This window comes from Enhydra lutris, unplaced genomic scaffold, assembly GCF_002288905.1.
Source record: "Enhydra lutris kenyoni isolate GAN:26980312 unplaced genomic scaffold, ASM228890v2 scaffoldscaffold43, whole genome shotgun sequence".
NCBI classification, from domain to species: domain Eukaryota; kingdom Metazoa; phylum Chordata; class Mammalia; order Carnivora; family Mustelidae; genus Enhydra; species Enhydra lutris.
Genome location: NW_019154127.1, coordinates 5,260,390 through 5,319,638, shown reverse-complemented (window position 1 = coordinate 5,319,638; position 59,249 = coordinate 5,260,390). Strand labels below are relative to the sequence as shown.

The 59,249-nt window shown below is 47.3% G+C and overlaps 2 protein-coding genes across 3 annotated transcripts; both read left to right on the top strand.

Annotated features, from left to right (window-relative positions):
* The first annotated feature begins 12,128 nt into the window (after window positions 1-12,128).
* On the top strand, window positions 12,129-23,981 carry LOC111155807 (potassium voltage-gated channel subfamily E regulatory subunit 1). 2 transcript variants are annotated; one of them, XM_022516214.1, is made up of 2 exons: window positions 12,129-12,208; window positions 21,034-22,265. In XM_022516214.1, the coding sequence occupies exon 2, from the start codon at window positions 21,085-21,087 to the stop codon at window positions 21,475-21,477; it is 393 nt and encodes a 130-aa protein (XP_022371922.1). In that variant the 5' UTR covers window positions 12,129-12,208; window positions 21,034-21,084; the 3' UTR covers window positions 21,478-22,265. The 2 variants fall into 2 exon arrangements, with proteins under 2 accessions (XP_022371922.1, XP_022371923.1); XM_022516215.1 differs by lacking the exon at window positions 12,129-12,208 and adding an exon at window positions 22,403-23,981 and having other exon boundaries at window positions 20,899-21,484.
* A 13,986-nt stretch (window positions 23,982-37,967) lies between these two features.
* On the top strand, window positions 37,968-42,058 carry LOC111155667 (small integral membrane protein 34A). Its single transcript, XM_022515958.1, has 2 exons — window positions 37,968-37,974; window positions 41,646-42,058. Exons 1-2 carry the CDS (start codon window positions 37,968-37,970, stop codon window positions 42,056-42,058), a joined length of 420 nt encoding a protein of 139 aa, XP_022371666.1.
* Window positions 42,059-59,249: the final 17,191 nt, after the last annotated feature.

Here is a 59,249-nt window from a genome sequence, read left to right as displayed (position 1 = left end):
TTATAAGTTACTGGGAGGAAAGTCACAGAGGTCAAGTGCTATTTTTGGCACATCGTGGCAAGGGTATACCGTCAACATGATTGATGACTATTGGTGGCCTTGGTCAGCGGCCAGAGGTAGTGTTGGTCAGGCCTCTTCCAGAAGTCAGTCTTTCCCCCTCCCTTTCTATACTGTGCAGTTTAGGAGGAAGTCAACTCAGAGTGGGGAGTTCGACTCTCCTTCAAGGCAGAGTAGCTGTTTCCACCCTTCGGAATATTTCTGCATGGGAGATTTTGTCTCTTCCTCCTCATATATAGATTTATCCAATCATTTATTTATATCCAAATGGACTTGTGGGTATTTACTTGATACGTTGGGTTATAATCTAATACTACCTTATTTCGTAACTCAGAAGTTCTCGTGTTGACCCCTGGGAACCCTCTGTAGGCTCCTGTGGTCCTTTTGATGTGGGAAACAAAGACAAAAGATTTAAATTAAAATCTCCTTAAAGCTTGCAGCCCAGAGTGTGACCTTCCTTGAGGAATTCATGCCTTGATGTTTAAAAGTAACCTTATCCTGGCAGCAGCTGGTCCCCTCAAGGTCCTGAAAGCCTCCCTTCCAGATTCCTTGGACGCTTGCGCTATCCCTAACCTCCACTAATTAGAAAGTACACAGTCAGTCACTCTTCACAATCCCAGTGTAGCTCTCTCTGCCCACAGGTCCCGTCCCATGAGTAGGGAAGGGGTGAAGGTGTAGGGAGGAGAGATAGGACGTCCCACAACCATGACATGCTGCATAGGTCGTGTCCTGTCCCTTTGGTCCTCAAAGCTACAGAGAGATTCATAACGTAATTGCATTTGGGCCATTGTACCCAGTCCACATAAAACTGACATTTTAAAAATGTGTTGGGGGGGCCTGGGTGGCTCAGTGGGTTAAAGCCTCTGCCTTCAGCTCAGGTCATGATCTGAGGGTCCTGGGATCGAGCCCTACATTGGGCTCTCTGCTCAGCAGGGAGCCTGTTTCCCCTCTCTCTCTGCCTGCGTCTCTACCTGCTTATGATCTCTCTCTCTTTCTCTGTCAAATAAATAAAATAAAGTCTTTAACAAATAAAAAAATAAAAATGTGTTGGGACTTTTTTTGTGACCAAGTAAGTGGCCTATGTTTGAAACTGTTCCACGGATACTTGGTGAAGAATGAATATTCTCAGAATGCCTGGGTGGCTCAGTCAGTTAAGCGCCTGCCTTCAGCTTAGGTCATGATCCAGGGTCCTGGGATCGAGTCCTGCATAGGGCTCCCTACTACAATATTCATATATATATATATATATATATACCACATCTTCTTTATCCATTTATCTATTGATGGACACTTGGGCCGGTTCCATAGTTTGGCTATTGTAGATAATGCTGCTATAAACATAGGGGTGCATGTATCCCTTTGAATTAATGCTTTCATATTCTTTGGGTAAATACCCAGTAATGTGATTATTAGACCATAGGGTAGTTCTATTTTTAACTTTTCCAGGAACCTCCCTACAGTTTTCCACATTGGTTGCTCCAGATTGCATTCCCACCAATAGTGGGCGAGGGTTCCTTTTACTCCACATCCTCACCTACACCTGCTGTTTTTTGTATTATTGATTTTAGCCACTTGGATAAGTGTGAGGTGGCATCTCATTGTAGTTGTGATCTGCATGTCCCTGATGATCAATGATGTTGAGCATCTTTTCATGTGTCTGTTGGCCGTCTGTACGTCTCCTTTGGAGAAATGTCTGTTCATGTCTTCTGCCCAATTTTAAATCAGATTTTTGTTTTTTGGTGTTGAGTTGTATCAGTTCTTTATATATTTTGGATACTAACATTTTATCAGATATGTCATTTGCAAATATCTTCTCCCATTCAGTAGGTTGCCTTTGAGTTTTATTGATTATTTCCTTCGTTGTGGAAAAACTTTTTATTTTGATATAGTTCCAATAGGTTATGTTTGCTTTTGCTTCCCTTGCCTCAGAAGTGATGTCTAGAAAAATATTGTTACAGCTGATGTCAGAGAAATTACTGCCTATGCTTTCTTCTAGGACTTTTTATGGTTTCAGGTCTCACATTTAGTTACATCTTTAATCCATTTTGAGTTTATTTTTGTGTATGCTGTAAGAAAGTAGTCCAGTTCTTTAATAAATTTTGAGTTTATTTTTGTGTATGGTGTAAGAAAGTAGTCCAGTTTCATTATTTTGCATGCAGCTGTCCAGTTTTCCCAACACTACTGGTTAAAGAGATTGTTTTTTTTCCCATTGTATATTCTTGCCTTCTTTTCAAAGATTAGTTGACCATATAATTGTGTATTTACTTCTGTTTTTTTAATTGTATTCCATTGATCTATGTGTCTATTTTTATGTCAGTACCATGCTGTTTTAATTATTACTGTTTTGTAATATAACTTCAAATCTGGAATTGTGATACCTCCAGCTTTGTTTTTCTTTTAACAGCTTTTTTTCTTTTAAAGATTTTATTTATTTATTTGAAAGACAGAGATCACAAGTAGGCAGAGAGGCAGGCAGAGAGAGAGGAGGAAACAGGCTCCCTGCCAAGCAGAGAGCCCGACTCGGGGCTCGATCCCAGGACCCTGGGATCATGACCCGAGCTGAAGGCAGAGGCTTCAACCCACTGAGCCACCCAGGTGCCCCAACAGCTTTTTTTTCTTAAAGAATTTTCCCCTTCTGTTTCCTACCAGTATGATAAAATATTCTATATTTACTTTTATTTTTATTTTTTTAAGATTTTATTTATTTGTGACAGAGAGAGAGTAAGTGAGAGAGGAATGGCATAAGCAGGGGGTAGGGAAATGGAGAAGCAGGCTCGCGGCTGAGCAGGGAGCCTGATCCAGCTCTCCATCCCAGGATCCCAGGAGCATGACCTGAGCTGAAGGCAGACACTTAACTGAGCCACCTAAGCACCCCTCTTAGAAATTTAAACATACAACTACAACTAGTCCTAAGTATTCACCTGATAAAAATGAAAACATAGGTCAATCCAAAGGTGTGTAATTAGATGTTTTTAATCAATTTTACTTACAAGAACCCTAAGTTAAACCTTAAAGTAACCTAAAGTGAAGTAAAGACCCAAAGTAAATGTGAATGTTTATCAACCAGGGAAGATAAATATCATGGCACATCCATTATGAAATACTAGCCAGCAATATTAGTAACAAGCTACTGATACCTTAAACAGCACATATGAATATCCAAATCCTTATGCCGAGTGCAGGAAACTAAATGTAAAAGGTTATATACTATATGATTCCATTTGTACCGCATTCTGGAAAAGGTGAAACTGTATGGACAGAAATCAGATTAGTGGTTGCTGGGAGCTGATGTTAGGAGAACAGATAGTTACAAAGGAACATATTGGAAATTTTGAAGTGAAGGAAAGATTCCATATCTTTATTATGATTATGACTACATGACTGTACACTTGTCAAAATTTCTCAAGTTATATTTCAAAGAGATAAGTTTCATCAAATGTAAATTATACCTTAATAAACGTGACTTTAAATACACATGAATATAATCCAGACTCTGACCATTTCACACCATTTCCTATAATACCCTCTTGGTCTGAGCCAACACTATCTCTATTTGGCCTCCTGACCAGTCTCCCTTCTTCAGTATCTTCAACTGATTCTCAACATGATAACCACTTACCATGAAATTAAATCATTTCTGCTTAACACCTTCCCATTTTTCCCATCTTACAAAGGCTTATGAAAGTACCTACAAGATCTTCTCCCCATCTCTTCAATACTTCCCTTGTCTTCCCTCTACTTCTTGTCCCTTCTTCCCAGCCACAGTAACTAAATTCTTTCTCCTACCACCACACCTTTGCCATCCTAGGGTCCAGGCATTTATAGCCCCCTCTGCCTCCCCCGAGGTGCCTGAATTGCTTGCTCCTCGCTTCCTTAAGACCCTCACTGAAATCTCACTTTTTCAGTGAGAGTTCCCCCTGCCACCCTAATTAAAATTACAATCTTCCCCAGCCCCTGGCCAGTACTTCCTGTACCCCTCTCTGTTTGATTTTTTTCCATAGCACTTCTACATTTTCAATATATTAGGAATGTTATTTATTTTATTGATCCCTGGGGTCCTTCTCCCCCTCCCCCCACCAAATTGAACACATGTTCCATCAGAAAAGAGATTTTTGTCTGCTTTGCGGATCCCTCTCTCACTGTGTATAAAACTGTGTCTACACAGAATAGGGTTCAATACGTAAGTGTTGATTAAAGAAATGAATGCTCATATGTTTTTTCTCCTTTAAAATGAATCACTTAAGTAAATTTGATAATAATACCATCTGTGTTTCTCTCCAGAGAAGCAGGACCAATAGGAGATTATCAAAAGATTTATTTTAAGAAATTGGATCACTTGATTATGGAGACTGACAAATAGAAAATCTACAGAGCTGATGTCCTGATACTGGTCTAAGGGCCGGCAGGCTGCTATAGAACCAGAAAGAGCCTATGACCCATTTCAAAGGGTCTCAGGCAGGAAAATTCTCTCTTACTTGAGAGAGAGTCAAACTTATGTTCTATTCTGGTCTTCAACTGATTGGGTAAGGCCCATCTACTTTAAGGCACGCAATCTGCTTTATTCAGTCTGTAGATGTCAATGTGAATCTCATCCAAAAACACCTTCACAGAAACACCCAGAATAATGTGTGACCAAATATCTGGGCACCTTGTAGCCTCGTCAAGTTGTAATATAAAATTAATCATTACATCATAATATTAATATTACTACTACTACTATGTTACTTATAGACATTGAATTTCTTATATTACACCATGTGAAACCTGGCATTCCTGGAATAAACTTCTTATTTTACTTGTTCTGATACAGTGTTGATTTAAGAGCTGTTGAATTTGGTTTGTTAATATTTTTACCTAGTGTCTCTGCAATAGTTTTCAGGGTTGATGCTGATGGGTTATTTTCCTTTTTTGTCCTATTATCATGCAGTATGGTATCAGAGTGTTCTAGCTTCATAAAATGAGGACTTTTGACTGTCCTTAATAGTAGGTTTCTTCACATGTTTTAGAATTTAATTTTAGGCTCATTTCAAGTGGGTTTTGTTTCTTGACTTCTTTTCATATTTCATTTTCATTTCCAATTGGATCCACCTCACCTAGCCCACACTTCCCTGACCAACATCTTGTGCCAGCTTCCATCTGGACCCTGGAATGTCATCCTGGACCAGATAACGGCAGTTTGGAGGCATCCTGACCTTGGTAACAATAGTTGGGGGCTCTCTGTCTTGTAGTGATCCTGAGGACATCCATGCAGTCTTAAGGCCAGTATGTGACTAGGCTCAGTTTTTGGTGGGGAGTTGGGTCTCCACTCCACATTCCTAGACCTTCATTGTTCTAGGACTGTGGTCTCCAGGCAATGGTTTCTTTCCGCGAAATCTTTCTTTCAGGACTCCCACTCAGCTTCTGACTTCAAGTAACTTGGCTCCTGTCTGTCACCTTGGCTGTTCACCTGCTGTGCTTGCCCAGAGGAGCTAAGCTGCCTGCTGACTTCAGACAAAGAGCCCAGTGGGTCAGAGGCTTCCAGGAAGCTTTCACTGCTTCTCTTGAGCCAGACATCTCTTTTTAGCTTTCTATTTTTATACCTTATCTGTCATGGCTGTGTTCAGAGCTGAAGGCTGGATCAAAGCATGAACTCATTGAGCCGTCCTGTCCAGAACACTCTTCCCTATCTTCCTTGTTTTCAGTTCACTGCCTTGTTGCACAGGGATTTAAAGAAGCTCTTTAACTCATCACAACGTCTTCTTATCACCTGAGTCATAAATGAGCAAAACAAGAAAGGGAGGGTTCAAGTGCCTCAGCTCAGGGTTAGTGACCAGATTGTTTACCTGCACAGCCAGGACCCCACACAGCGTTCTCGGTCTTTCCCATTTTAGTCCCAGGTCACACTCACTGCCAAGGGACATGGAACACTGAACAATCATGACATTTGTTATATACAATTCCCTTGTCCAATAGCTGATGCTTATGATACCTTGGGCATTTTGTGATTTCCAAATGAGCAACATCAGAAGAGATAAAGTTTGATCTACTGTCACAACATGGATTTTCATTTAGATACTGTCACTCACACTTATTCTTCCTACTTAATTTTCTAGTCCACACTCTGACAGTCCATTAAGTTCAACCTGACTCAGCAAATGTTCACTGAGCTTCTGTCATACACAGGTGTCACCAGGGGATCCAGTCTGGTCTATGACTGGCCCAGAAAGGGGTGCCCCCCAAATCATGGACAAGTAACCAGTTATCCACTCAAGAAATATCTGTGAATCCCTGTCTACTTGCTATATTCCTCACTGGTCCCAACAGAGGACTAAAGGCAAATGAGTTGGTAGAACTTGTCCTTCAGGAACTTACAGCTGACAGCGGACAAGGAAGGTCGATGTGACTCTCAATTACTAGCAAGTGAGGTAGAAAAGGAAGCACAGTATAATGGATCTCTCAAGGAGAGAGGAAGATGGCCAGACTGGGGTAAGAGATCAGCCTGGAAACTCTTGTTAGATTCCTGTCAAAAATTGATACGTGCTGGCCTTTGGTGGGGCCTTCAGAAATGAAAAAAGAAGACTAGTTTTCAGAGCTCTGGAGGACAGAGTGCCATGGTCAAAGGTGACACCTTGTGCTGTTGGAACTGGTTGGGTTTAAAAACAACAACAACAATAACAAACATAAGGATAATGTTTGCACAGCATCTCTCCAGCAGGGAGGGACCACTTCTGCCAGAGATACTTCATGTGTGTTGAGGGTGGGTGAAGGCTGGCAAGAGAAGGGGGTGGCATCTCAGCTCTACTGGGCAAGGTGGGTAAATTTGGACATACATCTGATTGGGTGCTCTCCACCCCTTCCATCTAGGAACTTCGTAAATACTGAATTAGACTAACCAGTCATCAAGAGATTTATTTATTGAGAAAAATTTTAATGGGAAGGGTTTGAGTTCAGACTCGATATTAATTAGAATAAGGATTCAAAGATCAAGGGTGTCATCAAAATCTTTTCACTATGTACACATTTCAAACTTAAAAAGCATTTTGGAAATTGCTCTTCTGAAGACTTCCTCTGAATATAGTTCCTCAATCCTCCTCTGAGTCATGCCAGACACCACCTCTGATTTCATGCTTCAGTCCCTGTGGAGGATTAATCCTCATTAATCCAGACTGCCTGGCAGAAGGGCCTGGTTGAAATAGCACAGAAATCATGACAATGGCTGTGGACAGTCCCATTTCTACTAAAAAGTGACCTTCACACACATTTCCAGAAAGGCTACCTGCACTGGTTTCCAATTCAGGCTTGCCAATGTCCTTCCATTTCAGGGACGTGGGCCACAACAGTGTTTCTGTGTTATAAGGAATTGGAGGAACACCAAAATAATATCAGAAATGCAACGAACTGAAGAGATCCTAATCTTATTCCTGCGTTACCTTGTTCTTTGGCTGACTATAACACCCAGCACATTGTTACTTTCGTGATTTTAAATCCGCAGGCTTTAAAAGGATTATACATATAATCCTGCGTAAACTGGTCCCATTGGGTTAAAAAAAAAAAGCAAGAACATAAGGGCAATATTTATATTCAAATGTCAAACACTGTATTTGTCAATTTAGTGTTCTTTCCCAGCAATAAGTAGCATTCCAGATTGTAATTAATTTATCATGTTTCTATCAGCATAGCATTATTCTGGGACAAAAAGGGGGCTGGGGGGGCACTACGATGTTATTTCTTTTGGAAAGGCTTTCTTAATTGGATTTGTGCTCTTTCCATAACAAGATGAAGGTTATGGCTATTTGTCAAATGCAAGGGCAGCTGTGATGCCTGACTTGGTGGGTCTGGAGCTGGTATCTCATCTTCCTTGGGTGACTCAAGGGTGCTGAGAACTTGTGCTGTGCTCCCGGGACCTAGGTAGAGGCAGCTTGGACAACTATGTTCATGGACAGTCTTGCTGCCCACCAGTCGGGCAACACTCAGCATTTGTTGAGCGTAGTACACAGTAAAGACCCAAGACTCAGTCCTACAGAGTTGAATTGGTTTCACGGAAAAGATAGTCCTTGCCCTGCAGTTCGTAATGTGGTGTCCACAAATCGCCCAGCACACCAGGGGTCCTCCCATCTCCTGAATTGTAGGCAAAATGTTGCACGTCTGTGCCTTTGGAGAGATGGGAGGAAAGACATAGCTTTTCTCAAATTCCCAGGAAGATTCCTGAAAAATTAAGAACACTTGTCCTAAAAGGATCAACAAAGCATTCACCCCTGACACAGCCAAAGAGCACATGCAACACAGCGAACCGGCCGGGACAAAACACATGCAGAAATTAGTTCCCAGGCACGCAAAGAGAAGGACCAGCCAGACAAGGGGCTTTGTCCTGGGAGGGAATGTCCTGGGACAGAAGTGACCCACTCGATACCTATAGACAGGCAGGATATTGAGTAAGTGGGTCCTGCTCATTTTCCTTGTCAGGGAGGATATGTTGCGGGAAGGCGTGTGGTAAACTCTCTAGCGTGTCTTTGCAGAAAATGCAGCCCCGGCCACTGGTCACTGTGCCAAAAGTGAGCATAAAGTTTCTAGATCTGTTGAGTTTTATAAGAGAAGCCAGACATCTTGATGTTTAGTATGAGAGATCTCAATTTTTTCATCTTGAAAAATGAATTCAGAGCTAAAGCAAACAGACAGACTCTATGCCAAGAGGCTCAGAGCTGGTCACTGACCCCACATTTTAACCTTTTGCTGAAGATCTGGGATTTGAAAATATCCTGGAGCCAATTAGGGGACAATCATCAACCTGTCTGGATGGGGGAAGGCCAGGTTGTGCACAAAAAAACAGAGGCGTGACTTTTGCTGGTCTGGAAGCTTGGAGGAGCAGAGCAGTGGGAAATAAGGTCATGGAACTGGAATGGCCTGTAACCAGGTTGTGGATGGTTTCTTTTTGGAACAAGAGCAATCCTCTAGGGGGTGTTAGGAGAATGCCAGGAGACTGTGGCGTTTAAAAGGGATGCCCCTGGTGTGCAGGGTCCCTACACAAAGAGGAGCCCTGGGAGGAAACTGCGGCTAAGCTTCCTACAACTGAATGAATCAGATGGGGAGATGCTGGCCAAGGGAAGGAGGACAGAATAAGATGAGAGCACCATGTGGCCATCAGAGAAGACGCGGACATGCCGAGCCACATGCATGGGGTGCTGATGGAGCCATGGACAGCCGTGAGGGGACAGCACCCCAGGTGACAGGCAGGGTACAGGGTAGGGCTCTCTGCCATCACTCTGCACCTCATCTGTCACCAGTGGGGCGAGAATGAGGACCTCAGTGCCCTTCCTCTCTTTGTCCTTCTGGGGGAAATATCGTAAGTGAGCACGTGACCGTACTCTGGATATGCTCCACTGCTACTAAAGAAAGGTTGTTTGCCTTATAGGTGTTTCTCACTGACAAATGGGGGTTTCCAGGGGACAGTACAAGCCATGGCATAGAGGGGTGAAAAAGCAGGAAGAAAGAGGGGCCAGGGGCCAGGGGCCAGGGGATGTCCTGAAGCTAATGCAGGGGCATCTGGACACCAACAGAATCGCAGCCAGGGGGAACAGCCAAGAAGTGTCTACATATCTTGGTCCACAGTCCATAAGAGCATCCTGGGTAGGTGGATTACACTGCAGACCAGTCCTATCTGATGGCAGAGCCGTTCTCCCTCCTAGAGCATGTAAGCAAGGTCAGGAACATAAGCAGGACAGCCAAGTTGCAAAATGAGATATGGGATTTTCCTAAGAAAGAAGGAAGAGTGGCTGGAGCTCTGGCTTCAGGTGCCCCCTACAGTGAGGTGGGAACTCACAGAAGAGGAACATAAACCCACTGAGAAGATCAGGGGTCTACGCTTGCCACCCTTTCCCCAAGACCCAGCTCCCGAGGAAGGGACCAAGAAGAATGGAAAAGGTGGAGGAACCAGAGAGAGCAGAGAAATGACCCACCCAAGGGCTATGCAGGCTGTAGCTCTATTGTTATGATTATTTTAAGCTTGGTCACACCTGTAAGGTGGGAGAAAGGTGAGTCTAGAAAGGTAGAAGCAGGAAGAGAAAGAGAGAAGGAGAAACCATTTTAAGAAACAAAACACAGTCATGGTACCTGGGTGGTTCAGTTGGTTAAGCAACTGCCTTTGGCCCAGGTCATGACCCCGGAGTTCCTAGGATCCAAGTACTGCATCGGGCTCCCTGCTCTATTTCTCCCTCTGACCCTGCTCCCTCTAGTGCGCTCACGCTCTCTCTCTCTCTCTCTCAAATAAGTAAAATCTTTTTTAAAAAAAGAGAGAAAATACAGTCTTTCTTGGCTATAATCATGTCTTATCATTACAAATAAGAAATGACAAAAATGGTATCATCATAATGAAATAACCCATCATCTGTGGGATGGAGAGAACCAGGAAGAGAATTAAGAGCGACACCACTCACATATGTCACACCTTTCGCAAACACTGCCATACACACTGGGTGACAGGTGACAGGTGGGCAGGCCCAGTTCCCCCACCAGGGGACACAGTAATCTCACAGCTGGTGTGGGGTGCGCCCCACACGGTCACCTGGCCTGCAGGCTTGCCCTGAAAGGGCTGCACACAAATTTGACAGGACAAACATCTTTGCTTCAATCCACTACCCATTTCCCCCCAGTGTGGAGTCTTTTGTGGAAAGATGGGCAAAAAGAGACCACCTCCATACAGCATGCCCAAGGGAATTTCCAGATAAAGTGTACGTATTTTTTCCCCTAAATATTAAAGAACATAGAGCTATTGCAACAAACAAACAAACAAACAAAACAAAAACAAGAACAAAAACAAACAGGAAAAGGAAAATACAGAATAGTGTAAATAAGAAAATAGATCCCACATAAGCCACCACATAAGCCCAGCAGACAATATCCACACCGTGGTGTGCTTTTTTAGTCTATCCGAGATACCCTCATGAACCACTTTTTGCTCTGAGACATTCAGATTCTAGCTATTGCAAGAAAATCTACAAAGAACGGTTTATGCATAAGCTTCTCTAAGTTTCAGACCCTCCCCGCAGAACAGACTTCGCAGAGTACAACTAAGGCATCCAGGCCAAGGGCACTTTAGGCTTTCCCAGGTGTCTGGGGTGGGTTTGTACCGGTACCCACGAAACAGGGAGGTGCCAACTCGGCCTTTGCCGGCTGAGCTGAGCCCTGGAATGTCACATGCGGTGGCGGACCCCTCTGAGGACTTGCTCCCCAGGACAGCACCCAGCCCAAGGCTCAAGAAGGAGAGTGAAGGAGGAAGACCAAGCCGAGGGAGCATCTTCAGGCTCTAGGTCAGGAACCTTCTTCCTCTGCTTCCCGCCTGCAGAAGCGTGAGCCTGGACCTCATCCCCCAGAGCTTCCACCGGCCTGTCATTTGGAAATGGCCGGGGCCCAGCCTCGCCCCCCCCCACCCCCCACGCTGTGGGCAGCGGCTGTGAAATTGGCTGGCAGGTCACTTGGGCCCTTGTGCAGTTTGCCCCTCGTGGCCGGTCCCTCCGACCCCAAGGACTCTGGAGTGCCCCGACCAAGGCGTGAGTAACCCCAGCGACTGACTCCCGCGGGCGGGGACCGCACCTATCCCATGCCCAGCTGCACTTCCTGCTCAGAGCTGGACACCCCCCACCCCCACACTGCATAATTCTGGCGCTTGGTTGCGTGGACACAGCTCAGGTCGGGGATGCGGCTAACAGGAGTCTGCTGGGGTTGTGAGCGTCTTTGAGTTACTCTTGGGAGCTGTTGGAAGGGACGTTTGTCCTGGCTTTTGGCCGCGGGTGGGGGTCTCCCGGAATGCCTTTCTCTTGCTTCTAGCCTGCCCACTGCAAACTCCCACAGGAAGGTCTGTCTGTCTGTCTGTCTGGCGATTGTAGTAATAGGGACTTTCTGCCGACCCTGAGCCTACCCGGCGCGATCCGAGGCGCTCGGTTGGGCGGCGGAGGGCCGGGTGGGCGGGGGCTGGTCTGGGGTGGGTCGGGGGGCCCGGGCTGTGCGGGGCCGTGCGGGGACAGGGCGGGGCGCCCGCGGGCTCCGGGAGGCCCCGCCCGCCCGCCTGCCTGAGCTGCCACCCGCCGGGGAGCGCGCCGCCTCGGGCTCGGCGGTCGGTGTCCTACGCGCGGCCCGGCGGACCCCCTGAGCACCCGGCCGCCTCGGCGCCCCGGACCCGGTAAGTGCACGCTCGCGCCTCCCGGCTCCGCGCCCCGCGCGCCGGCGCCCCAGTCGGGCCACTCTGATGGGGCTCCAGGGACCGGGTCTCAGCCCCCGGGGCCCGAGGCGCCGCGACCACCCCGCCCCGGGAGACCGGACGGGACGGAGGATTCAGCCCGCGCCTCCCTTCTCTCGGTGGGGCTTCACTTAGAGGCGCACGCGTCGGGAACGGTCTTACCACCAAAGAACAACCACATTTCCCCGTTTTAATGAAACCTCAGACATTCTTGTAGAAAATTTGGGAACTCCCTCCAAGCGCCCAAAGAAAACTAAAACCGCCCGCGATCCCAGTCCCCTCTCGGTTTCAAAGACCACCATCCAGCTCAGGCGGTACCTGCAGATACATCCGGCCTCAAAGGGAACTTTTGAATTTCTTGATCAGGAAGGTTCTTGGGCCTTGGCATCTCCCCGGGGAAAAGGCATGGGACGTGGAGTACATTGATGGTATCTGCTCTTGACTGTAGTAATTGGGGAACTTCTGGAAGAAACTTGACGGAGTAGCAGCCCTGTGTATGTTCAGGATCTGTATCACCTGTTACATTGTCTCCCCCCACCCCCAACCCCAACCACCCCGGATTTTTCAAACTGCTGTATGTGAACTGTTTGAGTCCCCATTTAGGTTTAAGAAGGAGCTTCTAGTTCCACTAACGAAAGTCCTGATCAGTAACCACTGCTGTCATTTACGATCCCGGGGTGGGGAGCTTTGGTGTGATCGCACAGCTGTTTAAATTCATATGTGGTGACTTGCCAGAAAGCATCTTGACTCTGATCTGTGGATGGCTAAGGAGGGGGCCAAAACCCGCTTTCTGTGATCTGTTTCATAAACCCATCAGAGGCCAGCGAGGGATGGTTGTGAGGAAGGCGTTCTCCCTTTTAAGAATATCCCTGGAGGTCTGGCTTTGGACTGGCTCTTAGAAATTGGATTGTTTTGAAAATCAAGTACACTGTAAAGACATCAGAGGACTCAGTCTTGTCATCTTAAGTCTCTGACGATAGAGCTGGTGGTTGGGGCTTTCTGGTAGTCGAAAGGGACATTTACTCATTCATGCATTCCTATATGCACGCCTGCACGCCATGAATATTTATCGCGCCCCTACCGTATGCCAGATGCTGATCGAGACCTTGAGATGCATGCAGAAGAACACAGGCACACAAAAGCTTGAGTTTCGGTGGAGAAGACAAACAATAAGCAATGGACATAATAAATAAGAAAAACGTATTAGCATAGTTTAAAGTTTAAGTAACATGGAAAAAAGAAAGAAAAAACAGGATAGGGGTTATCAGGAGTGGAGAAGGGATAAAAATTCAGCCATACTATCAACGAGTACTGACCGCCTTAAACCTTTTTAGGAAGAAAGTAGGTTGTGGATACGTATGTAACTATGTTAATAATACCAATCTTAGGAACCCTAGGTGGCTCAGTCATTAAGCGTCTGCCTTCGGCTCAGGTCATGATCCCAGGGTCCTGGAATTGAGCCCTGCACAGGGCTCCCTGCTCAGTGGGAAGCCTGCTTCTCCCTCTCCACTCCCCCTGCTTGTGTTCCCTCTTTCGCTGTGTCTGTCTCTGTCAAATAAATAAATAAAATCTTAATAATAACAATAATATCAATTTTAATATACAAAATAAATAATACTAATAAAATACATAAATATAAATAAAAATTGTTTACATTTTATTATATAAAACCAGACTATATTGAAAGAGGTTTTCTTTTGGCTACTCACCAATTTCTTTCACGAGTGTATTATACTTCATTGGTTATTTGCACTCAACAATCACATTGCGTTTGTGTTGAATCTAATACTTTGCCTCCCCCATTTAATTCAGCAATCTCTTATAGAATGGTTCTGCGTGCTGGAGTGGGGACAAGGTGAGCAAGACAGTTTCTGACCTTCCTGAGCTTCTGGAAGGAAATGCCCAGACAAGTCCATAAATCACTGTGATACAAATTAGAATATGGGCAATACAGTCAAGGCACCAGGTGATCAAAGGGGGAGAGGGGCATTTGCACCCAGGTTGGCATAGGACTAGGCGTTTGGAGGACCAGTAGAATTTTGACAAGCAAATACGGCGGTCATGCCCCTCTTGCAGAGAGAGCAACAAATTTAGAGGTAGCAAAGTTATGGGTTTGTTCCACGTCTCACAGAACCCTGTGGTATAATTGGGGGAGATTCCATTATGCTCAGTTTTTGGATAAGAAAACTGAGGCTCCTCAAATTTATTTAAGTTGCTGAAGGTGAGAGTCCACTTGCCCTCTTTCTGTGTGACTTCAGCTGCCCTCCGGAGTATGGGAATCCTCCCGTCCATTCTCCATGCCAAAATGCATGTCTTTTTTCCCATACTGAGTTTGGCTGGGTCCCCCTCACCAGCTCGCTGGGTCACATTGCCATCCTTCACACCCTGGAAGGGTCTGGGGGCCCCATTTGGCTTTTTATCTGCTTGGAGGTAAATATGTCTCCAGAATTTGTCGAGATAAAGATGAAAATAATTGACAGTGGCTTCCAGGGAAAATATGCTTGCAGAATTCTTGACGCAGTAAGATCATATTTACCCAAATTAGGCTAATCCATAATTGGCTTTGCCCTAATTCTGCTTCCTCAAGCAAGTAAAGCCTAATGATGACGTCAGGACTGGCTGCTCTTTGAGGAAATGCTTAAAGAATGCTGTTAAGATGATAGGAACGTGGGGCGTCTGGGTGGCCCAGTCAGTTAGGCATCTGCCTTCAGCTGACGTCATGATTCCAGGGTCCCGGGATCGAGCCCCACCTCGGGTTCCCTGCACAGCAGGAAGCCTGCTTCTTCCTTTCCTACTCTCCTTGCTTGTGTTTCCTCTCTCACTGTCTCTCTGTCAAATAAACAAACAAAATGTTAAAAAAAAAAAAAAAAAGATGATAGGAACGTTACACCTGTTTACTAAGATAAGTCAACTGAGGCCCAGTGGAGGCCTGAACTCAGATCTCCTGGCTCTGAATTGGACAACCCCCGACCCCCGCCCCAGCATCTAACACTCTCAGCAGAAGTATGGACGGAGTCAGCCCACAGAAACCTTCATTGTTCAGTAAATGCTTGAGAAACAAGGCAAGGTAGCAGGGCTGGGAAATCTGTTCTAAAAGCTTCCAGCCTGTTATCAGTGCTGACAACGCACGGAGCTGGAACATGTGAGAGAAATGCAAACGGGGGTGATGTGTGCCAGCACCATGTGACATCCCTCACTGCCCTCTTTTCCTCTGGGTGCAGCTGGGGACCTTCCAGAATCCCAGGGTGCTGGAGACCCAGTTGGTATGTGTGAGCTTTGGAGAAAAAAGAAAATTGTACTAACCTTGATTAGGGGCAGGATCCGTTCTGCACGTGGAATCTCAAACCCACGCCAAAGCAGATGCTTCTAGAAACCCTCTCTTTCTAGATCCACTAAGGCCAGTTTGAGAATGTTCAGCATGAGTGGGGCATAAAACAGGTTGTGTTTAGAGTTGGACCTCCCCGGTTCCTGCTGCTTGCCGTCCCCCTCAGTCCCCTCGTCACTGTGCAAGCTACAAAAAGTAGGGAAGGGGGTCTTCTGATGGCATCTTCGGGTCCCAAGCCAGTCCTCATTTGGGTAGACCTGGTTTTACCTGATATAAATGGCCAGGTCCTCAAGTTCTCTTGACCTTAATTCTAGAATCCATCTCCTTTCTGCAAAGTCCTGAGAACTCCTTATTCCGTACTAATAAAATGTGAGTTCATGGTTACAAGATTACATTTGAGATGTATTTCTGATAAGAGGCATGACCTTGGGCAGGTCAGCTGAACTCTGTGGAGCCCAGTTTCTTGTAAGTTAAAATTGCTGGCTTTGTTGCTCTTCAAATCCCTGTGAGTCCAGTGGTCTGAAACTGGCCACTGGGCAGTGCGTTGGCATTATAATGGAAGTGAACTTGGAGAATGGGACATAAACCCCCAGCTGACATGCAGATTGAGTTCGTTTACACCATGCTGATTATTAAGAGGGCATTGCCAAACACATTTTGAGACTCATTACCCAGAACACCACGTGACCCAGCATGCAGGCCTTGGGGGCACAGAGGACATTTTGCAAAAGCAATACAATGAATTAAATGTAAAGTAAGAAGGAGATTTTTTTCTTTAAAAATTCAAGTCATTACTTGAAAGGCAGTTAATGAACCTGACTTCTCGGGTCTGGCGGAAGCTGTATCATTTAAGGTGCCCGCATGAGTTAGGTGAGAAGCAGCTGGGCTTATGGTGAAGACTTGAGAATTTCTCCCTGTGTCTCCTCTTCAGATTATATCAGGGACGTAGAAGACCAAAAAAGAAAATCTAAAAAACAAATGAGGTTTCGAAAAGTACTTTATGAAATAATTTCTCTTATCAAATTCTTCCTGGCACCTTGCAGCATGAAAGATTGGTCAGTTTCCTAAGGTTCCATAGCCCGGTAGGTCTCAGCCTTAGCTACAAATCAGGATCACCTAGGAAGATTTATGCCAGAAAGGAACCCAGAGCAAGGACCTCACAGTCTTTGGAGGAGGGAATCTGACCATCAGTACTTCTCTTAAAGCTCTCCAGATGATTCCCATATGTCACCAGGTGGGGGTCCCCAGGCCAGCAGCTTCAGCAGCACCTGTGAATTTGTTGGAATGCAAGTTCTCAGACCCCACACCAGCCATTCTAGATCAGAAACTCTGGGAGTCGAGCCCAACACTCTGCATTTTTATTTTTTTTTTTAAAGATTTTATTTATTTATTTGACAGAGAGAGATCACAAGCAGGCAGAGAGGCAGGTAGAGAGAGAGGAGGAAGCAGGCTCCCTGCTGAGCAGAGAGCCCGATGCGGGGCTCGATCCCAGGACCCTGAGATCATGACCTGAGCCGAAGGCAGCGGCTTAACCCACTGAGCCACCCAGGCGCCCCAACACTCTGCATTTTTAGAAGGTGATTCTCAAGTGTGCCAGGGACGCCTGGGTGGCACAGTCCGGTAAGCAACGGACTCTTGGTTTCAGCTCAGGTCCTGATCTCAGAGTCATGAGATCGAGCTACACGTTGTTGGGCTCTGCACTCAGGGCAGAGTCTACTTAAGACACTCTCTCCCTCTGCTCCTTCCCCCACCTAAAATAAATAAATAATCTTGAAAGGAAGGAAGGAAGGCAGGCAGGCAGGCGTTTAAAGCGTGTCAAAATTTGAGCACCACTACCTTAAAGCAAGACTGAGGATGGTTGGCCTGCCAGGTTTTCAACGCAGATGTTTTTGGTTGCTTCCTCTGGCCATAGGAAAGTCCATCTCATTTTAAGTAACAGGTCTTCTCTGTGATGCCACGCATATGAATTCGGTGCAGAAGTTACTGTTAAATTCACTTGCTGTGTGGCGCTATTGGTTCTAAACCAATTGACCTCTGGAGGTTTTCGACCATCATTCTATATTTTTTTTTTGAGTTTTTATTTGTTTATTTAAGAGAGAGAGAGAGAGCACAAGCAGGCAGAGCAGCAGGCAGAGGCAGAGGGAGAGGGAGAAGCGACTCCCCGCTGAGCAAGGAGCCCGACGTGGGACTCGATCCCAGGACCCCGAGATCATATCCTGAGCTGAAGGCAGCTGCTTAATGACTGAGCCCCCCTCCTTTTTCCCCATAGATTTTATTTATTCACTGAGAGAGAGAGAAAGCATACACATAAGCAGAAGGAGGGATGGGGAGAGAACACAGGGCTCCATCCCACGACCCTGAGATCATGACCTGAGCCAAAGCCAAGAGTCAGGTAATTAATCGACTGAGCCACCCAGGTGTCCTGGCTGGTATTTCTTAAAAAGCTGGAAAAACCAATGCACTCACCCTCAGGACCCTAAGTGGGCACCGCCATGTGTCCTATGTTACGTCGCCGTCTCTGCACGCTGGGTCAGTGATCCAACAGCTCCAGATGTCAGTGATGTTTCTCCCCATTTCCAAAGGGAAAAAGACTGAACAGGTCTAAGGAACGTGACCAGAGTCATGTAGCCGGAAAGCAGGAAGGCCAGAATCCAAACCTTGAGTGGAGGTGTAATTCCAACAATGGGTCTCTTTCTCCTCCTCCACTTCTGCTCCCTGAGTCTGGGCTCTCAGAGGGAGACAGTGGAAGCATCTGTTCATTGGATACTCGGGTTATGAAGAATCCGGTGTTACACCATCAGGAGGTATTAAGGAGTTCACGGACAGCTCCTCAGCTGCTGCGTGCCCAGCTGCTGCGGGTGTATGTCCGGGCTAGGGAAGCACAGGGTGCGGGACAGGGATGATGACTGTCCTGAAGTCAGCAGGGAGCACGGCGGCCTTTGTGGGCATGCTTGCTGGTGCTAAGCCAGCCCCACACATCGGAGAAGGCTGAGCTGGACTCAAAAGCATGAGTAGGTTCCGTGGGCCAGGAAGGAGGGGCTGCCTCTGCTGGAGATGTGGAAAGTGGGGGTGATGTGTACAGGGCTGGGCAAGCAGCCAGCCAAGCTGGAGCATAGCGTCTGGGCAAGTGACAATAGTCAAGTAAGAGGGGGAGGCCAGGGTCCTTGCATTTGGCCCCATATCCATGCCGAAAATGGGGTGTTTCACCCTAAAGGTAGGGCAGAACCTGGAAAGGCCTTTGAGCCGAGGACCGACCTATTGGTATTTGCAGTGGGGTTGACAGGTTTTGGGGTGGGGGGTGGGTACACGGCCCCTCTGCTCACTAGGCGCATGGCAGGAGGGGTGTGGCTGAGGTGGAGGGGCCTGGGGTTTGGCTGAAAGTATATGAATCGTTGGCAGGTCATGGGGCACCCAGCTCTGGCACTCAGAAGGGCCCCTGGGGTCATGGCCATTGGGGGGGGATCCTGAACGGCAGGTGCAACCACCTAGGGAGAGGGCAGAGTGAGAAGAAAGGGCCAACAGGAATTCTGGGGTGCACCGACATCCCAGGGACGGGTAGAGGGAGAGGGGCTTAGGGCAGGTACCAAGCATCTCCCCCCAGGGCTGTGTTCAGAGGTTGCAAAATTTAAGCCAGTCCTAAGAAATAGCTCTAGATTGACATCTGTCCTAGCGAGACAATGTGTGATGTCACAGCCCCCACCCTAGCTGGGAGAGGCTGAGCCTGCACCACCCCTCCCACCCTGCCCAACCATGTACATCAGAATTTCTCTTTCCATGGGGTTTCTGACCAGCAACTATGGTCCCAAACCGTCACCCTTAGTTTCAATAGCCACTCCAAGGTGCCTCGAGTGAATGTTACTCACAACAGCTTTGAGAGCCCTGAGAAATGGGTGAGGCCTGGGAATCTGGTCAGCCTCTGTAGCCCCTTGTGGGTCCAGTTTCAAGGGAGGCCTCATCAAGTTGGCTCTGGGTATTTTGTCTCCCAGCAGGGCCTAGGGGGCGGGGGGGGGGGTGGTGGTGGCAGGATAGAGGCCAGCATGTTCTCAAAGATATGAATAAAACCTGTTGAGCTTATCAGTGACTCATGAACCCCCTGACAGAATTCCAGAGCTTCTTGGAAACATAAGCTCTCACAGTTCCCAGGCCTGTTCTCTGGGTTTTCAGTGATGCTGACATCCAGATTGAAGTGATGGGGATACTGTCTCTTTCCACATGGCCTGTGAGAGCCACTCAGCGCAGGACAGGGGGGCAGGGAGGGGACCAACACAGCACAAGCTAGAACACTCTGGCCCCTTTGAGGCCAAAGGCCAAAAAGCCACAATGGAAGGAGGAGAAGGAAGGAGAGGAGATATGTAACCCTGTACCACTTACCCGTCCTAGCTCAGGCCACTATGACCAAATCCCACAGCCTGGGGGCTTACACAACAGACATCTGTTTTCTCACAGTTTGGGAGCTGTTAAGTCTAAGATCAAGGTTCCGGAAGGGTTGGTTCCTGGTGAGAGCTCGCTTCCAGGCTTGCAAGTGGTTGCCTTCTCATAGGGTCCTCATGTAGGAGAGAGAGATTTCCCTCTCTTAGTAGAAGACCATGGTCCTAGCAGGTTAGGGCCCCACCTGTGCGGCCTCCTGTAACCTGACTCAGCTCCCGAAGACCTCATCTCCAGGTGCAGTCCACTGGGGCTTAGGGTTTCCAGATATGAACTGGGGGGCTAAATTCTGTCCATAGCACATAAACTAAAACACACACATAATCCAGGGTGTATATTAGAGGAGCTCATTCCGGGGCTCACCTGTGGAGGTAGGCGGTGGGAGCAGTGAGTGGAAATAAGAGGGAATCGTGGCACCTGGGTGGCTCAGTCGGTTAAGCGTCTGCCTTCAGGTCAGATCATGATCTCAGGGTCCTGGGATCCAGCCCCGCATTGGGCTTCCTGCTCCGTGGGAAGCCTTCTTCTTCTGTTTCTGCTGCTCCCCCTGCTTGTGCTGTCTGTCAAATAAAGAGATGAAACCTTAAAAAAAAAAAAAAAGAAAAGGAAAGGAAATAAATTGATTGGTCAGTCAAGAGAGGCTCTGTGCATGGGGCTCCTGAGTGGCTCAGTGGGTTAAGCCTCTGCCTTCGGCTCAGGTCATGATCCCAGTATCCTAGGACAGAGCCCCCACATCGGGCTCTCTGCTCAGCGGGGAGCCTGCTCCCCCCCCCCCCCACCTCCCTGCCGGCCTCTCTTCCTGCTTGTGCTCTCTCGGTCAAATAAATAAATAAAATCTTTTTAAAAAGGCGGGGGGGGGGGAAGAGAGAGAGAGGCTCTGTGCAGGTTCAACTGGGCACCCGCCAGGAACTCGGGTGTATGTCCGGGCCCCCCTCTGCCCGGAGAGGTCACAAAATGCGCATGTGTGCGCGGGTCTGGGCCAGGACACCGTTTCCGATTTCAGATTGCACTTCTCTTTCAGAACGTTTTCTCGGCAAGCTCGAGCCCCCGCAGCGGAAACTAGAGGCCCGGGATGGTTCCGTCCAACACCACCGCGCTGACGCCCTTCCTGACGGCGCTGTGGCGGCTGGGGACGGTGGCGCCGGGCGGCAACGTGTCGGGCGTGGCGCGCAGGTCGCCGCGCAGCGAGGACGGCCAGCTGGCCGCGCTCTACATCCTCATGGTGCTGGGCTTCTTCGGCTTCTTCACCCTGGGCATCATGCTGAGCTACATCCGCTCCAAGAAGCTGGAGCACTCCCACGACCCGTTCAACGTGTACATCGAGTCGGACTCCTGGCAGGAGAAGGACAAGGCGTACTTCCAGGCCCGCGTCCTGGAGAGCTGCAAGGCGTGTTACGTCATCGAAAACCAGCTGGCGGTGGAGAGGCCCCGCACGCACCTCCCCGAGATAAAACCTCTGTCGTGATCCCACGGTTGGTTAAAGCCGGACCGATTCTGCCTGGCGATCTGGTTTTTCTCATCCTGTGCCTGTTGTGCTCTTTCTGGTAGCGATGTCGTTAGGGTGTTTTGCAGATCGTAAGGGGTGAGGGGTTAGCTAGCTTCATAGCACTGTTCCTCTGCAATCCCATTCCTTCCCTGGGGACTGCCAGCTGCTCCCCAGTGTCTGTCCCGGCCTTGTTGATTTTAGCAGCAGTCCTGAGATCACGGCCTCTGAGAAGAGCTCTATTTCCCAGACTCCCTTGCAGGGTCCTAGCAAGGTCACGTAGTGACGTTTGGGCCCATAGAAGTGGGATTCTTGAGAAGGAAAGGGTGCGTCCTCCACTTCCCTTTGTCCCCCCTTCCCAGGGGCTGGGACAGGGATGTGGTAGTGAGCCAGCTGTGACTCTGGAAAAGGACAGCACCCTCAGGGATGGCAGAGCAGCGAGAGTCTGGGCAACGTCGTGGGGCAGTGCCACCCTGCCTTCCTGCTCACCCATCAGCTCAGGCATTATGGGAAACAAACTAACTCTGACCTTCCTTAGACCCCTGTTATTTTGGTTCCTGTCAAAATAACAGTCAGTATCCTAACTAGTATCCTATTTTATAGGACTGAGACCAGATGCATAATACTCCCATATTTATCACAAGCTTACCCCCTGCCCTAGTCACAGGACAATACCACTCTGCCCTTGTCACTAACGCCCTTTCTACAGTGACTCTGGCCTCCTCTTCCTCCCTCCCTCCTGCCCCTCCCCTACATCAACCCTTCACACATGCCCCCTCCAAACACACACACTTTCACACCCACACGCACATGCATACCCACAGAGGCACACACGCGCACACAGAAATACACAAAGAGACACTTCCTACTCACACGTGTTAATCTCAAAATAATTCACTTCCTACAGGACTGAGATGCCGGAGAAAAAATTTCCACTTCAAAATGGGTGCCAAGGGGAGAGAGGGGTGCACCTGCCTCCCCAGAACCCCAGAGAAAGAGGGGGTCTGGGTAAGTGGTAAGACATGGCATCAAGGGGACAGGGCCTTTTGAGACGATGTGCCCATCGTGGTTGAATTGTATCCCCCCGAGAAGACATGTTCAAGTCCTAACCTTGGTCCCTGTGAATGTGACCGTACTTGGAAAGAAGGCTTTTGCAGATGTCCTCAGGTGAAAATGAGGTCCCTGGGGTAGGCCCACATTCATTATGACTGATGCTCCTATAAGATGTGGGAAATCAGGTCATGGACACATGGGGAGAACCCTCATGAAGACAGGTGGAGACTGGAGTGACCCCTCTGTGAGCCAAGGATGGCCAAGGACTGCCGGCCACAGCCAGACTGGGAGAGGCAAGGAGAGTCTCCCCCTACAGGCTTCACAGGGACATGGCCCTGCCACACCATGGTTTACCATGGTTTCGGACTTGGGGCCTCCAGAACTGTGAGAGGAGTGTGTCATGTTTGATTTGGATTCTGTTGGGACGACCACAGGCGACTCAGACAGTGTCCCCCCCCCCCCGCCCCGCTCAGCCCCCTCTCCCAGAGATAGCAGTTTTCTTGGCCACTCTCCTCCTCATCAGACAGAAGATTCTCTGGGAATCATCCCTCAAAGATGAGAGAGGAGGAAAAGAATTGGGGGGAGGCATGTGGTGCTGGAGCCATTGCTCAGGGCAGTGGAAGAAAACCCACTGAGAGTTCCCTGACCTTCGAGAATCGCAGACAACACGCACCGTGGTTTCGGCCTCCTTACCCACAAGCATCGCTGGCCGTTCTCAGTGGACGAATCGGGAGCGGCCAATTGCAACCCTGGCTTCATAGGCTGGCCGTGGTGCCTGCAGGAGAGCTTGGAGGCAGGGGTTAGGACATCTCTGGGGCAGAGCTCTGGCCTGGACGACTATAGTCCCCATGATGAGTGCTTCTTGGGGTCCGAATCCTTTGAAAATCTAATAAAAGCTGCGATCCCCGGGACCCGAAAAATGCACATGGACACATTTTGCCCAGCATCTCCGGGGATCAAGGGCTGCTGGAAACCGTCTCACACTTGCTTGCCTCTCATGGACCCTACATGAGCTATGTGCTTCCGACAGACCCACGTTGCCCACGGGGAAGGCAGGTGGACCTGGAGCTCAGGTTTGGAGGGGAACCCCGAGAGCATGTGACACGTGATGTGAATCAGAGCAGGCACGGTGGCTAGGACCCCAGGCCCAGCAGCTGGCGCTTCCCCCCACTGGGACTCTTGGGACTTCTAAAGCAGAAGGAGGTCCTACGAGCTGCAGTCCTCCCGGTCCTCAAGGGACTGGATATTCACCACCTCCCCTCAGCACCCATCAATCCTTTTATAAGCCACACATTTTCAGATGCCTGTGCCCATACGTTAAAATTTGGTTGGATATGCCCAGAGCAATTGGCATGTCCGGCTATTGTCCTGAGCTCTTTAGACATGGAATCTCTGGGCGCCTGGGTGGTCAGTTGGTTAAGCATCTGGCTTCAGCTCAGGTCTTGATCCTGGAGTCCTGGGATCGAGTCCCGCATCGGGCTCCCTGCTCGGGAGGGAGTCTGCTTCTCCCTCTGACCCTCCCCCTTCTCATGTTCTCTCTCTCTCTCTCTCAAATAAATAAATAAAATCTTTTAAAAAATATTAAACGGGACCTTAATACTTTGTATGGAATGTTCTATGTGTTCCCTGGATAGGGCAACATGCCTTGGAGGAGTTAAGTTCTTTTTAAAAATTAAAGTCTTTCATTATAATCTGTGGTGTGTGTTCTCTTCAGATCATTAGGACATGTTTAGAAGTGGAGGTGGGCGTTTGAAGGCTCTGGTGAGGCAGCCCCAGGGGCTCAGGAATTAGGAAATAAGATTGCCCGTGAGTAGTTAAACTCTGCAGTCAGCCCCGATGTCTACAGATAGAGAGTGTAGGGAGCAAAGCCAGCCATCTGGGAATTCAGGCACAGCCTTAATGGACCCCGGGAGTTTTAAGAGAAGCTGGAAATGTAGATATTTATTTGAAATCTCTTAAATGTTGCCACCTAATTCTGTTTTTTAGAAAAATATGCAAGCCAGGGTGCCTGGGTGGCATGGTGGTTAAGCATCTGCCTTTGGCTCAGGTCATGATCTGAGAGTCCCCCCACAAATCAGGCTCCCTGCTCAGTGGGAAGCCTGCTTCTCCCTCTCCCACTCCCCCTGCTTTGTTTCCTCTCTCTCTGTGTCTCTCTCTGTCAGATAAATAAATAAAATCTTTTAAAAAGAAAAGAAAAATATGCAGACCAAACAAAACACGACCTTGAGTTGAATTCTACCAAGAGACCACTGATTTACAGCCTCAGCTTTGAAGGGACAGAAGAGCTGCCCCAGCCCCAATCAGTCACAATTACTATGGAGCAGCATGGGGGAGGGGTACGCACATCCAGCAAGCCGGCTGCCTCACCAGGCAACCAGGCCAATTCACTGGCAGCAGTCCCCAGGATGTGGTCCCCTGGCCACTGAACCCTGCGTCCCAGCCGCATACCTTATGCCGATTCTGCTTCTCAGACTCTTGGGAAGAGTTGTGAGGGTCCACCCTGGAGAGGTGGACCCACTGTACGTGCAGACAAATCAGACTTCGGAGCCTCTTAGGAGACTGAGGGCTGAGCGGGGACTGCCATAAATTAGCCAGATGAGGAAATGCCATTTCCACCTCCTTGTCTCCTGGATGCACCTGGCCTGGATGGGCAAGTGGGCTTCAGAATTTCTCTGGTGTAGACGGGCCGTGTGCCAGTCAGTGGACAGTGGCCCTTGAAGAGTTAGCTCCAAAAAGGTTAATTAGAACTCCGGGAGGTTCGAGGACACACTCAAGGTCATTTGTTGCTTAAAGGAGGGAGCCCGCAGGAGCCCTGCTTCCCTGTCTTTGGACCGCCCACCCCACCCTCCCCCCCCAGCCCTCTGCCCGCCCCTAGCTGCTTTACCAGGTCCAGGGCTCCTAGAAGCCTTGAGGTGGAATGGGTAATCGCCCTTAGCCACCACAGGAGCCAAGACTTAGTGAACACTGCAGGGGAGGGTGGGACTGTGAATTTACTGATTTTATTCTTTTGCATACACTAAGTAAAACCTGAGCATTTTTTACAGGATATCATTTAGTAACTTCAGACAATTTACACTCAAAAAGGATCCTAATAACACCTCCTTTGTATACCTAGAGATCTGCTTAGAAAGATATTGTCCAAGCCGTTAAAAAAAGGGATGGGGTGCCTGGGTGGCTCAGTCCGTTAAATGTCTGCCTTCAGCTCAGGTCATGATCTGGGGGCTCGGGGATAAGAGCCCTGCGTGGGGCTTTGTGCTCAACATGGAGTCTGCTTGTCCCTCTCCCTTGGTCCCTCTCCCTCCGGCTTATGCTCTCTCTCAAATAAATGAATAAAATATATATATACACATATATATACACATCTATACATATATATATATATATATATTAAGAGCAAAGCAAGCCAAAAGGAAGGCGAACTGCAAAATATGAGAATAAGGTTTGAACGGTTGCCTTTGCACTGGCTCTGGACTTCAACCTCCCCTCAGGAAGCTGCCATAATCCAACAGCAGTCACAGCAAGAGCTAGAAATGAGCCGACAGGCAGAGAACATTCCTGTGGGTTCCATAACCTTTAAACTCCCAGGCAAGGCTGCGTGGAGTACGACAGCTGGTGCGTGTGGCTCGCTGGAGACTGCACGCTATCTTAAAGCCACATCAGCGGATGACGTCTCTGCGGGCACAAATGAGATGTAAACACGAAATCAGACGAAGAGAGATAACGGAGGCTACGAGGGCTTGCAGACAGAAGACATGTACTGGAAGCTATGAATGGATGGATAAGGGGTGGCAAATTCTTTAAGTGAGCCGACTGGCTGGTTACAGAGAAATCTAAATATGAAAAAACGGAGCCTGGAGATTGAGAGGGGGCACTGGTATGTCTACTTGGCCTCCGAGAGCCGGAGCCAGGTATCGAGATTTCTAAAAACACTGGGTGTTGTCTGCGAGTCTCCGCGCCGGAAGGCTCTGTGGGCGCGGCTGCCCCCTGGCGGTCACGTGGAGGATATTTCTCAAGGCGCGGGGAGCGCGGAGCACCTGACGCCAGGAGATGCTGGCTTGGGGCCGGTCCAAGCGCTCAGAGTGGGCTTTAGACACTCTTGGGAGGCCAAACTTCTTTTCACTTGTTCCCCGAGAAAGGGCTCCCCGTGGGCACCATCATGAAACAGACAAATGCAAGCCTGGAAAGAGAGTGGCAGTCCCCAGGAAGTAGCTTCTCTGGGCAGGGGCCCTGTAGGCTCAGAATTCTGCGGAAGTCACTAGGACCCCCTCCTTTGGGCTGGACTCTGCTCACGCCCTTCCCATTTCCAGAAAGGATACTCTTTAAAAAAAAAAAGATATTATTTATTTATTTGACGAAGAGGTCACAAGTAGGCAGAGAGTCAGGCAGAGAGAGGAAGGGAAGCAGGCTCCCAGCTGAGCAAGGAGCCCAATGTAGGACTCGATCCCAGGACGCTGAGATCATGACCTGAGCCGAAAGCAGAGGCTTAACCCACTGAGCCACCCAGGCGGCCCCAGAAATGATACATTTTATCGTCCTTTCTAGTTTTGGAAAATGGTCTCTCACTTAGACCTAAGCCCCTTTCAGTTTCAGGCCTGTGACCACCTATGCTCTGTGTGGAGAAAAGTCTCCACAAGGTCAGCCTCAGAGCGCCTCTGATGTTCTCCTCCTCATCCCAGCAGCGAGGGAGGGATTCCTACCCCAGGGTTTTGGGGACAGCGAACATGCCACAGCCAACCCTGGACAGATGAGAGCAACAACAGGCTATTGGTCTCCTATACTGACAGCCAGAGGGAGGGGGGATACCACACGCCATGGAGGGGCCACATGAGAGTCACAATTAGGAACAGAGTGGGTTTGTAGGGCTGTTGACTCTCATTTCCTTTGTACCTTCCACACCTGCCACTGAGTGTGGACTCAGTTTCAAAGCTATGATGTGGTGGGAGGGCGTGCAGGAGGGGAGCTGGGTGGGCTCACTGCCCCACTCCCCACCAGTGGGTCTGGAAGGCTCCCCCCAAGAGGACGGAGGTGGCTCTGCGGTAAATCAGCAGCAAAAGTCCTTAAAATAGCATGAAGAACGGACGACATGCCCACTTTCAGGAAAACCCAGGAGATCCATAGGAAAGAACCTAGTGTTCCAGGCTCCTTTTGAAACATAGCTTTTCTGTGAGAATTCAGTGATTATATTCATTTTCTAAGGCTACTGTAACATATTACCACAAAACTGGTGACTTGGAATGATAGAAATTTATTCTCTCACAGCTCTGGAAGCTAAAAATCTAAAATCTAGGAGCCAGCAAGGGCCGAACGCACTTCCTTGGAAGGCTCACAGGGTGGGGGTGTCCTTCATGCCTCTTCCAGCCTCTGGTGACCCCGGGCACTCCTTGGCTAGTGGCTGCCTCCCTCCATTCTCTGCATCTGGCTTCACTTGGCCTTCTCCGGTGTGTGTGTATTTTTCCTCTTCTTCCGAGGACACGAGTCCTTGGATTGAAGACCACATCCTAATCGAGGCTGATCCCCTGTATATCCTCACCTTAATTAAATCTGAAGTGACCCTATTTCTTAAATGAGGGCCCATTTGGAGATTCTGGGTGCACATGGATTCCACTCAATCCCCTATTGTGATTCTAGGCCAAGAGTTTAGAAAGTGCCTTTTCCAGAGTGAGTGCGGAATCCTCGGTCAGTGTTTCCTGTTCTCACCAAAGGAAGGTTGCTACTCTACACCCAGCTGTGATTTTTCTCAAGTGACATTTCCCTGGCACGTACCCATCCTGTAGCAGACGTGTCTTATCACTTCCTTGGTAGCTATCAGTCAGGGTCTGCTCGGGAAAACAGAGGCTTGTTTATTCTGACAGAGAAATTAATGTGAAACATTCGATGTAAATACGAAGAAATGGTTGTGAGAAAACAGAGGGACAAGAAAGGGAACCAGAGATCCTAACTGCAGGGAGTGGCCTGCAAACAGGATGACCGGAAAAGGTGTGTGTGTATTGGGGGGTGGGGGTGTCTGACTAACCCGCTACTGCTATGTAGCCCATTGCCCTGTAAATCCTACACCCCTGCCTGAGCAGGGACTTGGAAGCAAGACTGTTTGTTTGGTACTGAAGTGTAAATGCACCCATGGGGGCTTACAGGCTGGATGCTGTCTTTCAAGGTTGCATGCTGGCACTCACTGGGTTGATGATCCTGCCTATTCTACTTTAAGGAGTGGCCTTTTCTGGGGCACCCGGGGGGCTCAGTCTGCTAAGCATCCGACTCTTGATTTCTGCTCAGGTCATGATCTCAGGCTCCTAAGATCAAGCCCTCTGTCAGGCTCCACACTCAGTGGGAGTGTCTGCTTCCCCTCTCCCTACCCCTCTGTTTGCTTCCCAATGCTCTGTCTCTCTCTTAAATCAATAAATATTTTAGTAACATAAAATAAAATAGGGTGGCCTTTCTGTTACTGGGGCAAAAAAAGAAAAGAAAAACTCCACAGGTTTCAGCTATTAAGGAAGTCCCCAAGAGCTGGGAGCACTGCATGTGGCCCAGTCAAGAATTTGTGAATTCGGGGAGCAGCTGCGTCATGCACTCAAGGGCTGGCCCTGCACTGGAAGAGAAAAGGAAAGAGATCCTCATGTGGTCAAGTCAAAGGGAAGGAGAGAGATCGACATGCACCTGGGAAAACTAAGAAACCGAACCCTCATTTAAAATGGAGTCTGAAGGTGGGTAGGGGGACTCACATGCCATACCACTTACGGCCAACAGCCAACCAAAGGGAAGACACACAGCTGGCATTCTCAGCACAAAGTCTATATATACTTCACTACCCCAACAGCAGGAAGAAAGATTTTCTCTGGCCCCAGCAACAGCCCAGCCAATAAGAGACAGTCACAGCTCAGCCAATGAGAGATAAGCACAGCCCAGCCAATAAGAAGCCACTGCACTTCAACCTTGCAGTTTCCCCCACCGAGGGCTTTGTGTTTACAACATCGCCCAACCCCGTTTTTCTCTATAAAAGACCTCTCCTGTTTTCCAGACTTGCTTATGGTTTTGCTGAAGTTGACTTGCCCGACATTGTAATTCTCTGTTATTCTTGAATAAACCCATCTTTTGCTGGTAAAATGAGTAGAGTTTTATTTTTAAGGTTAACGGAGCCATGAAGGAAACGAGGCAGAAGATGTATTTTTTTTGTGCACATGTGGTCCCAGGATCTTTGGGAGAAATTGAAGCAGATGTGTTTTGATGCAGCCAGATGAGGATGAAAAGGTGATGACTACCGTTTTGGAGCTGACTTCTTGAGTCAAAGACGTTAGGGCCAACTTCAGCATTGAGGGATTCAAGGCGTCGTTCTCCCCAAGTCGCAAAGGTTATACCTTTACTCAGTCACCAGGTGTCTGGACATACTGACCTTGGGACACACTCCAAATGGACACGCTAACTCAAAAGAGCAGTCACTCGTCCCACTGCTGAACTGCACTCAATTCTGGGACAGCAGACCGCAAAACATCACGCTGCCAACACAGTAACGTATCATTGGATTTTGAAGACATGGAGGAACATTCTAGACCAGAGTTTGGGCAACAATGGCCCACAGGCCAACTCACTCTGGCCTGCTACCTCTTCTTATAAATAAACTTTTATTGGAAATATTTACACAGTGATTTACACATTGTCTAAGGCAGCACTGGTGCAACGGTCAGAGTTGAGCGCTTGTGACAGACACCACATGGATCACAAATCCAAAATTATCGACTATCTGGCCCTTTAAAGAAAAAAAAAAGTGTGCTGACCCCTGTTCTAGAACCATCCTTAATATCTTGATTATGTGGCCCAACTTGGTAACTTTGGCCACATATGGCCCTGCGGATGCCCAGGCTGGAACATGGCAACTTCAGGAGTCTAGGTGAGAGGCGCGGTGAGCGCTCTGTCAGTCAAACTGAGGCTGATCCCGGCTGAACACGCCCCACGGATCTTCATAGCAGTTTTGTCTGTTAAGCATAGAATACCAGAATTTGGAATTTCAAAAAAAAAAAAAAAAAAAAAAAAAAAAAAAATCAGTGACTCATTAGGCCCAGAATAATGCACTTCGTAACTTTTTTTGAGTGCTTCTGTGTGTATTAAAGTCCACATATCTGACTATTGTGCTAAGAAAACACGCCCCGCTCCTGTGCAGAAACCTGGCTGGTTTATTATCCGCGCCCTCAGTTGAAAACCCTTGGGCTGGACCCCCAGGGAAACATCAAGAGCCCCTTCTGGTTGTCATAGCAGCCGCTCGCCACGCGGGGGCAGACCATCCACGGCTAGAAAGAAACTGGAGCCACAGAGTCTATGCCTTTGGGGCCCCCTGGGAGAGACGAGGTCTAGTGGGGTGAGCATCGGGGCAGCTGCCACTGAATTACTGGATCAGTAATTACCGGCGGCACTAAATCAGAGGCAGGATGAATTACTGAATTTCAAAGGGCTTTTTTGGTAAATGTCAGGGCAACCTGCGCAAACGGTTTCCATACTTCATTTGATTCTATTGTGAGGCAAGCTATTTCTCTTGCACAGGGGAAGGTTTCTACAAGAAGCAGCAAATGGAGCTTTAGAGGATCGGATTAAAAAATGTTTGAAAGCAAGTATTTTAAACATGCTGGCATGGAAACGGCTGATCCCCTGTAAAGAGCTAATATGTTTATTGCAAACTCTTGGCTCTTAAAAAAAATAGATTTGTCTTTTTAAAAGGTAAGAGACACACGGTAAAATAAATAGATAAATAAAACATTAAAATGGACACTGCTTAGAAGCAATGCAAGGATTCTTCGGTCTCTTTTCAGAGACAGTCTGCGTACATACATGAATAGCCAGTTTTTGTGTAGAAAGGGGATTCAACACACTGATCTGCATCATGCTAATTTTTTCCTACTTAGTGATATATTGAAGATTGTTCCACATTAGTGCACGGACATCTTACTTCATTCCTTTGAATGCGTGAATACTTCAATAGAATCCCGCTGAAGGGATTTCCATGCCGCCCCTCCCCCCTTTTTTAAAAGATTTTATTTATTTATTTGAGAGAGAGAGAGACGGGGTTGGGGGAGGAATAGAGTGAGAGGGACAAGCAGACTGTCCTGAGTGCGAAGCCTGATCTTAGGACCCTGAGATCATGACCTGAGCTGAAACCAAGAGTGGGTAGGAGGGTGCTGGTGGGGGAGGGGCAGAGGGCGAGGGAGAGAGAGAATCTTAAGCTGGCTCTGTGTCCAGTGCGGAGCCAAGGTGGAGCTTGATCTCACCGTCCTGAGATCATGATCCTAAGAACACAACCTGAGCCAAAACCAAAAGTCAGATGCTTAACAGACTGAGCCACCCAAGCGCCCCATTTCTATGTTTAAGAGACAACTGTCCTTTTTCTTTGTGACTACTTGTTTACATCTTTTGACCATCTTTCTGTTGAGTTGCTGACCTGTTAATGTTAAAAGCCTTGAATATTAAAAAAATGTGACACTCTATCATACAAGTTGCAGATACTTCCCTGGCTTATCCTCTCTCGACTCTGCGAATGATATTTCACTTTTACCCCAAAGAAAAATTTAATTCTTAGGTAGTTCATTTTATCAGTCTTATCTTTTGTGATTTCTGACTCTGGTGTCATGCTTGGAAAGACTGCCACAATCTGGGATTATAAAAATAAACCTCCCATGTTTGTGCTCACACTTCCATGGCTATATTTTTAAAAATTATAACTTAGCTCCATCTGGAATTTATTTTGGTGTATTAAAGCAGAGATTCAATTTCACTCTTTCCCAGATGTCTCCGCAATTGTCCCATGGCTTCTATGCTTTTATGCTTTTCATAGATTTCTATGCTAATTTGAAACATCCTTTTTATTTAATATTATTTTCCTGAATGTTTTTGAGTCTATTTTCTAACTTCATTCTATTTCATCGATCTGTCTGCTTGTTTGTATGCTGGAATCAAACCCTTTTAATTTCTGTGGCTTTGTAATACATTTTAACATCTCGCAGGGATATTTCATTACTACCCCCCCCCCCCCCGCAGAATTTTCTTAGCTATTCCTGCATGTTCCATTTCCCATATACATTTTCGACTAACTTATCTACGTCAATTTGAATGAGGCCAGTCTCTCAAAGTCTTTGTTTTAAATAAGAAATATAACAGATTTTCTTACTTCATGCCTCCCATCCCGTGAGGGAAGAGAGGAGCCAATGAAAGAAAGTTCACAAATGCTTAAACCTTTGGAAAAACAGAGGGATCTCTTTAAAATATTTCTGTTAGAGCCAACTTCATTATGTAAGAAGACCGGGTGGCATTAAAGCCTTTGGGAGAAAGTAAGGTTACCTTTCTCCTGGCAGAGCAACAAACTTGAAAAACCAGGGAACTTGCCTACTCCTTTGTTGGAATAACGCTGCAAGGAGGGATGTTGATGCTGGAAAATGCTGTCTGCTCTCCTCTGTGGCTGCTGGGGGAAAGGGTCGCTTTCTCCCTTCAATTCTACCGCACTTTTGCTGTGATTTTTCAAGACTCCAAGCCGGAATTCTCTTCATTGGTACTGAGAGAGAAAAAAAAATGGGTCTGAAAAGCATAAAATACGGTCTTGGAAAGGAAGAGAGGAATAAGATCATTAATCAATGGAACGTGGGCTGGGATCATTTGACATCCGGTGTGTTTCTGAAATACAAAACAAAACCAGAACGGCAACAAAAACTAAATACTAAATCCACAGATTTATTTTGGGAAGAATTTGTCATCTTTACACAAGTGAGTCTTTCTAGCAAAGTGTAGGAAATTGTTGTATTTAGTCAAATCTTCCTTCTTGTCTGTCTTTTAGATTTTTCTTTGTGTGTGAATCGTATACATTTATTGTGCTCTTGGGTGTTTTATCTTTTTTGGTTCTTATTTTTTTTAAGATTTTATTTATTTATTCTAGAGAGAAAGAGCACGAGCAGGGGGAAGAGCAGAGGGAGAGGGAGAGAGACTCTCAAGCAGACACTTAACTGGTTGAGCCTCCAGGTGCCCCATTTTCGGTTCTTATTGAAAGTAGAATCTTTTGTTTAATTATATTTACTGAGTGCTGTGAATACAGATCCTTGTATATTGTTTTTACTATTTATTTTGTACACACTCGGCTTATTGAATTATTCTACCGTTGCTCATGGTTTTGCCATTGATTCTCTACATTTTTCTAACCAAGCAGTAAAGAATAATTTTTGCTTCCTCCTGTCCAGGCTTCATGCTTCTTGTCTGAGTCGGATGATTCCCCCAGCACCATGTTCAATGGCAGTGGCGGTGACGGGAGGTTGCATCTCTCCCCTCAAGCACAAGTCTCGTTTCTGACGTGAGGTTAACTTAACTTGGCATTTTTAGAGACTTAGCTATCTTCTTACTTATCGAGACTTTAAAAATCAGGATGAAATTGGACTTTAACAAATACCTATCATCTGTGAAGATGAGCACATTTCCTTGGACTTCCTCTTGTGGTGAGTCACATTCGTAGGTTCCCTGATATGGGACAACTCTTCCGTAACTGCACCAGTTGCCCCTATTTGTCACATTTATTATCTGAATGTGCTGTGGGATCTGTCAGCTAACGTCGTATTTGGAATATTTACATCTGTCTCCCTGAGTAAAGCTGGTCTGTGGTTTCTTTTTATCACGGTGGTTTTGTTGGGTTATCGTTGATCGTCTAGCTTCACCAGAAAAAACCTGGAAGCCGTCTTCTTTCTCCAGACTCCACCGCAGTTTAAAAACAGCATTCTCTAATCACTAAAGGTTTAGTAGGATTCATGCGTTGTGCTGAGCCAGTTGCATCTCTGGATGGAAGACTTTTTTTTTTTTTTTTTAAGAGAGAGCAGGCGCCCGGGGGGGGGGGGGGGGTGGGGGTAGAGGGAGAGAGAGAATCTCAAGCAGGCTCCACCCCCAGCATGGAACCCATCAGGGGGCTGGTTGTTTTGGCACTACTCCTCCGCTTCCACTCCAGAGACTCCTTAACTGTGCTGTGACTGAGCAACAGGCAAGTGTCTCCAGCCGAAGCTTTGTCTCCTGGGGACGCTCTTAAAACTTTTGAAGACTGCCCCAAGCCAGTGCTCAACAGCGACCCCCGCCCCCCGTGGCACCTGGAGGCAACAGCAGCAGAGGGTTACTGGGCTGTCCTCCCTACCCACTCTGGACCAAATCCCAGAGTCCTGCTCAACCTTGAGGCCTTAAGAGGGGAAATAAATGTGAGATTTCCTGCTAGCCAGGCACTGGGAGCTCAGGTAGTTAGTTGGGAGAAGACATGAGGTGTGACTGTATTTGCACCTTGGATTTGTTGGGTGATTCGTGTTATCACAATTTATTATCCTTGGTTTTAAAGCTGAGGTTTGGGGTGGGGAAGTGACTTGACCACAATCCCATAGTTAGAAAGTAAAAAAGGCCCAGCTAGAACCTGGAACTGCCAATTCCAAAGGCTGGGAGTGTCCCTCTGCACCTCCCTGGAGACAGGATATGACATTAAATGTCCCTAAATGGTGGAGACAATGACATTAAAAAGGAAAGGCAAGGGGCACAAGGGTGGGGCACTCAGTTAAGCAACTGACTCTTGGTTTTGTCTCAGGTGAGGATCTCAGGGTCCTGGGATCAAGCCCCACCTAGAACTCCATGCTCAGTTCTGAGTCTGCTTAAGACTCTCTCTGCTCCTCCCCACTGTGAGTGCACTCTCTCTCAAATAAATAAATCTTTATTTATTTTTAAAGATTTTATTTATTTGACAGAGAGAGAGAGAGAAGAAGCACAAACAGGGGGAGTGGCAGGCAGAGGGAGAGGGAGAAGTGGGCAGGGAACCCAATGCAGGACTCAATCCCAGGACTCCAGGATCATGACCTGCGCGGTAGGCAGACGCTTAACCTACTGAGTCGCCCAGGCACCCCTCAAATAAATAAATCTTTAAAAAAATTTTTTTTTAAAAAGGAAAGGCAAGAATGACATATAAGTTAAAGATTTTTAAAATATGCGAAACATCTTTTAAATGGCCTCTGGAAGTTTGTACCTCCCGCAAAGGAATCTACGCTCCTGGTTGGGAGATCCTGCAAGTGTCCATTGTCCGGGGCAAGGCAAGAGAGAAGTTTGGTTGCCATCCACAGGACTCCCAAACTGTCATTTTTAATGTCCTTCTGCGCTGCAAGGAGTCAGAATTGTTTGGTGAGTTCTGCCTTCCCTAGAAAAATTCCTTAGAAAGAATGTCAAGGGTGGTTATGAGCATGTGTTTATTGACATTTTCTTAAAAGTGCCAATTCTGACATCCTGAAATGCAAGGACACTTTGCTTCTTTTCCTGGCTAGTCAAATTTACATCCTCACTACCTTTGCCCCCAATTTGGGCATCTTCTAAGCTGACTGGTTCTTTAGTAGAGAAACAAAAAGAAGAGAGAAAAAAAAGGAAGGAAGGAAAGAAAAGGGAAAGAAGGGAGGAAAAGGAAGGAGAGAGGATGGGAGGGAGAGAGAGAAGGAGGGAAGGAGGGAGACAAGCTGTGGTTTTCTGGAAGGGTTTATTCTCTAATGTCATAGAGGCCAAAAGGTATTGGGGTCCCTCTCTCCCAGAACTGAAGCTCAGAGAAATAGTTACCAGGTGAATGGCTTTGCTTGATTGCACTTTGTCTAGACTGAACCAGAAGGTCTGAAAAGACATACACAAATAGGAAGAAAATTCTTGGCCGTGGTGGTGGTACAGGTTGTTCCATTTCACTGTTATGTAAGCATTCGGGAATGACATTAGCGAGCGTCATCCACAGGGCATCATAAGGCAGGCAGCCGCCCAGTCCCTGGGACCATGACCTCGACCACCCCCTCCCCAGCCCCAGGAAGGGCATTTTTAATCAGATGGTACCATGTGGCCACAGCCATGAGAAACTATAGAATTCTTTTTTTTAAAATAACATTTGTGTTTTCTATATAAACCTTAAACCTTATTTTCCCACGGTCTATCAGGGTTTTCCATGTGAAAGAAACAGGGTACAGTCTACATCGAAGTGAGACATGCATCCCGAAAAGTGAACCGGGCGCCAGTGGACAATCTACGACCAAGCCCATGGAGTCTTCCTTCTGCCTCCTTTAGTTACTTGTCTTCAGCTGAAGGATACCCGCTTTCCCGACTTTTAACATCACAGTTTCATTTTGGCCAACAGGACGGGTTTCAAGGTCATGGATACGCCTCAGCAAGGACAGCCTGCTGTTCAAGCTGGGAGAATCCGTGGGACCCTGGGTCCAGCCTACAGGTGACATTCAGGGTGTGGGAGGAGAATGCCTTTGGTTTCAGCCCTCTGCTCTCTGGAATCTGGGATCTGTGCAACACTAGGGCAAGTCACTTCTCTGAGCATGAAAGAATGTCCCTCCCCCCCTTTAAGGGGGAATAACACTGCTGCTTCCCAGGATTAGAGAAGCCAAAACAGGGCTGAGAGCACCTCGCGCAGAGCTATGCCCTCACCATAGTGCGCCTTGTACAGTGGGGATGAGACCGGACGCTGCCTTTCTTTGTCACCCCCATTTTTCTGGAGCTTCTTGCTCCCCAAACCCCATGCCGTCGTCCTCCTGGGCCGAATGCTGAAACCTTCTGACCTCACCTGACACACAGCCCTCCCCTTCAGACACCTCCACGGGGGCGGGAGCAGCTCCTCCCCACGCCTCCCCAGGCTTCCTTCCTGACTTCCTGGGATGGGAGGGGAGCAGGTCCCGCTGTTCCTCCCCTCACAGGCCAGGAAACCGGCTCCAGGGTGGGGAGGGTCTTGCCCAGCGTCACAGAGCGAGGGCACAGCTGGGACCAGAGCCCTGACTCCTGACCCTGTTCTACCCTTTGCTCTCTGTCACCCGGGGTCCTCCTTTCTGCCCCTTCTCAGTTCTGCAGGTCAGTGTGACAAATCCCTGTTTGTGTGGCAGAGCCTGAAGTGTGGGTCCAGCCACCCCCCCACAAAAAGAGAGATGGCAGGAGTCGAAGTACAAGTTGAATGAAGAGTTTCATTTAGTCCATGGATGTTTTCGCTATGCAATAGGGAACACACAGACATGATTAAACTTCTTCAGATTCGTAAAGAATATACAGTGAGAATTCTCCCCCCGACTCCTGCCCTCCATCCACCGAATTCTCTTCTTCTCCGAGTAACTCCTGTTCTTATTTTCTCTGGCATCCTTAAAGCAGCTTTCCAATGCCTGTACACGCAAACTAGATCTGTGTGACTTCCCCCTACTCTTTAAAAAAAATTTATTTATTTATTTATTTTGGAGAGAGCGAGCTGGGGGTGGGTAAGATGGGGGAGAAGCAGCAGGAGAAGAGATAGTCTAAAGCAAACTCCACACTGAGTGCAGAGCCCAAGGTGGGGCTTGATCCCATCACCCTGAGATCAGGACCTGAGCTGGAATCAAGAGTTGGATGCTCAACCCACTGAGCCCCTAGGCGCCCCTCCCCCTCCGCCTTACATGGCGGGTAACTTGCTGTCTTCTTTACAGTTTTCATTGACCCATGCATGTGGGGGAGCTCTACACATCAGCACACCAATAGCCTCTGCATTTCTTGCTCTGGGCTCCATAGTATTCTTTCGTACACTTGTGTTACGTTATTGAAACGGAATCCATAGCCCATAAAGTTCACCCACTTAAAGTGCACAATTCAATGGCTTTTAGTGTATTCACTAAAGAAGAGTTGTGGAACCAGCACCATGACAAATTTTTGAACCCTGAAGTCCCTGAAGGAAACCTTGTACCCTTAGTTATCAGGTCTCAAGCACTACCCCAACTGCAGGAAACCACGAATCTACTTCCTGTCCTTCTAGGTTTGTCTGTTCTGGACGTTTCCTACACAGGCAATCACGCACTAGACTGTTCTTTGTGACTGGCTTCCTTCACCTGGCTTAACGTTTTCTTCCCTTTTCTTCTTAAGATTTTATTTATTTATTTGAGAGACTGAGAGAGAGCATGAAAGGAGAGAAGGAGCAGGGAGCCCAATGCGAGACTCAATCCCAGGACTCCGGGATCATGACCTGAGCCAACGGCAGATGCTTAACCAAGTGAGCCTCCCAGGCACCCTGGCTTAACGTTTTCAAGCTCCATCCGTGTTGTAGCATGCGTCAGCACTCCATTCCTTTTCACCGTCAAGTAATACTCCATTCTAGGGATCGACGGTATTTTATTCACCCCTTCATCGAGACATCAAGACATTTGGACTGTCTTCTTGTTGCAGCCATGACTTATAACACTGTGAATATCCATATGCGACTTTTTGTGTGGGTGTATGTGCCATTTCTCCTAGATACGTGCCCAAGACTGGAACGGCAGATCATACAGCCTATTTGATAATTTACTTGTCTAGTCCCGTGTTGATGACAATTTTATTAAATTACATCTTACTTTTTAATTTTGTTAATTTTTAATTTTTGTTTTTTAAAGATTTTATTTATGTATTTGACAGAGAGAGAGCACGCACAAGCAAGGGGAGCGGCAGGGGCAGAGGGAGAGGGGGAAGCAGGCTCCCCACTGAGCAGGGAGCTCAATGTGGGGCTCAACCCCAGGACCCTGGGATCGTGACCTGAGCTGAAGGCAGAGGCTTAACTGACTGAGCCACCCAGGCTTAAAGATTTTATTTATTTATTTGAGACAGAAAGTGCGCATGCAAGGTGGGGGAGGAGCAGAGAGAGACAGGGACAAGCAGACTCCGCACTGAGCATGTGGCCCAATGCGGGGCTCGATCTCACAACCCCGAGATCATGAGCCAAGATGAAATCAAGAGTCAGATGTTCAACGACTGTGCCACCCAGGCTCCCACCAAATTACATCTTAAAAGCCAACAACCCTTACAAGTTTGGCAGGTGCTAGTCTTGGTGAGGATTCAGGAGTGGGGCTGGGAACATTGGCTGCTCAGAACCTGCCGAAGATCCCTGCTTTTCTTTTCTCTCAGCCTCTTATTATTCTAGCACTTTCCGGTTAAATGTACTTAGATTCCAGTGTGGGCTGTGACTCAGGAGTGTGGGGAAGGGAAGTGCCACTCCGCATAGCCTGGCCTATCGGCCTACTGATCCCTGAGGGGGTGTGTCCCACCCCCAACCCCATGCCTGTGCCTTCCTGGCTGGATTTCCTCATCCGGGAGACAGTCCAAGAGGAAGCTGGTGACTCCTGACCCTGGCGTTTCCTGACCCTATGACAACAGGTCTCTACCACACCTGACCATCTGGCACTCCCAGGACAGGTACAGAAGAGGGGAGTTCAGGAACCAGGAACCATCCAGGCTATGAGCCGATGAGCCAGCCTCCAGCAAGCCTCCCAGCCCTGCAGGCCTGGATGGGACCCGGGAGAGCTGGAAACTCCTTGGTACCAGCATGTTTGTAAAAATTCTTTTGCTTTAGACCCTCTCAACACGTGTAAGCCAGGAAGTGCTTTGTATTCTGAGCCAAAAGCAGACAGATCGATTGTGATCCCCTGATGAACTAGAGAAAGATAGTCGGAATCTTCTCTGCGAAGTTTCTATTTGGCACTGCCTTAAAACGCTCTGGGTATCATGTTACTCCCTGCTCAGGAACCTCTGGGCAGCCGGGCTTCATTAGAACTGTGACCACCTGCAGGGAAGACTTCTCCTTTTATCTCCTCTGTCCATACCGCTTAAACTTGCCTCCCCAAGAGTCAAGGAAAAGACTGCCTCATGGAACGTAAGTAATTGGCGTGGATACAGGGATGGGCTCTTCTAGAAGGACTGCTGTATTTTCCATCAGTAAATTATAAGTGCAAAATGCACAGAGGAAAATGTTTGTCTTTCTACATGGTATGTCTATCCATTAAGATACAACCAACTTATTCTTTTTTTTTTTTTTAAAGAAAAGAATAATGGACTGCAGTAATTAATATAGTGAGATTCTTTCAAGTGGAAATGGACAGGTTTTAAAATAATATAATGTCCTGTAGTTCTTGCGTGGGTGTATTCTCTATGTATTCAAACATATCACATCATTCTATAACAACTCTTGAAAAGGTCTGGGCTTATAAACATGTGTTCTTTTGCTCTAATTGAGATTTATGATGTCCTTGTTGGGTTGACTTTTTTGTAGTTGTTGTTGTTAATAATGATGGGAATTTTCCCTGTCCATACTTCAAGTTGTCAAGCCCTTCCACCAACAGTGGTATAAAATTCTTCATTATTGTATTGTTTGTTATGGGTGACCAATATTATACAATTAAATCTGTTCATGTAGGCTTTGTCACATTGGTTTATAGAGTTATTTTTAAACTGTTTCTCCCTTCATCTCAAAGTAATAAGATCATCCGCTTATTCCAGCAATTAACTATAATAAAAAAGAAATACTAACCTCTCTGCATCTTGCATTAGTAAAATGAATTAGCAACAAACAAATGCCAGATAGATAGCATTTGTGGAGAAGCTGTGGTCCACGCAGCAGGCTCTGGGCTATATCCCATGACACATCTGAACGCCTCTGTGTTTGCAGAGGGCGAGAAACAGGGATTTGAGCTAGTGAAGTTCAATCAGAAAATGTCTCACAGTTTTATGTACTATTTCTGTGGCTTTCATTTCATGTGCACTGGCTCTTCGAGGAGAGAAAACAGTTTTGAATTAAACAGCAATTAAGATTTTAATCTTCTGGCCTTGGAAGGGCACACAGTGTCACTACCCAGGGGCACTTCTCCAAGGAGACCGAGAAAGTGTCCACTTATATCCTTTCCTTTTAAAATCAACTCCTTTTTGAAGATAAACATACATGGTACGAAATGTACAAAAGGGCACTAGTGAAAAGTACGTCTCATCCTTCAATTCTCTTCCCCAAGGGCAACTATAGGTACCAACTTCTTGTGTATTCTCCCAGAGATATTCTATGCATATATGAGCTTCGAGGAAATATCATATCCTCCCTTCTTTTATGCACATGATTGCACACTATACCATGGTTAGTTCACTTTTTCATATATTCATATTTAGTATCTGTCCTCCCAAAAAACCTCTCTTTATATATGTGTTGTTAGACTCCTGCCCATTCAACAGAGAGAGCCCCTTGAAGCAGTACCTCCTCTCCCCCATGTTTCTCACTGATCATTGGCTTGGCCAGGCAGCCCTGAGCCCAGGATGCTGGGTCTCATCTGGATCTCTCTGTTTCTCAGTGACCAAGTGGACACCTCAGGGAGCCCCCAACCAAACCCAGGCCAGCACTGGTCTCAGCTCCCTGCTGAGGGACCACATGGAGGGGAGAAGCGGCACCAACTCCACCAGGGCCCTGAAACTTCCAGATGGGACCAGCGCCGCCTGGTACATTCTCACCATCATTGGCATCTACGGAGTGATCTTCCTCTTCCGGTTGGCCAGCAACATCCTCAGAAAGAACGATAAATCCTTGGAAGATATTTACTACTCCAATCTGACCTCCGAACTCAAAAAGAAAGGTCTCCAGAGCAAGGTGGCCGAATGCTCTGCACTGACCATCAGCAACAGAGCAGTCCTGCAGCCCAGCCAGGCCAGCCTGGGGCCAAAATATAAAAACAGTGAGTGCCAAACTGAAATCCAGGGGATCCCTTGAAAGTCAAGGCACACTGAACTCCACAGAAGAGGCCCAACCTTCCTACCAGGGGAGGCAGCTTTGAGTTTACCTGGAACCTTGAGAGAGGAGTCAGGCCCTTGAATGGGGCTGGAAGAGCATCCCTGGGACACTTAGGACAGTGGGAGTATGACCGGAGCCAGCGTCCCGTTCCTTCTCAGGCTTTGTGGTACTTTGAGACAGGACAGCAGGGGCGGCAGCTTCTGGTCATACCCTTCACCAGGAAAGCTTGCGTTCTGGGGAAGGACTTGGAGCATTCAGTGTTCTCAGAGAATCTAGGAGATTCCTGAGGGTATATGTGAAAGTAGCCTCTTGTCATGGAAGGACGACTGAATTTGGAATCGAGCACCCTGGATTCAAGTTTTCAACTTCCAGGGGGTCACATGAACTTTGAATGACTTGTGGCTCTCACCTAGAACACATGGCGTGGGCTGTATGGTTTCAAAGAGCCATTCATTCTAGATGTTCTCACTTGACTATAGAACCAAGGTTGTTAATAACAGAAGTTAGAAATTCATTTTCATTGAGGTCATGGCATCTATTGAAAAAGAGCTTTGGTTCTGGAGTCAGAAGAATCAAACTCTAGTCAAGGACACTTTGATGTCCTTGAACACACCACCTCATTTCTCTGGACCTTAGTTTGCACACAGATAAAATGAGAATGATAATGTCTGTTCTGCCAACCTTATAAAATAGATAAGAACTAATGAAATCATGCACATGAATTTATTTTTCAAAGTAAAAATAAATATGTAAAATACAAGCCCTGCGTTCATAGTGGTGATGGCAGTTGATGCTGATGGTGGTATCAGTGTTAGTGGTGAGCATAGTGATGGCTGATTCTAGTGGTATTGATGGTAGTGATTAGTGTTCATGGTGGTGTTGGTGGTAGTGCTGATGGTGGCAGTCAATGGTTGATGTTGATGATGGTCATGCTGGTGGTGGTTCATGTTGATGGTGGTGGTAGTGGTAGTGTAGTGGTGGTCAATGTGGATGATGGTGGTGGTGGTTGATGGTCGACTTTGATGGTGGTAGTGTTGGGTTGTGATTTGATAGTGGGGGCTGGTGGTTATACTATTGTGGAAAAGGACATGACTATTCCACTGGCAATTAGTCTGCAAGCAATGGCTACAGTACCTTGTTCTATAAGAGAACCAATCTGCAAAACAGTTGATGACCTGAGCTCTGAATCAAATCCATGAGATTCAAGTTTTACATGTAGACAAAACAAAGAGTTGCTTTTAGGTTTTGTTATATTAGACATCATATGATTCAACTCAAATGTTTTATAAATAGCTGTTACTTATATACTTGTCTCAGACTAAAAAGAAATAAGACCTCGCCTAGATGAGTAATTAATTTAGAGAGAGTGTGATTAGCCGAACTTCCACAAGTGGTTTTCAGCAGGCAAATTGATAAATTATATGTTATACCAACATCTATGAAGTTTATCCAGCTCCATTTTTGGAGACATTCCCTGGACTACAACTAAAATAATTTTTTTTTCCTGTCTGAAAACAGTGGTCTGCAACCAGCGCCACAATTTCATAAAGGTCAGAATTAAACCCCAAGCTTATGTTTTCAGAGGATAAGGTCGACTTCCAAGTATTTTTCTTTTTTTCTTTTTTAGGTTATCCAACAAAAGTGTTGGCTTGTTTATATAGTTAGGGCTGGGTATCATCCATATGTTTGAGATGCTTATAGGGCAGGATAAAACAGAAGAAAGAAATAAAGACAAAAATGTAATCCACAGCAAATAGGAACATGGAATGTATTACAATAGGAGTGTAAAGTCAGAACTTCAGTAAATCTGAAGATTCAATCCTCTCCTATTGGTTGCTTCCCCAGCAGGCATTTCCCCCTTCCTTAACACAACCACCCTTAATTTGCATTTGGAGATCCATAAGGCACTGAGGAAGCTGAAACTACTCCTAGCTCAAGGGCTGAAATAAGAGACATAGGTTAGTCCAATCAGTACTTTCCATTTCCTGGCTTCACTGATTGGGTCCAAGATGGACTCATGTCTTCAGGGAGCTGGTCCACCCACTCAGAATGACTGGAAAGATTTTAAAGGGAGATCCTGGGACATTAAAGTTCTGTCTTGCCCAGGATAGTGTTAAATGCAGATCTGAGCCTGTAACTGCTGGAGCCTTTTTGCCAACGTTAGAAAAGCCAACTTGAGGGCAAAAGCCAACATAGGCAAGGAACTGAGAAAATCATAGAGACTAGAGTCCCAATCAAACTGTCCCGAAGCCTTAATTTGCCACAGGACTGTTTAAGTTTGTGAGCCAATAAATTTCCTTTATTAAGCTTTCTGACCCCTCTCAACCAAAAATATCCTATATGAACTACTGGATAAATAATTTCCTGAGGGAAGTGGGCCTTGAAGTAGCATTTGAAAAGAGGAGCAATACGATGTGGGATCCCTTGGGATCCCTTCTTTCACCAAGTTTTTTGTATTTCTAGGATTTTTGTGTTTTAGGCAAAAGAAGATTTGGTATGCTTCTTATGTCAGCTCAATGATCACTTTTAAGACTTCACATCATTTGACCTCTCAAGAAGCATTCAATGTAATTCTGTTCCATTTAATCCCCAACTCTTGACTCAAGTCCCCAAAGAGGACTTGTCATGTTAGACATGTGATAAGGAACAGGCTCCTATGGTGTTCCCTAAGGGGCAAAGCCTCTATCTTCCCATTGACACTCAGATATCATTAGTTACATGAGATCCAAGGACATTTTCCCAGGACACCTAACTGTTTCTTGATCCAAATTAACCTGTTTTCCCGGTTCTGGTCAGACAGTTTGCATGGAAGATGTGTTCCTGGATGGGGACAACATCCATGAAGTCCCTATTTTAAGCAAGACTGGTGGGACACAAGTATTATGAATATTTTATGCAAAATGTCTTAAATCTAAAATGCTCAGGCTGAGAGAAGTCCCCAGCTATCTTGGCAAACCCCACGTAGCTGGACTAGTAGGAAAGGTACTAGGACCACCGTGTGTGGGTGTTCAGTTCAGCAAGTGGGGAAGAGATTTGCACATTCCATCAACCCTCGTGGAAACAGGAGTAGAGAAAGCTGATTCCCAACATTCCAGACACCTTTTCTTTCTTTGTCTCTATCGTAAGTTACCCCCAATATTAGGGGATCAGGTCAGATAAAGACCTTCCTCTGAAATGGAAATTATTTAAAATCAATGCAGAATGGATCTGGTTAACAGTTTCCAGGAATGATTCCTCTGGGGATTTGTGGCTGATGGTGCCATAATTTCTACCAAATCAAACCCAGGTTACCAGAGTTTTCCTGTGTGTTTGGAACAGTTCTATGCTAAATGGAATTCTAATCAGCTCAGCTGCATTTTCGTGTGTGATGTAATTATCACAACATTTTATTTTATTTTGTTTATTTTTTTAAGATTTATTTTAGAGAGAAAGAGACAGACAGTGGTGGGGAGGAGGAGGGACCAAGGGAGAGGGGAGAGAGAATGCCAAGCAGACTTCATGCTGAGTGTGGAGCCGGAGAGGGGGCTCAATCCTAGGACCCTGAGATCATGACCTGAGGTGAAACCAAGAGGCAGGTGCTTAACTATGCCAGCCAGGCACCCCATCACATTTTTTAAAAATAATTTAAAAAATTAAAGACTAAATATTTGTCAGTATTTACCAGCTGTTCCTAGAGTAGCTGGTGGCTCTGATTCTTTTAACTGATTCTGATTGTCTAGATTTCCACTAGAGCATGTCAACTCACTCTTCAATTAAAGTTTTTCTCTTGGCAACAATAGAAACCGACTGCAGCCAACTTATGACCTCTCCCCCCAAAAAGAGGATTTGTGAGAAGGCAACTGGGGAAGCTCACAGAATCAGAAGGACAGCAGCATATCCAGGCCTTGGGAAGGAGAAACGTTAGTCTGCTCAGAGCCTTCCCTCAGAGGCTCCTGCTGGAGAACCTTGTCTCTATGGTCCTCCCAGAAGGTGGCTCACCTTCCATGCTGCCTCTCTGCGCCTCTGCTCAAGTGTCAAATGTCAGAGAGAATATTGCTTTGGATCAGGTACAGCAGGTGTCTACCCCTTAGACCAATCATTGAGGGTGGGCCCAAGGAATAGAGAACTCTGGTTGAGGCCGAGTCATGTGCTCCCTCCTAAGGAGAAGTCTGTGGAGAAAAATGCCAATAAAAAGACTGTTGCCCAGGTGTTACCTTCCTTGAAAACGTCTTGACCCTTAAGGCAGAACTGGTGTCTCCTCCAGGGCTGCTCTAACACTTCATAAACACTTGGATGAGCCAAAGTGAAAATTTTATTTAACAGAATCTCTCCAAGGCTGGGAACTGCATTTGTTTGCCGAGTGTTTGGTACAGGAAGTGAGACCCCAAGGGCTCATGAACGTGGGGGAACCATTCTACAGGAGACCAAGAGAAGAATTCCCTTCTCAAGGGAAGAAGAAAAGATACAGCGGGGGGAGTAGGTTAGGAACCTAGCAGGATGGCAGAACACATAGAGAAATGTCTTTCCAGTGACTTGCCCATCACCAGAGAAGGACAATCATAACTTAAGAATAAGGACAAGAGGATGTGAGGGAGACCTGACTGTGACATCTGTCACCTCATTGATCACCAGGGTTGATTTTGGCTGATCTGGCTGGCTAGGTGGGTGTCCCCATCCTCCCTCCCCACTCTATGTGCCCCCCTCCCGAAGCTGCATACTGGGTCAAAGAGGACAACCTTCCCCGACGGAGGAGGGCCATTCTTTGGTCAAGGGTATAGGAGTGGCTGCCCACTCCCCTCCTCAAACCTCAAGATGTCAAGCTCTCAAGAATAAGGACAAGAATAATTTTGACATTACCAATTCCTTGCAAAACACAGAATCAATATTTGCTGAATGAAGGAGGATGCACTAGTGTGTCAGTTTCATTACTTACAATGAGAGCTATTTCCTTGGGAACAATAGGTCCTAACAATTTTCACTGGGCACTTCTGGTGGAAATGTCCAGTCCCCAGACAAAGTCTAATGAACATTGAATTTGAACAAGGAAATTCGTTGTTCTTAAGGAAGAAGGTCATTCCAGCAAGCAAAAGTAATTGGATCACTATTGTTCACAATCTCTCTGTGCATTTACGAAGTACATTTATCTGTCTCTCTCACTTGGGTCCGTATAGTGGCCTTAGGAGCCAGGTAAGCTTACAGCCTTGGCCAAAGTGGCTGCTCTGTTGCCCAGATGCCCCATTCATTTGTCTGTCTTCAAATCAACTCAGATATCATTGCTTCCAGAAAGCCTTCTCCCCTTGCCCAGCCTCCTACAGATGTACTTTAAAAAAATAACCATACTCATGTGAAAATAATAAAAGTTAAAATAAAAGGACTCAGTATGGACCAGGTACTAAGCGTCATTGTACCTTGATTATTCCTTCTGTCTGTTGCCCATCCTCTGTATCCCCACATGCTATGCCGCCTCCATGGTAACACCCACAAAAAAAGCTGGAGACAAACCATATGGTCATGTGAACAGAGGAAATTTCATTAAATGGACTATTCAACAATGATAAGAAACTATAAAAATATAAAAAGAACTCTAAAGCATATGGGAGGGCTGAGGAAGAGTGCCCAGAGAAGGACAAACTTGGAAGGGGGACCCCTCCCCAAGGCTGGGGTTCAGACCCCATTGGTAAAGCTCTGGTTGCAGCCACTGGAGGGTGGAAAAGTTCGTGGGGTTGCCTGGACCTGAGCTGGGCCGTAGTCTCTGGGCAGCAGGAAACAATTTCTCAGGGGACAGGGGAGCCAATGCCGGTGGCCAGATGCACAGAGAGCGCTGGGATGTAGGAAGCCACCTCACTGGCAGGAGGGCATCTAGTCACCCATGATGGAAGGCAGTGGTAACAGCTGTCCAGGACAGGGGCCAGCAGAGAATGGCATGTAAGGGAGTCGGGGTGTTGATGGTGTCCCCTGGGCTGAATGTTTGTGTCCCCTCCAAATGTGTATGTTGACATCCTAATCCCCATTGTAATAGTATTTAAAGATTTATTTATTTATTTGAGAGTGAGAGTGCGTGCATGTGCAAGGAGGGGTACAGAGAGAGGGGAGAGAGAATCTCAAGCTGACTCCACGCGGAGCACAGAGCCCGATGTGGGTCTCCATCACACAACCTTGAGATCACAACCTAAGCTGAAACTAAGAGTTGGACCCTTAACTGACTGCCACCCAGGTGCTCCCCCGCCCATTATCGTGGTATTTAGAGGTGAGATCTGTGGGGGGTGTTAGGTTTAGACGAGGTTAGGAGAGTAGAGCCCCCATGATGGGTTTAGTGTCCTTATCTGAAGAAAAACAACAGGGCTCTCTTTCCATTGTGTGAAGCAATAAGGTGGCAATTTCCTCACCAGACACCGAATCTGCTGACACCTTGATCTTGGACTCCTAGACTCCAGAACTGTGGGAAGTAAACATCTGTTGTCTAAGCTCCCAGTCTGTGGTATTTTGTTATGGTCGTCTAAGCTGACTAAGGCACAGTGTTAAAGAAGAAACAGCAGCGGACCCTTACTAAAGGCAATAAGACAGATTGCGTTAGGATGACCACAGAAGAGGAAGGAGACTGCTGGACAGACTGAGCTCCACTCCAACTGAGACAAAGCTGAGAAGAAAAAAGGAGTAAAAAGGGACTGGAGCCATGGGGACATGGAAGGTTCCAGAAGGAGGCAGGTGGAGGATTCCTGAAAACAGTTCGGCAAGGTGGATCGTACACAAGATGCAGCTTATGGGACCACATACATGTTGTGCTTGGGCAGCACTGTGTTTTCTTGAGCAAAGACTCAGAACGGGGCTGGGGTCACCTTTATGGAGAGAGCCTAGTGTGGGGGTGGGGGAGAAGCCCATTCGGTCAAGTCTCTTAACACAATATGTGGGTGAGTCCTTTGTGCCAGATGGAGTTCAAGGTTCACAGGAGCCCGCTCACTGGCAGGGGGAGCCTGGCCTGGGCTGTGGGGCATGTGGCATCCCCATCAGAAGGGCCACAGGAAACACCACTGATGGCGGTGCCCAGCTCCCCTGCACCTGCCCACCAGCCTCGGCTCTCCTGCACCTGGGGAATCACGTCCTGCTGCTCAGAGACCACAGCTCCAGCCCGGGCCCTGCAGACTTCTCCTCTACCCAGAGGCCACAATCCTCCAACGAGGTCTGAACCCCAGCTTGGGAAGGGTCCCCCTCTCCTCCAAGTCTATCCTTCCCTGGGCACTCTTCTTCTTCAGCCTTGGCTCACCTTTCCAGTTCTCTTTCCATCCGTAGAGCTTCTTCCCTGTTTTAGTTTTGTAATTCTGTACATTAAACACCCACCCAGTCTCCCGACTGCCCCCAGAATGGTACAAGGTCTGAGCTGGAGAATGAAAGTTCACGGCCAATCAAGCTTGACCAGTGGTGAATGAAATGAAGGCCAACAGGCTTCTGGGCCCTGAGGTTACAGGAAGCCTTTAATATAATCTCCAGTGTTACCCAGACAATGGACCACTTCTTCCGTTGAAGCAAAAGGTGCCCTGTGATAGCATCAAATGAACTATAAGATGGGGGATGGCAAGCGTTCAGAGGTCAGGAGGGGACCAAACCCTGTATTTAATTGCGTTGAGGATGCTTCCCAGGGAACAACTTATAACCCATTTTTTCTTTCCCTCCCTCACTCCTTTGCTCTCAACCTCATCTTTCTAGTAATTATTTTTTTAGATTTTATTTATTTGACAGACAGAGATCACAAGTAGGCAGAGAGGGAGGCAGAGAGAGACGGGGAAGCAGGCTCCGCACTGAGCAGAGAGCCCGATGTGGGGCTCGATCCCAGGACTCTGGGATCACAACCCGAGCCGAAGGCAGAGGCTTCTAACACACTGAGCCACCCAGGCGCCCCTCAACCTCATCTTTCTAAAGGACCCCCGTCTGACACTCACTGCTCAGGGTTCCAGCAAACCCCACGGGCTGAGAGCTCCGCCCCCCCCGGGACCGCCGCCACTCCAGATGCCAGTCCCTAGTTCCCAGGTGTCACCAGGGCGATCAGCGGGCTCCACATCTGGGGTTCTCATAAGCCTTTCTCAGGCTCAGTAATGTGCTTGAACAGCAGCACTCAACTTGAACAGAACTCGGGAAAATTCTTCATTACTAGACTGTCAAGTTTAGACAAACCCAGGAATAGCGGGATGGAAGCGCTTATGGGGAGAAGCGTGGAGAAAGGGGTGTGGAGCATCCGGGCTCTCTGAGAGGCAACCCCCCACCCCCCCATTTCTCTGTGTTCACCAACTCAAAAGCTTTCTGAATCCCGTTTTTAGGGGTTCTGATGCCAGCTTCATTAAAATTAAATCCGTGGCCACTGGTGATTTAACTCAATCTCCAGCCCCCCTCCCCACCATGGAGGTCCGGTTTCAGCCCTCTCATCACACTAATGGTTCCTATGGCAACGGGCTCCCAACCTGCTGTCTCTGGGCTCACCCAGGTCATCTTATTAGCATAAACTCAGGTCCAGTTGAGAGAGACTAGTTACCAACAATAAAAGTTGTTTCTCTCACTCAGGATATTCCCAAGGGTTTTATTAGCTCTGTGCTAGAGGGGCGCCTGGGTGGCTGGGTCAACGGTGGGGCGTCAGACTCTTGGTTTCGGCTCAGGTCAGGATCTCAGGGTCCTGGGATAAGGCTCTGCACTCAGCAGGAAGTTCTGCTTGAGATTCTTTCCTTTTGCTCCCCTTGGTCCTCCCCGCAACCCCCCTGCTTGCTTGCATGCTCTCTTTCTGTTTCTCTAAAATACATACAGACATAAAATCTTAAGAAGGAGGAGGAGGAGGAGGAGGAGGAGGAGGAGGAGGAGGAGGAGGAGGAGGAGGAGGAGGAGAAGGAGGTCTGTGCTTGGAACTGAAGCAAAGACCAAATATAGATTTTTTTTTTTTTTTTTTTAAGATTTTGTTTATTTATTTGACAGACAGAGGTCACCAGTAGGCAGAGAGGCAGGCAGAGAGAGAGAGAGAGAGAGGAGGAAGCAGACTCCCCACTGAGCAGAGAGCCCGATGAGGGGCTCCATCCCAGGACCCCGGGACCATGACCTGAGCCGAAGGCAGAGGCTTTAACCACGGAGCCACCTGGGCACCCCCCAAATATACATTTCTTATATGGCGGGCTGGCAAAGGGCCAGGAACTGTGCTAGGAGCAGCAAGACAGAAAAACACAGTCTCCTGGAGAAGGTCAAGGGACAACACAGGGCAACACAGTAAAAGCAAAGCTAGAGGAGAGCCAGGATCTTTGGGAGCAGGGAAGGGGCAGGTACCCCTGGTCAGAAATAATCTGTGTTGGGTGGAAGGGGGGATGATGTAAGAGAGGGCTCCGGGAGAAACGTTGCCTGGCGTGTAATAAATGTCTCTCCAGAGGGGCAGATTCTGTGCAGGAGTCAGAAGGTGTCATGGTCTCTCTTAGGTTCTGCATCCTATGGACCGCCCCCCACTTAGGCTCCTCCTCCCAGACCTGGTCAGGTGACCATAGCAGCGTGTGACAGAAGGCGAGTTCTCCCCAGCTGGGAACTCTGTGTAAGAAGAGCACAGGCAAAGTGTTGGTGATTCGGAACGATACATTACAACATGACTGAGAAATTGTCCATAAATCTCAGGTCAAGGACAGACAAAGATTTATGTCCCCCACCGTCGACATAAACCCATATAATTTGACACACTGGAAAATTCAATGCAGGAAGCTGACAAGCAGGATTGTGTCGATAAGTCTTCAATAAAAGTCGTAAATGTTAAATTAAGCCACATCATTTCCATGACATGGATTTCTGGTTGCTCTCCCATGTGCACAAATGCTAATGTTCTTTGGAGAGTATTGTTATTGTAATTAGTATTTGCCAGGGAGATGCTGAGCTGTCTGCCCTCCAGTCATGTCCTTCCTGCGTGGTTTGAAACCCTGATTATTTCGAAGGCGTTCTGCCCCAAGCTGTCACCAAGGCCCAGACAAGCACTTGCACGCACGTCCCTTCATTAGCCCGAGGTGTGGGGGAAGCTGTGGCCTCACCAAGCCAGGCGAGGACCTTTATCCCACACCCCCTGCCTTGCAAACCCACTAGGTATTGTTATATTAAGAAGTTTAATTAGCAGAAAACAAGTGGGTGTCCCAGCTGGAGCCCAGGCTGCATCCCTCGCTGGGATCAGATGTGTTTGAACAAGTGTTGGTGAGGTTTTTTACATAGAGGACAGATCTATTCCTCAGGAAATAGAGATGCAGGGAAGCAAGGTTAGCCCTCTCTTGGAGGCTGAGTGCCCAGAAATCCAAGCAAGAATCGTGAGATTCCCTGGGGGCTGTTTCCGTCACAGCACAGCCTGAACCACGTGATGGCTGGGGAGTGGAATATGGGGGTTGGCTTGAGTCTGGAACAGGAGTTGTGGCGTCCTCCAGAAGAACCTGAGCTTCATGGAAGTTTGGTGAACTCCTGAACCAAACTCATGGTACTGTCAGGAAGGGGGCAGGGAAAATGCAAGTAGGTGTACAACCAGGTGCAAGAGGAAGAGAAGAAAACCAAGATTGCATGAATGTTACCAAATGCTAGGAGCTCTGATATAGACCCAGGTGGTCCCCTTATAAATTCTAGAAGGTGGGAACTGAGGCTCAGAGAGGTTCAGAATCCTGTCTGTCATTACACAGCTGGGAAGAGGTTCAAAGCTAGGACTACCAGATTCAGAAGTCCATGTGATGTTTCTATCAAGTCTTTGTCCAAAATACACTTCTGTTTTCATTCAAGGTTAGGAGCTGGGAAGGCTACTTGTTTGGTTAAGGTTTATTTCTCTCTCTTGCCACAGATGCACTGCAGGTCAGCTGGGGCTCTACTCCAAGTTACTACTGTCTTTACTCTGAGTCCCAGGTTTCTGGAACAGTCCATCTCCAAAACACTGCTGGTCTCATTGCTGAAGGGAAGAGCTCTGGAGGGTCTCACCTGCACCATTAAAGGCTCCAGGCTGAAGGGACACCCATCACTTCTGCCCACCACTCCCTGGCTAGAATGAACCCATGGCTGCTCCTAATCACAGGGGGGTGGGGAAGTACTTCTACCTACCATGTGCCTGGAGGGCTAAGAGCCAAAGTCCGGGGAACAACTCTAATGATCCCACAGAGTTGAACCAGATACGGAGTTCTTAAACCACGTGCTATGGACTGAATGTTTGTGCCCTCCAAAAATTCACATTGAAATCCTAACCTCTACTGTGATGGTATTAGGTAGAGCCTTGGGAAAGGTGATTGGGTTACGAGGATGGAGGCTGCCTGATGGGACTAGTGACCTCCTAAGAAGAGATGGGAGATCTTGCCATCTCTACTCTCACCCATGTGGGGATACGATAAGAACCTGGTTGTCTGCACCTAGGGGTGGACCTTCACCAGACACAGGATTTACTGGGAAGTTAGTTGATCTTAGGCTTCCAGCCTCGAGCTGTGAGAAATAAATATCTGTTGTTTAAGCCCTTCCCACACCCTTCCACCCCAATCTGTGGTGACTTGTTATAGCAGCTGGAACGGACTAGGATACCGTGCACCATGGGGTTCCTCATGGCCACCAAAGGGAGCAAGGAGAAGCTCAAACCCATACCCTGTTTTCTCTCTTCTGCATTTATATAAAACAAATATTTCTATATTCAAAAGTCATTAAAGGGCACTTGGGTAGCTCAGTTGGTTAAGCATCTGCCTTTGGCTCAGGTCATGATCCCAGTGTCCTGGGATCAAGTCCCGCAAGGGGTTCCCTGCTCAACAGGGAGTCTGCTTCTCTCTCTGCCCCTCCCCCCACTTGTGTGCTCCCTCCTTCTCTCACAAAAATAAATAAAATCTTTTTTTTAAAAGTCATTAAAAATGGTTCTTTTCCTTTCAAAATTAACCCTGTCAGCTCTAACATTCTGCACCCCCTGGGCTCCCCACTAGGCCCTGATTAAAACTTGTTCTAAGACATGGGTTCTCACCTTGCTTCACTTAATAATCATGCAGACAGGGGCGCTTGGGTGGCTCAATCGTTAAGCATCTGCCTTTGGCTCAGCTCATGATCCCAGGGTCCTGGGATGAGTCCCTGCTCAGCGGGAAGCCTGCTTCTCCCTCTCCCACTCCCACTGCTTGTGCCTGCTCTTGTTGTCTCTCTGTCAAATAAATAAACAAAATCTTTTAAAAAGAGAGAGAGAGAATCATGTAGACACTTGGAAAAATCTTTTTTTTAAAAGACTTCTATTTATTTACTTGAGAGAGAGAGAGTTTGAGCAGGGGGAAAGGCAGAAATAGAGAGAGAATCTCAAGCAGACTCCTCACTGAGTGTGGAACCCAACATGGGGTTCAATCCCACGACCCTGAGATCATTACCTAGGCCAAAATCAAGAGTCACATGCTTAACTGACTGAGCCACCCAGGCACCCCCATTTGTAAAAATCTTGATGATGACCAGACCTATCCTAGACCAATTCCATCAGGACCTCTGAGCTTGGGCCTAGATCGAAACAATTTCATAGAGCTCCCCAGATGATTCTTCCATGTACTCCATTGAAGACCAGGCAGACCCTAGAGGAAACTTTAAGCTCGGGAGGCTGGTTCTTATCTGCCAGGTGAGGGCTCACAGAGAAGTTAGAGGTGGGAATTTTGCCTCAGCCAATGAAGCAAGAAGTGAGCTAAGAACAGTTGAAGAGAATTCGGTAGTTCCCCTGACTACTAGTTCCAGCTCCTTCCCAGCAGTGAGAACTGGGAATAACGTGGGAAGAGGGCTGTGGGAGGCGTGCATAGTGGGAAGTATTGTCGCTCCAGGCCTGGCCTGAGTAAGGCATTCCCTGGGAGCTGGTCACTCAGTTGCTGAGAAAACAGGAAGCATATCCGGAGGTGGGCGTCCCGCACCAGGTCCCAGGTAATTAAAATCCACACACGTGTGTATACACATGCACACACACACACACACATACACACACTCATGTAAACACACCCCAATTGACACACACACATACATATTTCCACACACATATACACATTCTAGACACACACACACACACACACACACCCCTACATCTACACTCACACATATCTTACTTGTTTACAAGAAAAACATCAAATTTTAGGGCAAACGAAACTCAGCCTTTGTCTGGTCCAATTCCCTCAATTTACATGTGAGGAAAAGAAGCCCCAGAAAGAATCAAGGAATTTGAGAAGCCCCCATGGTCCCTCCCCGTCAACTCTCCTTAGCTCTATTAAGAATCCATTTTGTAGGAAGAGAGGCAACTGAGAATTCTTCTCTGGGTCGGCAGGCAAGGAGAAGGAGCCCCTTTGACCTCTCTTCCTAAACACTTTGTCCTGACAATAAAGCAAGAATCCTTCCAACATCATGGGCTGCATGGAGGGCTCCCCATGGTGCTTCGGGGAGAGGGCCCAGGGCCGTTCCTAGAACTCAGTGCCCACAAACATTATTGTTACCACCCCCAGTCACTGGCCAAGTAGGGGCTTTGTGACCTCCCACGCCAGATGCATGTCACTGGGAGTATCTTCCCAAGAGCAAGCTTGGGGAGGAGGCAGGAAGTCTGACATGTACCCACTCACACATGTACAGGGGCAGATCGCTTGTGAGTTGCAAAGTTGGGTTCATTCTCAGCCCTTTTCCCTTCCCGCTCTGCCTCCTGTAGGGAATGCCAGGCTCTGGGCCTCGGAGGAGGTTCAGAGGGCCTGGTCAGAGTCTGAGGGCAGCTGCTTCCTCTATGTATGGGAGACCGTGTTACTGGCCCTGTGGAGGGACAGGCGGCCAGGGCTGCCGAGCAGAGACAATGGGGCAGAGCTATCCCCCAGCCCAGCCCAGAGCCTCTGTCTTAGGTGGGGGTTCTGGGGGTCTTCGACTTGCTCGTTCTTGGTCCCCCTCTGAATGTGACTGGGCCTCCTGGGCAGTGGCCTACGGCACGCCTAGAGGTTCTCAGCCCCAGCAAATCTCCAGGGCCCAGGTGATTGGACCACAAGAATTGGATCTGAGTGTCTCCTAGGGTGCTCATAGTGAGCAGCGTGGACGGGTGACCTCAGTGCCCTGCCAGTGCTCTAAGCTTGGGAATGGGGGGGTTGAGGAGCCCCAACAATGCCTGAGTCCAGTGTCATGGATCGAAATAAATAAACATGATGTTTCCTATGCAACTAAGAAGAGTCAAACTAGCACACATACGCGTATCTATTCATATGTGTGCCGACTGTTTTAGTTTTGTTTGTTTGTTTTGGGGCTTGGGGGTTTTGTTTTGTTTTGTTTGTTTGTTTTGGTGCAACCAGTTTCCAGATGTTTTCTTTTTCTTTCTTTCTTCTTCTTCCTTTTTTTTTTTTTTTAATCCTAAGCATGATTTGTGTTGGGCAGAAATCAATAAAACTATAGCAATCCTCACCAAGTTTAAGATGCCCCTACAACTACTCCCCTTGTGATTTCGAGTTAAGACTTCTGTCACTTTTTGTCTTTGAATCAAACAAACTTGATTTTCCAATTATACGAAATTAATTTAAAGAAATGCACTACAGTGTTCTACCTTAGAATATCAGTTATCCAGGCTATAGGGAAGAAAGAAGAATTTTCTAGAAAAGCAAAGGGTAGTTACTATTAGGACTGAGGGAGAAGGCTGTGATTGGGAAGGGGCATGGGGTGCTTCTGGGGCTTGCAAGGACTCCTCTCCTGGGAGGTGATTATGGTGTTGCTTATAAGTCGTCATGGACACAGATCCATACTGCCCCCTGGTGGTCCCTCCATCACCCTCCAACATCTCCAAAGTGGGAGGTGACCAGGGTGGTCATGTCCTCCCTCCCAGGCCCTCAGGAGCTCCCAGTGGAACCTACAGCCAAGGAGGGGAAGCGGAGGAAGTGCAGAATCAAGGGAAGAGGAAAAATGGAAGGTTCTCGGGGTTTCTGTGATTGTGTGTGGTGCAATGGTTTGCTTGAGTCCAGGCCCCTTGGCCACCCGGTCAGGCTACTTCCTGGTCCTGCCCAGATGCTGGCAAGGTCTCCACCTAGGCCAGTGAAGTTGGGGCACAGAAGGATTCTCTGCCAGGGCTGCTGTGGCTTGGCTTTGCCTCCCTCTGTTGATCACTCTGACTCCAGGACCCCCTCTCCCGTCACCCTCAAGGCCTGGTGGGCATCCCACTGGGAGCCCACCTGGGCCCAGCCCCATAACTCCTCCTTTGACTGCTTCCTCCACACCCATGGCCCCTGTCCCCTCTCTAAAAATAACCCCCAACGCCATCTAAATGTGTACATTTTGTTCCAAATTCTTCTTGTCATTTTTTTTTTTTTTTTCAAATTCTATGGCCAGGGGTGCCTGGGTGGCTCAGTGGGTTAAGCCTCTGCCTTCGGCTCAGGTCATGATCCCAGGGTCCTGGGATCGAGTCCCGCATCGGGCTCTTTGCTCGGCAGGGAGCCTGCTTCCCCCTCTCCCTCCGCCTGCCTCTCTGCCTGCTTGTGATCTCTGTCTGCCAAATAAATAAATAAAATCTTTCTTTCTTTTTTTTTTAAAGATTTTATTTATTTATTTGACAGACAGAGATCACAAGTAGGCAGAGAGAGAGAGGAGGAAGCAGGCTCCCTGCCAAGCAGAGAGCCCGATGCGAGACTCGATCCCAGGACCCTGAGATCATGACCTGAGCCGAACGCAGAGGCTTAACCCACTGAGCCACCCAGGTGCCCAAATAAATAAATAAAATCTTAAAAAAATTTCTATGGCCAGATTTACTTATAATTAATGAAGTTAAAACAGTGAAGTGCCCTTTTTGCCTATCAGATTGGCGAAAATTAAAGATTACTAATATCAAGTGGTGATAGCAATCCGAGGAGTCCAAATTGGTAGAAACTTTTTAGTGGATGATTTGGCAATATCTACCAATATTTAAACCATTAATGACTTTGAACTCTCCTTTTCCCTGCCATCTATAGGTGCATATATCTACATCAGACCTTTGCAACTATGAGGAGATACTCATCATAGCATTATTTGAAATAGCAAAGACCTTGAAGCTATCTAAATAACCACAAAATAGGGCATTTGCCAAATAGAGTGTGTCACATCCAAACAATGGAATACAATATAACCATTAAAAACAATGAGGTTTTCCATATTAATGACATGGGAAAATGTCCGTGATTTATTGTGAGGTTTACAAAAGCAAGTTACAGAATATAGAGTATGATTCTTTTTTTTTTTTTAAACCAAACATCTGTGTCTGGATCTGTATCTATACTCCTAAATCCACCTGTGTCTGAACGACACAGAGCAATTCCAACAGCATTCTGGCTGGTGAGTGAAGTGGGTGTGGATGTAGTAGGAACGAGTGACTTCTCTGAGGCTGGAAATTATCTACAGTACCTATGCATTGTGTTTAAAAGTCAAAGGTAATAGAACATTTTTTTTTTTTTTAAAGAATGCTCCATGCCCAACATGAAGCCCAGTGTGGGGCTTGAACTCTCAACCCTGAGATCAAGATCTGAGCTGAGATCAAGAGTCAGAGGCTTAACAGACTGAACCATCCAGGCATCCCAGCAATTTTTTTTAATTTCAATTTTGACAGTTAACAGACCCTCCCCTTCCCCAATGCCCGCTCTCTTCCCTGACTCCCCACTTCCTGAAATATCAGGAAGTACTTTCACCTCCCCGGTGGGGGTAAAGATTTAATCAACAGACCACTTAGCAAGCAGGAAGTGTACAGACAAGGTATAAACAAAGAGTGTGCTTCCTAAATAGCCATTGGTCCCTCCTCCATGCCAGGGAATTGTATTTGCCTCAATACTCTGCCATAGGTAGTCTCCCATTTCATAGAGAGAGAAATTGAGGCTACTGAGAGTGGAGCTAAGATTTGACCAGTAGGCTTATCTGGTACCAGAGCCTCTGCCCACGACCCCAGTACTCAGATTTATTCCATGTCCCTATACAGCCCAGTAGGGCCACATTCACACCCATCACCTTGACCTGACATCCGCTTGGACTGGCTATCCTGTCATTTCCCAGTCTGAAATGGAATCCACACAAGAAAAGGCAAGATATGCATTTGATTCTTCTGTTTACTAATTAGCAGAACAGTGCAATAGTGCTCTACAATGTCACCCCCAGGCAACCAACGGGTTTTTTAAATATATTTTTTTAATTGTGTACTTGATTTGTTGTTTTGATTGTTTCAGTACTATAATGTACTCAAAAATTTTTATACATTTATTCTACT

Coding starts and splice junctions, on each gene's coding strand:
- LOC111155807 (XM_022516215.1), top strand. CDS start 21,085: ATGGTTCCGTCCAACACCACCGCGCTGACGCCCTTCCTGACGGCGCTG.